Source organism: Zea mays, chromosome 7 (genome assembly GCF_902167145.1).
Source record: "Zea mays cultivar B73 chromosome 7, Zm-B73-REFERENCE-NAM-5.0, whole genome shotgun sequence".
NCBI classification, from domain to species: Eukaryota; Viridiplantae; Streptophyta; class Magnoliopsida; order Poales; family Poaceae; genus Zea; species Zea mays.
Window position 1 is genome coordinate 179,346,974 of NC_050102.1, and position 60,948 is coordinate 179,407,921.

The following is a 60,948-nucleotide window of genomic DNA, read 5'->3' on the forward strand; positions in this document are numbered from 1 at the left end:
TTGTTCTATTGGGGATTTACACCCTCTTAGTGACGGATCCAGAAACAACACAAGAGGGGGGCTAATAAGCTAAGATAATAGAAAAGTTTAAACAAAGGAAAATAATCTGATTGATGTTTAATATACAAGATAAAATTTAAATACTCAAGAAACATATAACCTAAATAAGTTGATGAGTAAACATGAAATTTAATTGTATCAACTAACCTAATAAATAATTAATCAAACCAAAATACCAAATATACGTTATATATAGATTGATGAGTAAACCAAGAGCTGAGTGCGCAGTGCATGGGCTGAGGCTAGCCGCAGTCGAGAACGCCAAGGCATACGCTATACGGTTTCAGTTGCGAAATGGGTTGCAGCAGCAACTCGATATGTTACGCTATCTTCGAGTAGGGCAACTGAAACGCTCAAGTATGTGAGGTAGAGCGGACGACTAAGTCCCCCACCGAGTGAGCCCAATCGTTGGGCCAGAGCCGCAAGCATACGTTGACCACAACAGGACATGTCGCCAGGAGCCCGAGCGATAGCTGTAGACACAATTGTATGCCCCTTTTCTTGTAATAAGTGTATCATGCTGTCTAATGGGACGAGGCAGCTCTAGCCAGAGGCGACCTCATCACCGGAGCCTCCACAATAGCCGGTATGATGGAAACGACAGGATGAGGCGCCACATCGAATAGACAAATCCGTACGCACGAAAGGACAACGTAGGGTCCATGATGACGGGAGGAAGTTGTGTCGTGTCCGTCAAGCCCGAGGCTATACCATGGGACCGCCAATCATTATCGCAGAGACGACATCCATGAACCTGCCACAGGGATGGGAGTAACGGGTGTCGCTATACCGGAACCACTACTTCACACGACTAGGAGAGGGGGCACAACAGCCAAAGGACTCTTACTCCCTTTACTCTCTCCCTCTCTAAGAGATACAGCAATGTAAGGTTCGTCCCTTGAGATATAAAAGGGAAAGCCCCTCTTCCACTTACACACAAACACTACAGTAGTTGTAACACGCCCTCAACACTACACTAGAATAGGGTGTGAACCAAACCAGTATAAATCTCGTGTCTCAGTTCTCTCGTGGAGTCCCAACGATTCATCATTCGGAGCGAGTCCGCGCTAGCACCCCTATTGAACATAAATCTTGTTGTCCCACGGTTTTCGAAACCACGACAATTTTGTTCAGAAAACCGTTACATTTATGAGGAACAAATGTGCATACTTCCACAATCGATATAAAATAAAGTTGCCTTTTAACAAAATTTTCTTACCTCATTTATTGAATGAAAGGGAAAGTGCCTTGGTATATGTCGAGACAGATGCTATTGAGTCACCTGCAAAAAACAATAATATTGTATATAAAAAATAAGAACCAAACTAAATGTGAAACATGAGATTCAGAGATAAACATGTAGAAGATTGTTCTTTTTTTATCAGAAACAACGTATTCACCAACAATCTTACAAATTAACGGTCTGTTATACAAACTATGCTATCTACAAATTCACATTTCTAGTTTCTAGATTATAGTATCTCCCACGATAAGAAAGGCAACTACAAACCCTAGACCCTAAACCACTCTTGACTATATCTCGATCGGGTGAAACTAGAACATTCGTAGATCTTGACTCCTTTGTGGAGCCAAAAGAAGCGGCAACAAAAAGGTTGCAGCCTGCAGAGCCCGAACACGCGAAGAAGGGGAAGAGGAAGGAGAGGCGTGTAGTCTAGACCTACCGATCCAGAAGGAGAGCGAGGTCCCAAGGTTCTAGGTGAAGAATACGCACGCCACGCCTAGCAGGAAGCCGAAGAGGAGCTTGGCACCACCCTCGAAGAAATGCGTAGGGTAGTTAGAGGGCAGACGCAACCACGTGGCCCGATGTCGTCCAGCGCCCCTGCGCCCGGTGCTTCACGGAACGCCACCACCGCAGAGGCACTATTCCACCAATACTCGTGCCCACTGCCAGCGCCATGGCTGCAAACGTCGCCACGTGCCTAGCCCCTACTCTATCATGCCTCCATCGATATTTGGTTGCAGCTGGGGTGCGAGAGCGATGGCGGTTCTCATAGAATCACAACTCTCTCGGCGCGGTCTCCAAAATTTAACTTTGACAATGTTTTATGTTAAAAAAACAAATAAACTCTTAATATATGCATAATTTTATAAAAGTAATTTTTAATACAAATCAGTGAATATAAATATTAGGTTTCAAAATAAAATAACAAATTATTTATTTGTAGTCAAAATTTTATAAGTTTGATTCGAACCTTTCCCAAAACCACAACTAGCAGGTTATCGAAGGGAGTAAGCGCTTAGCGCTACACGCGGCGAAGGGGCGAGGTCCATCGGTCGTGACGTAGAGGCTTGGACCACACGCGCGACGGGCGTGGGATGCATGTGGACAGTTGATCGGATGGGGGAAGGGAATGAGGGACTCGTGGCTGACCGTGGAACTGAAAGTTTGATTCAGGCCATTTACATCTGATACGACACAACACGAAAATAAGAGTCTAAAGTACGACACCACACAAAGGAAAATGGATCGGGCTAGGCCTCAAACTTAGGCATGATGGTTGACACGACACGACTAGATGGGCCATGCTTAGGCGGGGCACTGCACGAAGTGGGGCACGAACTACAAAGCTAACGTTTAACTGATTATTGCATGCTTTAATATTTTTTATCACTTCACAAAAGTTATAGAAAAATGTTGATTTCTCTTTCTCATATAATGTTTTTAGTCTACATCAAAGTTATGAATATTTTGAGAATGTATTTTTTAGATATATACAAATTTTTTTGTGTGTGTCGTGCTTGGACCGACACGACATGATCATCGACACACCGTGCTTTGGGCCGAGCCGGGCCCAACTTTTAGTATATGGGCATTGCACGGCCTACTTGAAATTATTTTGTGCTGTGTTGGCCGAAAAAATAGCCCGAAGCACGATGGACCCGGGCCGTGCCGGCACGGCACGACCCAACTTTCAGCTCTACCTGGTGGAGTGCAGGCAAACAGGGGTGGCTGCTCCTAGCTCACGGTCGCAACGAACACGACACAAGGCGACGGAGGCGGACGAAAGTCTGTGAGCAGAGGGTGCGAAGAGGTGTGGCGTGATCCGAAAAGGCAAACGGAGCACAAATCCATCCTTATCCTCCGAAGGTTAGTTCAAAATAAGTTAGATTATATAATAATTTGTTAAAATAATAATCTCAAACAAGCACCCTTAAGGCCATGTTCGAATTGGAGTGGTTTAAGAAAGATTGGAGGGAATTAAATCCCTTCTATTCAATTTTAAATAAGAAGGGTAATATGACAATACCGACCAATACGATAATCTCACCAACTGAAAACCCTTATTAGACCCATCACACAGAGCCGAGCAAAAAATATACAACAAGAGAGGCACACAATACTTTATGAATTTAAATTAAACACTAATGATAAGTTTAAGCTACCTAAGTCGTTTATGTTGGTATTGCTTAGGTTCACCAAAGAGGAAGGACATATATCAAGGGCTAATCAGAGAGAAGAGTTATATTCGATCCAGTCCAGTGCGGTAGAAACGGAACAGAAGAAGCATTCATATCTTTTGATTTCCAAAAGTTTTGAAGGCCTATAAGTACGCTTTTGAAAGCTCTTGAAGTTTATTTTCCAACGAATCAAACATCGACTTAATTGGATTTACCAATAAGGTATCTGAGAGCACCTAGAGGGGGGGTGAATAGGTGATCCTGTAAAAACTTGAAACTTAATCCACAAAGCTTGATTAGGAGTTAGCACAGTAAAGCCAAGTGGCTAGAGAGGAGTTCTTTCAAAACACAATAACCACAAGAAGATCAATACAGATAGTGTCGGCGTTTCGAACCCGGGGGGTCCCTGGACCGACGAGTAAATTGTCGCCGCGTGCCCCAGCCCAGATGGGTCGGCGCGAGACGGAGCGCGAAGGGGGGAAGAAGTCGGAGGGAGACAGGCGTGAGAGGTGAAATCTCGCGGCCTTCGTGTTTGTCCCGCGCCCAGATCGGGTGCGCTTGCAGTAGGGGGTTACAAGCGTCCACGCGGGAGGGAGCGAGCGGCCTCACGCGAGCGCCGTCCCGTCCTTCCCCGCGCGGCCAACCCTCTGTAAGAGGGCCCTGGACCTTCCTTTTATAGGCGTAAGGAAAGGATCCAGGTGTACAATGGGGGTGTAGCAGTGTGCTAACGTGTCTAGCGGAGGAGAGCTAGCGCCCTAAGTACATGCCATCGTGGCAGCCGGAGAGGTTTTGGCACCCGGTTCGTGTGGTGTCGTGGCCGTCGGAGGAGCGCTGGAGCCTGGCGAAAGGACAGCTGTCGGGGCTGTCGGGTCTTTGCTGACGTCCTCTTGCTTCCGTAAGGGGGCTGAGAGCCGCCGTCGTCATAGAGCGTGCGGGGCTCCATCATTACTTGTTTGGCGGGGCGAGCCAGATGGGACGCCGGTCTTGTTCCTCGTAGCCTGAGTCAGCTTGGGGTAGGGTAATGATGGCGCCTCCTGTGACGTGGTCGGTCCGAGCCCCAGGTTGGGCGAGGTGGAGGCTCCTCCGAGGTCGAGGTTGAGTCTGTCTTCCGAGGCCGAGGTCGAGTCCGAGCCCCTGGGTTGGGCGAGGCAGAGACCGTCGGCTGAGGCCAGGGCTGAGTCCGAGCCCTGGGGTCGGGCGAGGCGGAGTTAGTCGTCCTTCGGGGCTGAGCCCGAGTCCGAGCCCTGGGGTCAGGCGATGCGGAGTTAGTCGTCTTCCGGGGCTGAGCCCGAGTCCAAGCCCTGGGGTCGGGCGAAGCGGAGTTCGTCGTCTTCCGGGGCTGAGCCCGAGTCGGAGCCCTGGGGTCGGGCGAAGCGGAGTTCGTCGTCTTCCGGGGCTGAGCCCGAGTCTGAGCCCTGGGGTTGGGCGAAGCGGAGTTCGTCGTCTTTCGGGGCTGAGCCCGAGTCCGAGCCCTAGGGTCGGGCGAAGCGGAGTTTCCTATGGCGCCTGAGGCCGGGCTTGGCTGCTGTCAGCCTCACTCTGTCGAGTGGCACGGCAGTCGGAGCGGCGCAGGCGGCGCTGTCCTCTTGTCAGGCCTCTTAGTGGAGCGGCGAAGTGACAACTGTCACTTCGGCTCTGTCGACTGGAGGGCGTGCGTCAGGATAAAGGTGTCAGGCCACCTTTGCATTAAATGCCCCTGCGATTCGGTCGGTTGGCGTGGCGACTTGGCCAAGGCTGCTTCTTGGTGAAGACTGGGCCTCGGGCGAGCCGGAGGTGCGTTCGTTGCCGTAGGGGGTCCTCGGGCGAGACGTAAACCCTCCGGGGTCGGCTGCCCTTGCCCGAGGCTGGGCTCGGGCGAGGCGCGATCGCGTCCCTTGAATGGACCGATTCTTGACTTAATCGCACCCATCAGGCCTTTGCAGCTTTGTGCTGATGGGGGTTACCAGCTGAGATTTAGGAGCCTTGAGGGTACCCCTAATTAGGGTCCCCGACAGTAGCCCCCGAGCCTCGAAGGGAGTGTTAATACTCGCTTGGAGGCTTTTGTCGCACTTTTTTGCAAGGGGACCAGCCTTTCTTGGTCGCGTTTTGTTCCGGTGGGTGTAGCCCCCGAGGCCTCGGAGGAGTAGTTTGACTCCTTCGAGGTCTTAGTGTGTTTCGCAACACTTCGGCTGGTCTGGTTGTTCCCTCATGCGAGCTGGCCGTAGCCCGGGTGCACGGTCGGGTCCCAAGTTCTCGGGCTGGTATGTTGACGCTGTCAACGGTTTGGCCGGAGCTGGGTTTGCGAGAGTGAAAGGGAATTAGGCTTACACCTAGTCCCTAATTTATTTTGGTGGTTGAATTGCCCAACACAAATAATTGGACTAACTAGTTTGCTCAAGTGTATAGATTATACAGGTGTAAAAGGTTCACACTCAGCCAATAAAAAGATCAAGTTTTGGATTCAACAAAGGAGCAAAGAGGCAACCGAAGGCACCTCTGGTCTGGGGCACCGGACTGTCCGGTGTACACCGGACAGTGTCCGGTGCACCACCGGACAGTGTCCGGTGCACCACCGGACAGTGTCCGGTGCACCAGAGGACTCCAACTCGAACTCGCTACCTTCGGGAATTTCTCAGGCCGGCGCGCTATAATTCACCGGACTGTCCGGTGTACACCGGACAGTGTCCGGTGCTCCAAGGAAGCGCGGCCTCCGGAACTCGCCAGCCTCGGGAACGGGCAGCAGCCGCTCTGCTATAATTCACCGGACATGTCCGGTGTGCACCGGACTGTCCGGTGCGTCCTCGGTGCAACGGCTATTTCGGCGCCAACGGCTACCTGCGATGCATTTAATGCGCGCGCAGTGCGCGCAGAAGGCAGGCGCGCCCATACTGGCGCACCGGACAATGAACAGGAGATGTCCGGTGTGCACCGGACATCCAGGCGGGCCCACAAGTCAGGAGCTCCAACGGTCAGAATCCAACGGCAGTGATGACGTGGCGGGGGCACCGGACATGTCCGATGTGCACCGGACTGTCCGGTGCGCCATCGAACAGACAGCCTCCACCAACGGTCAAGTTTGGTGGTTGGGGCTATAAATACCCCAACCACCCCATTCATTGCATCTAAGTTTTTCACTTCTCAACCACTTACAAGAGCTAGGCATTCAATTCTAGACACACCAAAGAGATCAAATCCTCTCAAATTCCACAAAAGGCTTTAGTGATTAGCGAGAGAGATTTGCCGTGTTCTTTTGAGCTCTTGCGCTTGGATTGCTTCTTTTCTTTCTCACTTGCTCTTGTGATCAACACTCAATTGTAATCAAGGCAAGAGGCACCAATTGTGTGGTGGCCCTTGCGGGAAGTTTTATTCCCGGCTTTGATTTGAGAAGAGAAGCTCACTCGGTCCGAGGGACCGTTTGAGAGAGGGAAGGGTTGAAAGAGACCCGGCCTTTGTGGCCTCCTCAATGGGGAGTAGGTTTGAGAGAACCGAACCTTGGTAAAACAAATTCGCGTGTCTCACTTCACTATTCGCTTGCGATTTGTTTTGTGCCCTCTCTTGCGGACTTGATTATATTTCTAACGCTAACCCGGCTTGTAGTTGTGATTATTTTTGAGAATTTCAGTTTCGCCCTATTCACCCCCCCCCCCTCTAGGCGACTTTCAATTGGTATCAGAGCCCGGTGCTTCATTAGAGCCTAACCGCTCGAAGTGATGTCGGGAGATCACGCCGAGAAGGAGATGGAGATCGGCGAAAAGCCCACTACAAGCCACGGGAGCACTTCATCGGAAGAGTCCCGCACCAAGAGGAAGGAGAAGAAGAAGAGCTCCTCCAACAAAAGGAAGGAGAAGAAATCTTCTTCTCACCACAAAGAGAAGAAGGAGAGATCTTCCTCTCACAAGCCACATCGGAGTGGGGACAAGCACAAGAGGATGAGGAAAGTGGTCTACTACGAGACCGACACTTCATCAACATCGACCTCCGGCTCCGATGCGCCCTCCGTAACTTCTAAACGCCAAGAGCGTAAGAAGTTTAGTAAGATCCCCTTACACTATCCTCGTACATCTAGACATACTCCATTACTTTCCGTTCCATTAGGCAAACCACCAACCTTTGACGGTGAAGATTATGCTAGATGGAGTGATTTAATGAAATTTCATCTAACCTCACTCCACAAAAGTATATGGAATGTTGTTGAGTTTGGAGCACAGGTACCATCTGTAGGGGATGAGGATTATGATGAGGACGAAGTGGCCCAAATCGAGCACTTCAACTCCCAAGCCACAACCATACTCTTGGCCTCTCTAAATAGAGAGGAATACAACAAGGTGCAAGGGTTGAAAAATGCAAAGGAAATTTGGGACCTCCTCAAGACCGCGCACGAGGGTGATGAACTAACAAAGATCACCAAGCGGGAAACGATCGAGGGGGAGCTCGGTCGCTTTCGACTTCGCCAAGGGGAAGAGCCACAAGACATGTACAACCGGCTCAAGACTTTGGTGAACCAAGTGCGCAACCTCAGGAGCAAGAAGTGGGATGACCACGAGGTGGTTAAGGTTATTCTTAGATCACTCATTTTTCTTAACCCCACTCAAGTTCAATTAATTCGTGGTAATCCTAGATATACTCAAATGACCCCCGAGGAAGTTATCGGGAATTTTGTGTGCTTTGAATGTATGATCAAGGGCTCCAAGAAGATCAACGAGCTTGATGAACCCTCCACGTCCGAAGCACAACCGGTGGCATTCAAGGCGACGGAGGAGAAGAAGGAGGAGTCTACACCGAGTAGACAACCAATTGATGCCTCCAAGCTCGACAATGAGGAGATGGCTTTAATCATCAAAAGCTTTCGCCAAATCCTCAAGCAACGGAAGGGGAAGGATTACAAATCCCGTTCCAAGAAGGTTTGCTACAAGTGTGGTAAGCCCGGTCACTTTATCGCTAAATGTCCATTATCAAGTGACAGTGACAGGGATAACGACAAGAAGGGAAAGAGGAAAGAAAAGAAGAGGTACCACAAGAAGAGGGGCGGCGATGCCCACGTGTGCCGCGAGTGGGACTCCGACGAGAGCTCCACCGACTCCTCCTCCGACGAGGACGCCGCCAACATCGCTGTCACCAAGGGACTCCTCTTCCCCAACGTCGGCCACAAGTGCCTCATGGCAAAGGACGGCAAAAGGAAGAAGGTAAAATCCAGATCCTCCACTAAATATGAAACCTCTAGTGATGAGGATGATGCTAGCAATGAGGAGGATAACTTGCGCGTTCTTTTTGCCAACCTTAACATGGAACAAAAGGAAAAACTAAATGAGCTAATTAGTGCCATCCATGAAAAGGATGACCTCTTGGATTCCCAAGAGGACTTCCTAATCAAGGAAAATAAAAAGCATGTTAAGGTTAAAAATGCTTATGCTCTAGAGGTAGAAAAATGTGAAAAATTGTCTAGTGAGCTAAGCACTTGCCATGAGACCATTAACAACCTTAGAAATGAAAATGCTAGATTAATTGCTAAGGTTGATTCTCATGTTTGTATTGATTCAATTCCCGATCTTAGAAATGATAATGATGATTTGCTTACTAAGATTAAGGAATTGAATGATTCTCTTGCTAGCCTTAGAGTAGAAAATGATAATTTGATTGCTAAGGCTAAAGATTTTGATGTTTGCAAAGCTACTGTTTCCGACCTTAGAACTAAAAATGATTTGTTGCATGCTAAGGTTGTTGAACTAAAATCTTGCAAACCCTCTACATCTAATGTTGAGCATGTTTCTATTTGTACTAGATGTAGAGATATTGATGTTAATGCTATTTATGATCACATGTCTTTAATTAAACAACAAAATGATCATATAGCAAAACTAGATGCTAAAATTGCCGAGCATAACTTGGAAAATGAAAAGTTTAAATTTGCTAGAAGTATGCTCTATAATGGGAGACGCCCGGGCATCAAGGATGGCATTGGCTTCCAAAGGGGAGACAATGTCAAACTTAATGCCCCTCCAAAGAATTTATCTAACTTTGTTAAGGGCAAGGCTCCCATGCCTCAGGATAACGAGGGTTACATTTTGTACCCTGCCGGCTATCCTGAGAACAAAATTAGGAGAACTCATTCTAGGAAGTCTCACTCTGGCCCTAACCATGCTTTCATGTATAAGGGTGAGACATCTAGCTCTAGGCAACCAACCCGTGCCAAATTGCCTAGAAAGAAAACTCCTAATGCATCAAATGAGCATGACATTTCATTCAAAACTTTTGATGCATCATATGTGCTTACTAACAAATCCGGCAAGGTAGTTGCCAAGTTTGTTGGGGGCAAACATAAGGGCTCCAAGACTTGTGTTTGGGTACCCAAAGTTCTTGTTTCTAATGCCAAAGGACCCAAAACCGTTTGGGTACCTAAAGTCAAGAGCTAAAATTATTTTGTAGGTTTATGCATCCGGGGGCTCAAGTTGGATACTCGACAGCGGGTGCACTAACCACATGACAGGGGAGAAAAGGATGTTCTCCTCATATGAGAAAAACCAAGATCCCCAACGAGCTATCACATTCGGGGATTGTTGGGTCTATGCTTCGTCGCCGAAGGTCTTCTAGGAAGAAGTGGCTTTCGGCTGAAGCTGCTTGTGTGAGATGGCCGAAGGTTCCTCTTCATGAAGCTTCGGTATTACAAACCGACTTAAAGATAGAATGACCTTTTAGTCCATAAAGGTCTGGGTCAATGTTGTAAACTTTTATGAGGGACATAATTGTAATTCCTCACAGGCTGTGTCCTGTGCCTATAAATAGTGAACAATATTCCTTTACTGTTCACGCATTCTAGCAATTGTAATCGCATCTTTCGGGAACCAATCTCTGTCAAGTCAGAGGTATAATTGTATTCAATAATTCAATATATCAGATAAATACAATTTAATTCGTTTATGATTCATTTATCTTTCCATACCCTTTATTTTATGTTATCTTATATCATCTATTAGAATTTAATTACGAAGGCTTAACCTTCGTAATTATATTCTCATCAACCTTCGTCCATGGTTCATTATCCTCAAGGGAATATTGTTTCATGGGCGAAGGGTGTTAACATCTAACATTTTATGTTGCCTTGTTCTTAATTCGTAGCGTTTGAGAACAAGTCCCCAACATTGGCGCCCACCTCCGGTGAACTCACTTCCACTTTTTTGAGCTGATGGCTTCGTTTAACGATCAAGCTGGAGCTGCTTCGGACCCGAAGCTGGTGCTCCCGATTACAGGTGGTTCGTGCTCAGAACCAGCCAATAAAAAGCAGAAGAAAGAGGCACAGAGAAGAGTACAACATGTTGGAGTGCAAGGGCCCTTTATCAAGTCAAGGTGGTCCCACATCCCAATCACCTTCTCCCAGGAGGACCTTCAGCTCAAGGATTTTCCTCATAATGATGCTATGGTTATTTCTTGCGTTATCAAAGGGTTTCTGGTCCACAACGTCTTGGTTGATACAGGCAGTGCAGCTGATATCATATTTGCTAAGGCCTTCAGACAAATGCAAGAGCCAGAAGATAAGATTCATGATGCTACACATCCTCTTTGTGGCTTCGGAGGAAGACAGATTGTAGCGCTGGGCAAGATCACCATGTCAGTGACCTTCGGGTTCATCAACAACACTAGGACTGAGCAAGTTATATTTGACATTGTTGACATGGAGTACCCTTACAATGCAATTATTGGCCGTGGCACCCTCAATGTTTTCGAAGCAATTCTTCATCCTGCTTATCTTTGCATGAAGATACCTTCGGATCAAGGACCCATCGCTATTCATGGAAGTCAGGAAGATGCCAGAAGGGCCGAAGGAAACTGGACTGACTCAAAAGCAATCCATAACATAGATGGAGCTGAAGCTTGTGAACAGTATAAATTCAGAAGGGAGAAAGCAGCTTCAGCAGATCAGCCGAAGCCCATGCTCTTATGTGAGGACATAGCAGAGCAGAAGGTGCTGTTGGGCTCTCAATTATCCGAAGAACAGGAGAAAACCTTGATAAGGTTTTTGTTCAACAACAAAGATGTTTTTGCATGGTCAGCTAATGATCTCTGCGGAGTAAATAGGGATGTTATTGAACACTCGCTCAATGTTGACCCATCCTTCAGACCCAGAAAGCAGAGGCTTCGGAAAATGTCTGATGATAAGGCCGAAGGTGCTCGTAATGAAGTCAAAAGACTCCTCAGTGCAGGAGTTATCAGAGAAGTAAAGTACCCAGAATGGCTAGCTAACACTGTTATGGTAAAAAAAGCCAATGGCAAGTGGCGAATGTGTATCGATTTTACAGATCTTAACAAGGCTTGTCCGAAGGATGAATTCCCATTGCCAAGGATAGACTCTTTAGTTGATGCAGCAGCTTCTTCAGAGCTCATGAGTCTGCTAGACTGTTACTCAGGCTACCACCAAATCTGGATGAAGAAGGAAGATGAGCCGAAGACTAGCTTCATAACCCCAAGTGGCACATATTGCTATCTTCGGATGACTGAGGGGCTAAAAACGCTGGAGGAAGTTTTAGCAGAATGACTGCGAAGGTTCTCCACTCTCAAATAGGCAGAAATGTGCTAACTTATGTTGATGACATCATTGTAAAAAGCACGAAACAGGAAAATCATATTGCTGATTTGCAGGAGACCTTCGCCAGTTTCAGACAAGCTGGCTTAAAATTGAACCCAGAAAAATGTGTCTTCGGAGTGAAGAAGGGAAGATTTCTTGGATGCTTGGTATCAACAAAGGGAATTGAAGCTAATCCAAGTAAAATTGAAGCTATACTTCGAATGGAGCCACCAACTACAAAAAAGGGGGCCCAAAGATTAACAGGGAGGTTGGCATCTCTTAATAGATTTATATCCAGATCAGCAGAAAGAAATTTACCATTCTTCGAAGTGCTGAAATCAGCCGAAGTCTTTCAATGGGGACCAAGCCAACAAAAAGCCTTCGAGGAACTGAAGCAATATCTGATAGATTTAACAACATTAACTCCACCAACGCCAGGGGCTCCTTTGTTACTATGTGGCAGCTTCGCACTCAGCGGTAAGTGCAGCACTTGTTCAGGAGAAGCTTGATGGCCAAGTCAAGAAGCAGGTCCCGGTGTATTTTGTATCTGAAGTTCTTAGTATATCAAAGAAAAACTACACAGAATTAGAGAAGGTATTATATGCTGTTTTGATGGCATCCAGGAAGCTTCGGCACTACTTTCAAGCATACAATATTGTTGTTCCTTCTTCGCAGCCGTTGAAGGATATTATGAGAAATAGAGAAGCTACTGGGCGGATTGGAAAATGGGCTGCAGAGCTCAATGAATTTTGCATTGATTATGTGCATAGATCTTTGATCCAGTCCCAGGCGTTAGCAGACTTCATTGCTGACTGGACGCCAGGGGCTCAGGATGAAGAAACAAATAAAGATGCCGAAGTATGGACAGTATTTTGCGATGGGTCTTGGGGAACCTTCGGGGCAGGAGCAGCTGCTGTGTTGGTCTCGCCATCCAAAGTTAAAACTTGTTATGCGGCAAGACTCGATTTCAGTTGTACAAACAATATTACCGAGTACGAAGCCCTGCTTTTGGGTCTTCGGAAGCTAAAAGCAATGGGAATCAGAAGGGCCATTCTTAAAACTGATTCCCAGGTTGTTTCGGGTCATGTCGACAAGAGTTGCAAGGCTAAAGATCCGAAGCTTGAAAGATATCTAGACATGGTTCGAAGAGTTGAAGCTTCCTTCGAAGGATTTTCTGTCAAAAATATCCCTCGAGGACAAAATGAACATGCTGATTTGCTAGCTAAATCACAGGGGCTGCCTTTACCTTCGGATGTGTTCTTCGAAACAATAAAGGCACCTTCAGTGGAACTCCTTGAAAGAGCAGTCCTCAATATATCTCCTGTTTATAGCGAAGATTGGAGAACTGAAATCATCTCTTACCTTCAGGGTAAATTCCTTTCAGATGACGAAACTTATAACAGGAGGATAGAGGCAAGAGCTCGTCCATGTCATGATAGAAGGGGAGTTGTACAAGCATGGAGTTTGTGCTCCGTTGCTCAAGCGTTTATCTAGAACCGAAGGCATAGAGTTGATGAAAGAAATACATGCAGGCCTGTGTGGATCTCACATTGGATCTAGGCCGTTACTTGGAAAAGTTTTCCGTCAAGGGTTTTATTGGCCGAAGGCAGCTTCGGATGCAGCGGAATTAGTTCAAAAGTGCGAAGGTTGTCAGAAATGTGCAAGAGATCAAAAACAACCTTCGTCCTTAACACAGCTCATACAACCCATCTGGCCATTGCAAAGGTGGGGCCTTGACTTGTTGGGTCCATTACCACCGGCCCAAGGGAACTTAAGATATGTTGTAGTGGCTGTGGAATATTTTTCCAAATGGATTGAGGCAAAGCCTTTAGCCACAATAACTTCGGCCACCATTCAAAAGTTTTTCTGGCAGAATATTGTTTGTCGTTTCGGGGTACCAAAGGCCATCACTGTGGACAATGGAACACAGTTCGACTCCGAAGCTTTTAGGGATTTCTGTGATCAAATTGGTACGAAGATCCATTTTGCATCAGTCAGGCATCCGGAGTCAAATGGGCTCGTTGAAAGAGCCAATGGCATTATAATGACAGGAATAATGAAGTTAATCTTCAATCAACCCAGGGGAAAGTGGCCAGATCAGTTAACCAAAGTAGTGTGGAGCCACAACACAACAACATCAAGGTCTACAGGCTTTACTCCATTCAAGTTATTATTCGGTGACGAAGCAATAACTCCGGAGGAAGCTAAAACTGGATCAATAAGAGTAATAGCTTCGGCAGAATCAGGTTCTGAAGATGCTTATTCTGTGGAAAAAGATGCTTTAGAAGGGATTAGGCTTCAAGCTGTGGAGAATATCAATAAATATCAAGCCGAAACAATCAAATGGCGAGATAGAAAGGTTCGGCTAAAGAATATTGAGCCAGGACATTTGGTGCTTCGGAGAGTGGCCAACCCAGACACAGTGGGCAAGTTGCAGTTGAAATGGGAGGGACCTTTCTTAGTAGCATCTTCGTTAAGACCCGGTTCATACAGATTGAAGGATATGGACGACAACGACATTCCTAGATCTTGGAATGCGGATGAGCTTCGGCGATATTATGTGTAACTTGATGTAACTTTTTTATGTTTTTTCTTTTTCATGGCACCCTTTTCCTTTCTAAAGGGGGAGAAAGGTTTTTAATGGGGCCATCATATGTAATTACCTTTTTTAGTTCTATAAGAGCAAAATCCCCCAAAGAATGTAAATGTAAAAGCTGAGAACGCACCATCGAGTGCCGAAAAGTAAAAAGCGAAGAAGCTCCAAAGTCGTTCCTAAGGGAATGCAGAGCTTACAGCGAAAAGTCAACGCTGATTCCGCCAAAAGTAAAAGGCGAAGAAGCTCCAAAGTCGTTCCTAAGGGAATGCAGAGCTTACAGCGAAAAGTCAACGCTGATTCCGCCAAAAGTAAAAGGCGAAGAAGCTCCAAAGTCGTTCCTAAGGGAATGCAGAGCTTACAGCGAAAAGTCAACGCTGATTACGCCGAAAGTAAAGGGCGAAGAAGCTCCAAAGTCGTTCCTAAGGGAATGCAGAGCTGATGTGTGATTGTTCCTAAGAAAATAATGGCTGAGAGTATAGCTTCGGATATGTGTTTGGACATTCATTTGCATATCACATTACATCATAGCATTTGCATTCATAAACATTCATCCATGCATATGTAGGATAATCATCATCATGGCATAAGTAATTGCTTCGGCATAAGAGAAGAGCTTCTTCGCGTACAAAAAGGAGAGCTTCGGAAGAAAGGGAAATGTTGTTTTCTATGCTTCGCTGTGTACGAAAAGAAGGGAAGGTGTTTTTTCGCCTTCGGCTCAAAAAAGATAATTTCGTCCACAACAAAGCACTTCACATACATTAATGGAAGGGTAAGAGCATGATACAAGGTATGAACAGAACTCATTAAAGACAAGTTTAGTTACATTTACAAAAGTTATCTCAAAAGTTTCCTAAGTCAGTCTACAGTCTACTCCTACTTAATCTTCGGGGGATCTTAGCTTCGGCGTCATTCTTTTCAATCATCGGCTTCGGCTTCGTCATTCTACATGAATTAAGTTGTTGTAAGTCAAAATTGAGCTTGAAGGAAGAGGTAAGCACAAGGTATGATTTCTTACTGGTTCAAGATGACTCCGAGCTTCGTCTCCAGCCTTTTCTCGCCCGCCTTTTGTCCATATCATTTTCACAAATCTATTGGAAATACTTCGGGCGAGATCAGGAATGTCATCTAGGATTGATGGTGATAAAGTGAAATTGGGCCTATTGACAATCTTTCCGTGATCGCAGCCAGCTTTTAGGAAGGCTGCAGCAGTGCCCCGAGAAGCTACCCAGGCACAGAAGTCACAGTGCCCAGCTATAACTTCGTCGAGCTCGTCAATTTCACCCTCAATATGTTCGAAGGTCTTCGATAAATCTTCAGCTGAGGGGGTGAATTTCTCACTGCTGGCTCCAACTGAGTGGAAAAATTTTCTTAGTCGTTGAATGCATCTGTTGCTAAATTCCAAACATTTTTCTTGAAGGCCCGCCAATAGTTTTTTCAAATCTGAATTTTGTTGAGCTTCGGCTTCAAGTTTTGTATTAAGTTCTTGCTTTTCTTGTTCAAACTGCTCAGATTGGCGGAGAAGCTTCGTGTTCAGTTCTGTTATTTTTGCTTCGGCTTCCGCCAATAAACCTTCGGTTGCCTGGAGCTCAAAGTTCTTTTTCTCGATAGCATCTGATTGCTCCTTTATTTTGCTTTCTAAATTTTTAATTATAACTTCGTGTTTCTTGTCTTCAAAATCTTGCTGCATTTTCAAGGCTTTGCTCAACAGCATACTCTGCACGAAAACAACCTTTGTTAGACATGTTTTTATTATTAAAAACAATAAAAGTTAAGGGAAAAGTAGTTCACCTTGAAATTGGAATAAAATAAACTACCAACGATATATTGTCGTCGGTAGCGGCTAATGTCCGTTTCTAGCTTCGGAAAACCGATACTCTTTGACAGAGTACCGATAACTTTGGCTCCAGTTTGGTTTCGGATACAATCTAATTTCTCATCATCAATACCTCCGAAGAGGAGTGCTCCTGGCTTGTACCCGCAAGATTTGGCATACTCTTTAAGCTCTTCTATTTCGGGTTCTGACAATTTTTCTCCAACTAAATTTTGAAACATGAAGGCTTCGTTTTCTGAAGCTTCATCAGCAATTTCCTTCCCTTTCCCCGACGCTGCGGCCGCGGCCTCTTCGGCGGCGGTGGTAGCTTCTTCTGCAGCCATGTCTAGCAGTATTTTGTCAATGTGTTCGATTGTGCTCTCCAGGTTCAAATCTTCAGCTGAGGCAGCTTCGGCAGCCGCCACCTCCGAAGGTGTGATTTCAATATCTGTCCCTTCCTCAGCCGCTGGTGTCTTCTGAGCTGAAGCTCTTGGCGGTGTCTTGTCAATTACCTCTGTCACACCGATGATCCTCTGTCTCTTTACTTTAGTTGTTTTCTTCATTTTTTCGGACTCCTTTTCCTTCTGAAAAAACTTTGTCAGTTGAGGCCCCAATGGACTTAGCTTCGCAGGCAGGGATTCAGTCATTACCTTCAAAATTGCCTCCACATCAGTGGCAGAGGGTGATGCGGGGGTTTCTTCTTCGTCGGATATTTTCCGCTTCGGAGAAGACGCTTTCCTCTTCTTCGGAATTTTCTTCTTTGGTGGTTCTTTTTCATCTTCATTTAAGGCTTCAGTTATCCTTTTCCTTTTCTGGCCTCCGGCACCTTTGTTCAGATTTTCATAGTCAGGGTATTCAAAACCCAAGGCGTCCAGCACTCGATTCAGTCTTCGCTTCGGACGGGTGCCGAAGGCCGCAGTCATCAATTGATCTTCTTTTTTGGAGTAGTTGCCAAGTATTTCATTACACATTACTTCAATTGTATCCAGCCACTCTTGGCAAGGTGTTTTAAAGTATTTCTTAAACTTGAAATAGTAAGGTAAACACACAAGTTCACCTTCTTTCTTTTCCCCCTTTAGCTTCGGCATTTCCCATTCTTTTAAACTAGGAAAACCCTTGAAAGCCAAAAACTCCTGAACCAGGTCTCTTGTACTGATATGCTCTGCAATAATTCTGAATTCATTCATTGCTTTTTGAGTTGGACCTTCCGGTGTCATGTTGCAATGGGGGCGGGTTTCTCCGAAGATTAGTTCAAGTGGACTTTGCACAAGCTTCTCCTTGTCGTCATCAACCTTGACATAAAACCACTCCGACTTCCAGCCTGCTGCCCATTTGCTTCGGTAGCTGATTACAGGAAACTTTGTGGTTTTCCGGTAAGCAAAATTATAGCAACCAAAATTGTCATGCAATCCATCTTTTCTAGCCTTCGTCTGATAGTGCAGTTCGTGAACTCGACAAAAGCTGTCCGCAAACGGCTCCACCGCTTGGCTTCGGAGGGCCCAGATATAAACGCTAAGCCTAACAATAGCGTTAGGAGTCAGCTGATGAAAGTAGATACCAAACCTCTTCAGTACCTCTGCAATAATCCCATGTAGGGGGAATCTTAATCCAGCCTTTAAAAAGCTCTTGAAAATGACAATTTCATCCTTCTCTGGCTTTGGGGTAGTCTCTTCTCCCCCGAAGCGTAATAGCTTCTTCTGATTCTCATTGAAAAAGCCCGACTTTACCATTTTGGAAAGATCAGCCTTCGAAACAGTAGACTTTCCGAAGTCCAAGTGGCTGGGCTTGCTTGGCATGGCAATTCGATAATCGTCTTCGGGATCAGTTTCCTCAATATCTTCTTCTTCTGCTTCAGCAATTGCTTGTTCTGTCTGTTCTGCATCATCACTGGGGATCTTTTTCGAAGTTACCAGTCCGGACCTCTGCATCGCTTCGGAGATGGGAACAGTCTCCGAACCTTCAGCTTCGCCCCCCTCACGCTCAACCCTAGCGGTAGAACGCACTCTGGCCATTTAATTCTGAATTTGTAAAAATTTAGCACTTTTTTCTTCCCAAGTTTTTTCTTCTGACGAAGCAGGCTTCAAACTGGAGCTTCGTTCGATTCCGAGAGTTAAGCTTCGGCGATGGTTAAAAATTTTGGCAGCAAAACAGTGCAAATAGCAATGAATGCTGTGGTAACTTCACACCTACTCGTCTGTTTATATAGTACTGCAGGTAAGAAGGCGAAGCGCCAGGATTTTTACACCAGGCGGGCACCCGCTCGCACTCGCTGCAAGGTGGACCGCAAAGACCAAACAGTAACTCTGCAAGGTGGGACCGCTACGCGCTGGGAAACTGAATCGTTTCTCGACAACGAGCTCAGGGAAGGTGTTTTTTGGACCTTCGGCTCCCCGAAGCTTAAGAGACTTTTTTCACGGATCAAGCTCGTTACGAAAAACGATCTAGCACCGCGAAAGGGGCTACTGTTGGGTCTATGCTTCGTCGCCGAAGGTCTTCTAGGAAGAAGTGGCTTTCGGCTGAAGCTGCTTGTGTGAGATGGCCGAAGGTTCCTCTTCATGAAGCTTCGGTATTACAAACCGACTTAAAGATAGAATGACCTTTTAGTCCATAAAGGTCTGGGTCAATGTTGTAAACTTTTATGAGGGACATAATTGTAATTCCTCATAGGCTGTGTCCTGTGCCTATAAATAGTGAACAATATTCCTTTACTGTTCACGCATTCTAGCAATTGTAATCGCATCTTTCGGGAACCAATCTCTGTCAAGGCAGAGGTATAATTGTATTCAATAATTCAATATATCAGATAAATACAATTTAATTCGTTTATGATTCATTTATCTTTCCATACCCTTTATTTTATGTTATCTTATATCATCTATTAGAATTTAATTACGAAGGCTTAACCTTCGTAATTATATTCTCATCAACCTTCGTCCATGGTTCATTATCCTCGAGGGAATATTGTTTCATGGGCGAAGGGCGTTAACATCTAACATTTTATGTTGCCTTGTTCTTAATTCGTAGCGTTTGAGAACAAGTCCCCAACAGGGATGGAAATCAAGGTTTGGTCAAAGGATTGGGTAAAATTGCTATATCACCTGACCATACTATTTCCAATGTTTTTCTTGTAGATTCTTTAGATTACAATTTGCTTTCCGTATCCCAATTATGTCAAATGGGCTACAACTGTCTATTTACTGATGTAGGTGTTACTGTCTTTAGAAGAAATGATGATTCAATAGCATTTAAGGGAGTGTTAGAGGGTCAGCTATACTTGGTAGATTTTGATAGAGCTGAACTCGACACTTGCTTGGTTGCTAAGACTAACTTGGGTTGGCTCTGGCACCGCCGACTAGCCCATGTTGGAATGAAGAATCTTCATAAGCTTCTAAAGGGGGAACACATTTTAGGACTAACCAATGTTCATTTTGAGAAAGACAGGATTTGTAGCGCATGCCAAGCCGGGAAGCAAGTTGGCACTCATCATCCGCACAAGAACATCATGACTAGTGACAGGCCACTGGAGCTCCTACATATGGACCTATTCGGCCCGATCGCTTACATAAGCATCGGCGGGAGTAAGTACTGTCTAGTTATTGTGGATGATTATTCTCGCTTCACTTGGGTGTTTTTTTTGCAGGAAAAATCTCATACCCAAGAGACCTTAAAGGGATTCTTGAGACGGGCTCAAAATGAGTTCGGCTTAAGGATCAAGAAAATTAGAAGCGACAACGGGACGGAGTTCAAGAACTCTCAAATTGAAGGCTTCCTTGAGGAGGAGGGCATCAAGCATGAGTTCTCTTCTCCATACACCCCACAACAAAATGGAGTAGTGGAGAGGAAGAATCGAACTCTATTGGACATGGCAAGAACCATGCTTGATGAGTACAAGACTTCGGATCGGTTTTGGGCCGAGGCGGTCAACACCGCTTGCTACGCCATCAACCGGTTGTATCTACACCGAATCCTCAAGAAGACATCATATGAACTCCTAACCGGTAAAAAGCCCAATATTTCATATTTTAGAGTTTTTGGTAGCAAATGCTTTATTCTTGTTAAAAGAGGTAGAAAATCCAAATTTGCTCCTAAAACTGTAGAAGGCTTTTTACTTGGTTATGACTCAAACACAAGGGCATATAGGGTCTTTAACAAGTCCACTGGACTAGTTGAAGTCTCATGTGACGTTGTGTTTGATGAGACTAACGGCTCTCAAGTAGAGCAAGTTGATCTTGATGAGATAGGTATTGAAGAGGCTCCATGCATCGCGCTAAGGAACATGTCCATTGGGGATGTGTTTCCTAAGGAATCCGAAGAGCCTCCAAATACACAAGATCAACCATCCTCCTCCACACAAGCATCTCCACCAACTCAAAATGAGGATAAGGCTCAAGTTGATGAAGGGCAAGATCAAGAAGATGAGCCACCTCAAGATGATGGCAATAATCAAGGGAGAGATGCAAATGATCAAGAAAAGGAGGATGAGCAAGAACCAAGGCCGCCACACCCAAGAGTCCACCAAGCAATCCAACGAGATCACCCCGTCGACACCATCCTCGGCGACATTCATAAGGGGGTAACCACTAGATCTAGTGTTGCACATTTTTGTGAACATTACTCTTTTGTTTCCTCTATTGAGCCACACAGGGTAGAGGAAGCACTTCAAGATTCGGATTGGGTGGTGGCGATGCAAGAGGAGCTCAACAACTTCACTAGGAATGAGGTATGGCATTTAGTTCCACGTCCTAATCAAAATGTTGTAGGAACCAAATGGGTCTTCCGCAACAAGCAAGATGAGCATGGTGTGGTGACAAGGAACAAAGCTCGACTTGTGGCCAAAGGATACTCCCAAGTCAAAGGTTTGGATTTCGGTGAAACCTATGCACCCGTAGCTAGGCTTGAGTCAATTCGCATATTATTAGCCTATGCTACTTACCATGGCTTTAAGCTTTATCAAATGGACGTGAAAAGTGCCTTCCTCAATGGACCAATCAAGGAAGAGGTCTATGTTGAGCAACCTCCCGGCTTTGAAGACAGTGAGTACCCTAACCATGTCTATAAGCTCTCTAAGGCGCTTTATGGGCTCAAGCAAGCCCCAAGAGCATGGTATGAATGCCTTAGAGATTTCCTTATTGCAAATGGCTTCAAAGTCGGCAAGGTCGATCCTACTTTATTCACTAAGACTCTTGACAATGATTTGTTTGTATGCCAAATTTATGTCGATGATATCATATTTGGGTCTACTAACGAATCTACATGTGAAGAATTTAGTAGAATCATGACACAAAAATTCGAGATGTCTATGATGGGGGAGTTAAAGTATTTTCTAGGATTCCAAGTCAAGCAACTCCAAGAGGGCACCTTCATTAGCCAAACGAAGTATACTCAAGATATTCTAAGCAAGTTTGGAATGAAGGATGCCAAGCCCATCAAGACACCCATGGGAACCAATGGGCATCTCGACCTCGACACGGGAGGTAAGTCCGTGGATCAAAAGGTATACCGGTCGATGATAGGTTCTTTACTCTATTTATGTGCATCTCGACCGGATATTATGCTTTCTGTATGCATGTGTGCAAGATTCCAAGCCGACCCTAAGGAAGCTCACCTTACGGCCGTAAAACGAATCTTGAGATATTTGGCTTATACTCCTAAGTTTGGGCTTTGGTATCCTAGGGGATCCACATTTGATTTGATTGGATATTCGGATGCCGATTGGGCGGGATGCAAAATCAATAGGAAGAGCACATCGGGGACTTGCCAGTTCTTGGGAAGATCCTTGGTGTCTTGGGCTTCAAAGAAGCAAAATTCGGTCGCTCTTTCCACCGCCGAAGCCGAGTACATTGCCGCAGGACATTGTTGCGCGCAATTGCTTTGGATGAGGCAAACCCTGCGGGACTACGGTTACAAATTAACCAAAGTCCCTTTGCTATGTGATAATGAGAGTGCAATCAAGATGGCGGATAATCCCGTCGAGCATAGTCGCACTAAACACATAGCCATTCAGTATCATTTTCTTAGGGATCACCAACAAAAGGGAGATATCGAGATTTCATACATTAATACTAAAGATCAATTAGCCGATATCTTTACCAAGCCTCTTGATGAACAATCTTTTAACAAACTTAGGCATGAGCTCAATATTCTTGATTCTAGGAACTTCTTTTGTTAAATTGCACACATTGCTCTTCTATATACCTTTGATGATGTCTCTTTTATATGCTATGACTAATGTGTTTTTCAAGTCTATTTCAAACCAAGTCATAGGTGTATTGAAAGGGAATTGGAGTCTTCGGCGAAGACAAAGGCTTCCACTCCGTAACTCATCCTTCGCCGTCGCTCCAAGAGACTCTCCATCTTTGGGGGAGAGAGCAAAAGGACTTCGTCTTTGGTATAATCTTAACTCATTTATTTATGACCAAAGGGGAAGATAGCACTTCATGGGCTCTAATGATTCCGCTTTTGGCGATTCATGCCAAAGGGGGAGAAAGTAAGGGCCCAAAGCAAAAAGGACCGCACCACCACCAATTTCAAAAACTTCGTGTTTTCCAAAAATATTATCAATTGGTTTCCTATTGTGTTCAAAAGGAGGAGAAAGTAGTATTTCAAAAATGATATATCAAAACCCTCTTGAACACTAAGAGGAGGATCTCATTTAGGGGGAGTTTTGTTTAGTCAAAGGAAAAGCATTTGAAACAGGGGGAGAAAATTTCAAATCTTGAAAATGCTTCTCAAAATCTTATTCATTTGCCTTTGACTATTTGCAAAAGAACTTTGAAAAGGATTTACAAAAGAGTTTGCAAAAACAAAACATGTGGTGCAAGCGTGGTCCAAAATGTTAGATAAGAAAGAAACGATCCATGCATATCTTGTAAGTATTTATATTGGCTCAATTCCAAGCAACCTTTACACTTACTTTATGCAAACTAGTTCAGTTATGCACTTCTATATTTGCTTTAGTTTGTGTTGGCATCAATCACCAAAAAGGGGGAGATTGAAAGGGAATTAGGCTTACACCTAGTCCCTAATTTATTTTGGTGGTTGAATTGCCCAACACAAATAATTGGACTAACTAGTTTGCTCAAGTGTATAGATTATACAGGTGTAAAAGGTTCACACTCAGCCAATAAAAAGATCAAGTTTTGGATTCAACAAAGGAGCAAAGAGGCAACCGAAGGCACCTCTGGTCTGGGGGCACCGGACTGTCCGGTGTACACCGGACAGTGTCCGGTGCACCAGAGGACTCCAACTCGAACTCGCTACCTTCGGGAATTTCTCAGGCCGGCGCGCTATAATTCACCGGATAGTGTCCGGTGCTCCAAGGAAGCGCGGCCTCCGGAACTCGCCAGCCTCGGGAACGGGCAGCAGCCGCTCTGCTATAATTCACCGGACATGTCCGGTGTGCACCGGACTGTCCGGTGCGTCCTCGGTGCAACGGCTATTTCGGCGCCAACGGCTACCTGCGATGCATTTAATGCGCGCGCAGTGCGCGCAGAAGGCAGGCGCGCCCATACTGGCGCACCGGACATTGAACAGGAGATGTCCGGTGTGCACCGGACATCCAGGCGGGCCCACAAGTCAGGAGCTCCAACGGTCAGAATCCAACGGCAGTGATGACGTGGCGGGGGCACCGGACATGTCCGGTGTGCACCGGACTGTCCGGTGCGCCATCGAACAGACAGCCTCCACCAACGGTCAAGTTTGGTGGTTGGGGCTATAAATACCCCAACCACCCCATTCATTGCATCTAAGTTTTTCAGTTCTCAACCATTTACAAGAGCTAGGCATTTTCAATTCTAGACACACCAAAGAGATCAAATCCTCTCAAATTCCACAAAAGGCTTTAGTGATTAGCGAGAGAGATTTGTCGGGTTCTTTTGAGCTCTTGCGCTTAGATTGCTTCTTTTCTTTCTCACTTGCTCTTGTGATCAACACTCAATTGTAATCAAGGCAAGAGGCACCAATTGTGTGGTGGCCCTTGCGGGAAGTTTTATTCCCGGCTTTGATTTGAGAAGAGAAGCTCACTCGGTCCGAGGGACCGTTTGAGAGAGGGAAGGGTTGAAAGAGACCCGGCCTTTGTGGCCTCCTCAACGGGGAGTAGGTTTGAGAGAACCGAACCTCGGTAAAACAAATTCGCGTGTCTCACTTCACTATTCGCTTGCGATTTGTTTTGTGCCCTCTCTTGCGGACTTGATTATATTTCTAACGCTAACCCGGCTTGTAGTTGTGATTATTTTTGAGAATTTCAGTTTCGCCCTATTCACCCCCCCCTCTAGGCGACTTTCAGAGAGCAGCCCCCGAGCCTCCGCACAGGGCGAGAGGACGGTCAAGGACAGACTCGACTTTTTTACATACACCCCTACGTCACCTTTCCGCAAGGAGGAGGGGGGAAAAGCGCCATATTGCCCTTAGAGGGCGCCGAACATGGTGTCTCTAGTGAGCTGCTGACGGGTAATCCGAGTGGACGCCCGTGCCCCATTTGTTAGGGGTTGGCTAGAGGCCCGGAGGCGCGCTCCAAAAGTACATGCGGGTGATCTACCGGACCCGATCCCCTTTCGACGGGGTCTGAGGGCTCGATGCCTCCCTCTGATGGGATTCCGTTACAAGATCGTTCCCGCTGGTCTCGGAAATGTCCTAGGGTACCTCGGGAGCGTAGCCCGAGCCTTGGTTATGTATCAAACGTACCCAGGGTCATCCCTCGCTTTGTGTCTGAGGCGGCTGTGAACCCTTCGAGGGCCAGCCTACGAACCCCTGATCAGTAGTGGGCGCGGAGCCCGAGTGGCCTGAGACAGCCGTTGAACCCTTCCGAGGGGCCGGCCTTCGAACCTCTGATCAGTAGTAGGCGCGGAGCCCAAGCGCTCTGAGGCGGCTGTTGAACCCCTCCGAGGGGCCAGCCTTTGAACCTCTGATCAGTAGGGAGGCTCGGGGCCTGTTTCCTTCACGGAGAAGGATCCCTTTTCGGGGTATCCCCCTTTCCCGGTCCCTGTTGTAAGAGAAAGAAAGAGGAAAAGGAAAGAATACGAAATCGAGATGACGTGGCGCACCTTTTTGACGCGGTCATTATGGCGAAGGTGAAGCTTCGCTCGCTTCTCCTGCCAAAGGTGCCGCCTGTCCCGTCGCGGAGTTAATGCGACGGGGCGAGTGGTTCGCGGGGCAGCCGTTGCGCGTGCGCGAACCGTTCGAGGAACGGAACTCGGGTGCGCCGTCTTCACGCCGTGGGAGAGGGTTCCCTTGCTGTCCCTGGATGGGACGCAAGCTTGGCTGACGACGTGATCGCTGCTTCCGCCCGCCTGCCACCGCCATTACTGCTGGCCCATTTTTGGCAGTATTGACCGTCGCGCCTGGCTGGCACTGTTGGGTCATACGCAGGGTTGCCTCGAGTCGCGATACTGGTTCCGCAGTCGAGGAGGCGCGGTAGTGGTGCGAGTGGCGGTGCAATTGCTCGCACGTAGCAACCGGCGCGCCGGTTGCATGACGTGTGGGCCTAGGCCTCCATGCTGGGTGCGTTGGAAGTCGGAGGGGTGCGCCCATTTGGCGTGGTTGCATGCCGCCTGCAGGGCTGTCCGCCCTTTCACCCGCTGGTCTGGGCGATAGTGGAGGAATGCTCGTAACCGCTGGGCAGTTGCATGCACCGCGCGTGGCGGTTTGGGTTCTTCTGCTCTGGGCCAGCTTGCATGACGCGTGAGACCCAGCCCCCGCGCCGTAGGGGGAGGGCCTTGGAGCGTGTTGGAGAAGACTCAGCCCACGACGGCTGGGGACGCAAGTAGGGAGAGTCGCCTTTAAAAGGAGGGTGACCCCCTTGAAAGGCGACCATGTCTTCGCGCTCCCTTATGCATCGTATCTTTCCACCTTCCGAGCCCCCGGATGGGGAACACCCGCAATCCTTCCGCCTTGTCATTGGAGGAACGCAACTTCGTGGAAGTTGGTACCTTTCAGCCATCGTTTGGCTTCAAGGATTTTCATCAGGCAGCCCGGCTGCATCCCCTCGCCGGTGGTCACCCAAGACGGTGACCACCAGCCCCTAGGTGGGGAGAAGCATGCCAGGCTGCGGCCTCTGCCCCTCCCTCAGCTTCAAGGATTTTCATCATCAGTGCTGGGGAGGGGAGTGCGCCGAGTTGGGGTCGGTCCCTGCGCGGGCGGCGACCCGCTCCTTCCCTTAGTGATCGGGGGGAAGGGCGTTCGCCGTTCGAGGCGCTGGCAGCTGTCGCGTGCCCGGCTCTCCGACCCGAGTGGCTTCGGAGCCGCTTCCGGCGCCGCCTTCCGCCACGGCAGCCGGAAGAGGTTTCTCCGCCGACGAGATAGCCGGTGCCGCCCACGGACTGACCTCCAACTCTACGGCCTTCTGCCCGTCCTTGCCTCTCGAGTGAGGGCATGGGCGAGGGCCTTATGGCAGCAGCATCCGCCCTGAGGTCATCGCTGCTGCTGTTCGGCCCCCCGGAGCAGGGGTCGTTGTCGCTGCTGCTGAAGCGGGCGACGGCGAGCCATCCGTCGGCCTTCTGTTGCTCCGCAGGCCCCCCAATCGTGTGGGGTTGTTCGTACCTACGGAGGTGGAACCGGAGTTCCGTTTGTAATGGCACCTTGAATGCCGGTCTTTTGTTCATTGTGGCTGTCGGGGCCTGAACATGTATGTATTTTCGGCATGGAGCCGTGTTTTTTCCTCATTTCGAGCACTAAGACTCGCCTGTCGGCTATCTGAACCGCTTCACCAAGTGTGAGTTGCCTCGCACAAAGGTGACGAGTGAGGTATCCGTATCCCAGAGGCGTAGGAGTCCCTCGGCTCAGTCGGCCTTGCTGTCCGAGGCTTCTCTTGCTTAGTTAAAGGAAACCCTCGGCCGCTCTCTGATGAGCTGAAGCCGGAGGTAGCGGTGTCAGCACGGACAGAGGCTGAGTTGGCTCGAAAAGAAGACTTGGTCGGCCAGAGCCTGGCCGGGTCGTCCACTGGCGGGACCGATGCCGGAGTTGAGTTGCCGAGGCCATGGGCCGGGCTGATGTCTTCGGGGGACAGCTGGCCGAGGCCTCGGGGTGGCCGGCCGAGCCGTCTGCTCGAGCCGGATTCCTGGAGAAGACCCTGGCGGCGATGGCTCGGGCGTGGTGCTGATGTCGTCCTTCAGAGTGGGGATCCTCCGACCGCGTCGCTGTCCGAGGCTAGGTCAGACCCCACCGAAGGTGTAGTTGACGCCGAGGGTGCTGCTGCTCCCTTCAACTATCAAGATCCGAGCCTGCAGGATCGGATTATGTTGTAGTGTGTATGTTTTCTGCGGCCGCTGAGGCCCAAACACACCATCGTTGTGTTGTAAAACTGCGTTTCTTTTCCCCTTGTTTCGAGTATCTGGACTTATTTGTCGGTAACAGAATTGTTTGTGCGAGCGAGAGTTACTTTTCACGGAAGGTGATGAGTGAGGTATCCGTATCCCAGAGGCGTAGGAATCCCTCGGCTCGGTCGGCCTTGCCGCTTACGCGCACTCTTACTCGTCCATAGGGTTCTGTCACCGACGCAGTCGAGAAGGCCCGAAAAATTGTTTCAGCAGAGGAGCTTTCGAGCGTGAAGACTTGTTCGGTCCGCGGAATCACCTATCCGAGCGCGAGTTACTTATCGCAGAAGGTGATGAGTGAGGTATCCGTATCCCGGAGGCGTAAGAGTCCCTCGGCTCGGTCAGCCTTGGCTGCTTACGTGTACTCCGTCGTTTTCAGGATCCACTTTCGAAGTAGTCGAAAAGCACGAAATACATTCTGGCAGAAAAGATCTTTTTCCGAGGAAAATTTTCGACGCAGAGGGGGTTCCCCCCTTTTAGCCCCCGAGGGAGGGTCAGGCTTTGCCGAGGCAAGGCTGACCCTTCCTTGATGACTAAACTTTGCGTGGGAACGAGGCATACGAACAACTTGAAAGCATCTTAAGGGTAGAAGCGACGTAGCTGTTGGATGTTCCAAGTGTTGCTGTAGACCTCGCCTTGACTGTTGGCCAGCTTGTACGTTCCGGGCTTCAGAACCTTGGCGACGACGAACGGCCCTTCCTAGGGAGGCGTGAGCTTGTGCCGCCCTCGGGCGTCTTGTCGCAGCCGAAGCACCAGGTCGCCCACCTAGAGGTCTCAGGACCGAACCCCTCGGGCGTGGTAGCGTCGCCGGGACTGCTGGTACCGCGCTGAGTGTAGTAAGGCCATGTCCCGAGCCTCTTCCAGCTGGTCCAGTGAGTCTTCTCGGTTACCTTGATTGCTTTGGTCGGCGTAGGCCCTCGTCCTCGGGGAACCGTATTCTAAGTCTGTGGGCAAGATGGCCTCGGCCCCATAGACTAGAAAAAACGGTGTGAAGCCCGTGGCCCGGCTCGGCGTCGTCCTCAGACACCAGACCACCGAGGGGAGTTCCTTCATCCATCGCTTGCCGAACTTGTTGAGGTCGTTGTAGATCCGCGGCTTGAGTCCTTGTAGAATCATGCCGTTGGCACGTTCTACCTGCCCATTTGTCATGGGGTGAGCCACGGCGGCCCAGTCTACCCGGATGTGGTGATCCTCATAGAAGTCTAGGAACTTTCTGCCAGTGAACTGGGTGCCGTTGTCGGTGATGATGGAGTTCGAGACCCCAAAGCGATGGATGATGTTGGTGAAGAACGCCACCGCCTGTTCGGACCTGATGCTGTTTAGGGGTCGGACCTCGATCCACTTGGAGAATTTGTCGATGGCGACCAACAGGTGCGTGTAGCCCCCGGGTGCCTTCTGCAAGGGGCCGACTAGGTCCAGACCCCACACAGCAAACGGCCAGGTGATGGGTATGGTCTGCAAGGCCTGAGCGGGCAGGTGGGTCTGCCTTGCGTAGAACTGACACCCTTCGCAGGTGCGGACAATTCCAGTGGCGTCGGCCACCACCGTCTGCGAGTAGAAACCTTGTCGGAAGGCGTTTCCAACAAGGGCTCGAGGTGCTGCGTGATAGCCGCAAGCCCCCGAGTGTATTTCTTGCAGGAGCTCCTGGCCTTCGGCGATGGAAATGCATCGCTGGAGGATGCCCGAGGGGCTGCGGTGGTAGAGCTCCTTCCCATCTCCCAGCAAGACGAACGACTTGGCGCGCCGCGCCAACCGCCGAGCTTCGACCTGGTCGAGGCGTAGCTCTCCTCGGTGGAGATATTGCAGGTACGGGGTCTACCAGTTTCGATTAGGCGTGACCCCGCTCCGCTCCTCCTCGATGTGCAGTGTCTCACCCTCGGAGGCCGAGGGTACCTCGGGCCGAGCCGAGGGTGCCTCGGGCCGAGCCGAGGGTGCCTCGGACTGAGCCGAGGGTGACTCGGGCTCGGACGTGTCATTAGTCTTGACGGAGGGTTGATGCAGGTCTCGGGAGAAGACGTCAGGGGGAACCGTTGTTCGCCCCGAGGCTATTTTAGCCAGCTCGTCCGCAGTCTCGTTGTAGCGTCGGGCGATGTGGTTGAGCTCGAGCCCGTAGAACTTGTCTTCCAGGCGCCGAACCTCATCGCAGTAGGCTTCCATCTTCGGGTCACGACAGTGGGAGTTCTTCATGACTTGGTCGATGACGAGCTGCGAGTCACCGCGAGCGTCGAAGCGTGCGCAACCCGTTGACCAGAGCCTCATACTCAGCCACATTGTTGGACGCCGGGAAGTGTAGGCGTAGCACGTAGCGTAGGTGCTTCCCGAGGGGCGAGATGAAGAGCAGGCCTGCGCCTGCTCCTGTCTTCATCAGCGACCCGTCGAAGAACATGGTCCAGAGTTCCGGTTGGATCGGAGTTGTTGGGAGCTGGGTGTCGACCCATTCAGCCACGAAGTCCGCCAAGACCTAGGACTTGATGGCTTTCCGAGGGGCGAACGAGATCGTTTCGCCCATGATTTCCACCGCCCACTTTGCAATTCTACCCGAGGCCTCTCGGCACTGGATGATCTCCCCCAGGGGGAAGGATGAAACCACAGTTACCGGATGAGACTCGAAGTAGTGTCGCAGTTTCCACCGCGTTAGGATCACCGCGTACAGCAGCTTCTGAATTTGTGGGTAGCGGATCTTGGTCTCGGACAGTACTTCACTAATGAAGTAGACTGGCCTCTGGACGGGCAATGCAAGCCCCTCTTCTCGTCTCTCAACCACAATCGCGACGCTAACCACCTGAGTGGTCGCGGCGACATAGATCAAGAGGGCTTCTCCGACAGCGAGGGGCACCAAGATGGGCGCGTTCGTGAGGAGCGCCTTCAGGTTCTCGAGGGCTTCCTCGGCCTCAGGGGTCCAAGTGAAGCACTCGGCCTTCCTTAAGAGGCAGTACAGAGGTAGGCCTCTTTCGCCGAGGCGCGAGATAAAGCGGCTCAGAGCCGCAAGGCATCCCATGACTCTCTATACGCCTTTCAAGTCCTTGATGGGCCCCATGCTGGTGATGGCCGCGATCTTCTCCGGGTTGGCCTCGATGCCCCGCTCGGAGACAATGAACCCCAAGAGCATGCCTCGGGGAACCCCGAAGACACACTTCTCGGGATTGAGCTTCACGCCTTTCGCCTTGAGACATCGGAATGTCGCTTCAAGGTCAGAAAGGAGGTCAGAGGATTTCCTCGTCTTGACTACGATGTCATCGACGTAGGCCTCGACCGTTTGGCCAATGTGTTCGCCGAACACGTGGTTCATGCACCTTTGGTATGTTGCACCCGCATTTCTCAAACCGAACGACATGGTAACATAGCAGTACATGCCGAAAGGTGTGATGAAAGAAGTCGTGAGCTGGTCGGACTCTTTCATCCTAATTTGGTGATACCCCGAGTAGGCATCAAGGAAAGACAGGGTTTCGCACCCAGCAGTGGAATCCACGATTTGATCGATGCGAGGCAAAGGGTAGGGAACTTTCGGACATGCTTTGTTTAGACCAGTGTAGTCTACACACATCCGCCATTTCCCTCCTTTCTTTCTCACAAGCACAGGGTTGGCAAGCCATTCGGGATGGAATACCTCTTTGATGAACCCTGACGCCATTAGCTTGTGGATCTCCTCGCCTATGGCTCTGCGCTTTTCTTCGTCGAATCGGCGCAGAGGCTGCTTCACGGGTCGGGCTCCAGCTCGGATATCCAGCGAGTGCTCGGCGACATCCCTCGGTATGTCAGGCATGTCCGAGAGACTCCACGCGAAAACGTCGGCGTTCGCGCGGAGAAAGTCAACGAGCACTGCTTCCTATTTGGGATCGAGCTCGGAGTCGATCCGGATTTGCTTGGAGGCGTCGTTGCTGGGGTCGAGAGGGATGGATTTAACCGTCTCCGCTGGCTCGAAGTTGCCGGCGTGGCGCTTCACGTCTGGCGCCTCCTTAGAGAGGCTCTCCAGGTCGGCGATGAGGGCCTCGGATTTGGCGAGGGCCTCGGCGTACTCCACGCACTCCACGTCGCATTCGTACGCGTGTCGGTACATGGGGCCGACAGTGATGACCCCGTTTGGGCCCGGCATCTTAAGCTTGAGGTAGGTGTAGTTGGGGACGGCCATGAACTTAGCGTAGCACGACCTCCCCAGTACTGCGTGGTAGGTTCCTCGGAACCCGACCACCTCGAACGTGAGGGTCTCCCTTCGGAAGTTGGAGGGCGTCCCAAAGCAGACGGGGTAGATCGAGTTGTCTGAGGGGCTGGACGCGTTTCCCGGGGATTATCCCATGGAAAGGCTCAGTGCCTGCCTGGACCGAGGACAGATCGACCCGCAGGAGCCCGAGGGTCTCGGCGTAGATGATGTTGAGGTTGCTGCCTCCGTCCATGAGGACCTTGGTGAGCCTGACGTCGCCGATGACGGGGTCGACAACGAGCGGGTATTTCCCCGGGCTCGGCACGCGGTCGGGGTGGTCGTCTTGGTCGAAGGTGATGGGCTTGTCGGACCAGTCTAGGTAGACTGGCGCCGCCACCTTTACTGAACAGACCTCCCGACGCTCTTGCTTGCGGTGCCGAGCCAAGGCGTTCGCCACTTGCCCACTGTAGATCATGAAGCAGTCGCGGACCTCGGGGAACTCTCCTGCCTGGTGATCTTCCTTCTTATCGTTGTCGTGAGCCCTGCCACCCTCCGCGGGTGGCACGACCTTGTGAAAGTGGCGCCGAAGCATGGCGCACTCCTCAAGGGTGTGCTTGACGGACCCCTGATGATAGGGGCACGACTCCTTGAGCATCTTGTCGAAAAGGTTGGCACCTCCGGGAGGTTTCCGAGGGTTCTTGTACTCGGCGGCGGCGACAAGGTCCGCGTCGGCGGTGTCGCGTTTCGCTTGCGACTTCTTCTTGCCTTTCTTCTTGGCGCCGCGCTGAGTTGACGCCTCGGGGACATCTTCTGGTGAGCGGCCCTGGGGCTGCTTGTCCTTCCGAAAGATGGCCTCGACCGCCTCCTGGCCAGAGGCGAACTTGGTGGCGATGTCCATCAGCTCGCTTGCCCTGGTGGGGGTCTTGCGACCCAGCTTGCTCACCAGGTCGCGGCAGGTGGTGCCAGCGAGGAACGCGCCGATGACATCTGAATCAGTGATGTTGGGCAGCTCGGTGCGCTGCTTCGAGAATCGTCGGATGTAGTCCCGGAGAGACTCTCCCGGCTGCTGGCGGCAGCTCCGGAGATCCCAGGAGTTTTCGGGGCGCACATAGGTGCCCTGAAAATTGTCGGCGAAGGCTTGGACCAGGTCGTCCCAGTTGGAGATCTGCCCCGGAGGCAGGTGTTCCAGCCAGGCGCGAGCGGTGTCGGAAAGGAACAGGGGGAGGTTGCGGATAATGAGGTTGTCATCGTCCGTTCCACCTAGTTGGCAGGCCAGCCGGTAGTCCGCAAGCCACAGTTCCGGTCTCGTCTCCCCCGAGTACTTTGTGATAGTAGTCGGGGTTCGGAACCGAGTCGGGAACGGCGCCCGTCGTATGGCGCGGCTGAAAGCCTGCAGACCGGGTGGTTCGGGCGAGGGACTCCGATCCTCTCCGCTGTCGTAGCGTCCCCCACGCGTGGGGTGGTAGCCTCGGCGCACCCTCTCGTCGAGGTGGGCCCGACGGTTGCGGTGATGGTGCTCGTTGCCGAGGCGACCCGGGGCCGCAGGCGCTGTGTTGCGCGTGCGCCCGGTGTGGACCGAGGCTTCCTGCATGAATCGGGAAGTCGCGACGCGATGTTCCGAGGGGTACCCCTGCCTTCGGGAGGCGGAGCTTTCGGCCCACCGGACCGCGGCATTTTCCAGGAGATTCTTGAGCTCTCCCTGAATTCGCCGCCCCTCGGTGGTTGATGGCTTCGGCATCGCGCGGAGAAGTATTGCCGCTGTAGCCAGGTTCTGGCCGACTCCACTAGAAGTCGGTGGCGGCCTTACCCTGACATCGTCGGCAATGCGGTGCTGGATACCCTGGGGTAGATGACGCACTTCTCCGGCCGAAGGTTGGCCTGCCCATTCCTGCCCGATGTCCCGGCGGATCGGCTCAAGTGTTCCTTCCCCCTCGTCGAGCCTAGCCTGCATCTCACGGATTTGCTCGAGCTGTGGGTCATGACCCCCCGCCGGGACGGGGACCACAGCTAGCTCCCGAAGGATGTCAACGCGAGGCACAGGCCTAGGGAGATCACCGTTCTCCGGCATACCAAGATGGTTGCCTTCGTTGGGACCCCCTAGATCGACGTGGAAACATTCACGACTTGGGTCGCAGTCCTCGTCGCCGAGGCTGCGGCTACCGTCGGAACAGTCGGAAAGGCAGTAGTCGCACGCGGTCATAAAGTCCCGCATGGCACTGGGGTTACCAAGTCCGGAGAAATCCCAACAGAAGTCGGGCTCGTCATCTTCCTCGGACCCCGAGGGCCCGTAGGTCGAGACGGCCGTCAGCCGGTCCCAGGGTGATCGCATACGATACCCCAGAGGGCTTGGACTCGCCTCTACGAGAGCGTCCACCAAAGCGAAGTCACTTGGTGGGTCGAGGCTGAATCCAAAAGGCGTGAGATGGGAATCGGTTGGTACCTCTTGGTCGACGGGCGGTGACGAAGTCACGTCAGGGGCTGACTGCACCGTCATCTCAGGTACGAGGGTGACGCCCAGCAAGTCCTTCACGAGCATGCTGGTGTCGTCCGTTTGCTTGGGATTGGCGTGTTGCGGGGAGACGACGCTCATCTTCGTCTCAGACGCGAGGTCGATGCCCAACGTGCCCCCCGTTGGGGCGCCGGCGCCGTCGACTCGCTCGACAGCCGACGAGGTGTCGCCTCCTGCTTGGCCTTGGTTGCCCCGCCTCCTCCTCCGTCGGTGGGGGAGGGGACGAGGCGAGCTTGAATGTTGTTCTTCCACCACGCGAGGAAGACGTCGTCGATTCCGCCGCCGGCGGGCGGGCTGTCGGCCGCCATTGTCGCTGTCACGCGGCGAGGGAAGGAGTATCATGTCATAGCTGCCGTCGAGGGACATGAACTCAAGACTCCCGAAACGGAGTACCGTCCCGGGCTGGAAAGTTTGCTGAAGACTGCCCATCTGGAGCTTGACGGAAAGCTGTTCGTCAACACGCAGCAGGCCCCTACCTGGCGCGCCAACTGTCGGTGTTTCGAACCCGGGGGGTCCCTGGACCGACGAGTAAATTGTCGCCGCGTGCCCCAGCCCAGATGGGTCGTCGCGAGACGGAGCACGAAGGGGGGAAGAAGCCGGAGGGAGACAGGCGTGAGAGGTGAAATCCTGCGGCCTTCGTGTTTGTCCCGCGCCCAGGTCAGGTGCGCTTACAGTAGGGGGTTACAAGCGTCCACGCGGGAGGGAGCGAGCGGCCTCACGCGAGCGCCGTCCCGTCCTTCCCCGCGCGGCTAACCCTCTGTAAGAGGGCCCTGGACCTTCCTTTTATAGGCGTAAGGAAAGGATCCAGGTGTACAATGTGGGGTGTAGCAGTGTGCTAACGTGTCTAGCGGAGGAGAGCTAGCGTCCTAAGTACATGCCATCGTGGCAGCCGGAGAGGTTTTGGCACCCGGTTCGTGTGGTGTCGTGGCTGTCGGAGGAGCGCTGGAGCCTGGCGGAAGGACAGCTGTCGGGGCTGTCGGGTCTTTGCTGACGTCCTCTTGCTTCCGTAAGGGGGCTGAGAGCTGCCGTCGTCATAGAGCGTGCGGGGCGCCATCATTACTTGTTTGGCGGGGCGAGCCAGATGGGACGCCGGTCTTGTTCCTCGTAGCCTGAGTCAGCTTGGGGTAGGGTAATGATGGCGCCTCCTGTGACGTGGTCGGTCCGAGCCCCAGGTTGGGCGAGGTGGAGGCTCCTCCGAGGTCGAGTCTTTCTTCTGAGGCCGAGGCCGAGTCCGAGCCCCTGGGTCGGGCGAGGTGGAGACCGTCGGCTGAGGCCAGGGCTGAGTCTGAGCCCTGGGGTCGGGCGAGGCAGAGTTCGTCGTCCTTCGAGGCTGAGCCCGAGTCCGAGCCCTGGGGTCGGGCGATGCGGAGTTCGTCGTCTTCCGGGGCTGAGCCCGAGTCCGAGCCCTGGGGTCGGGCGAAGCGGAGTTCGTCGTCTTCCGGGGCTGAGCCCGAGTCCGAGTCCGAGCCCTAGGGTCAGGCGAAGCGGAGTTCGTCGTCTTCCGGGGCTGAGCCCGAGTCCGAGCCCTGGGGTCGGGCGAAGCGGAGTTCGTCGTCTTCCGGGGCGGAGCCCGAGTCCGAGCCCTGGGGTCGGGCGAAGCGAAGTTTCCTATGGCGCCTGAGGCCGGGCTTGGCTGCTGTCAGCTTCACTCTGTCGAGTGGCACGGTAGTCGGAGCGGCGCAGGCGGCGCTGTCCTCTTGTCAGGCCTGTCAGTGGAGCGGCGAAGTGACAACGGTCACTTCGGCTCTGTCGACTGGAGGGCGTGCGTCAGGATAAAGGTGTCAGGCCACCTTTGCATTAAATGCCCCTGCGATTCGGTCGGTTGGCGTGGCGACTTAGCCAAGGCTGCTTCTTGGTGAAGACTGGACCTCGCGCAAGCCGAAGGTGCGTTCATTGTCGTAGGGGGTCCTCGGGCGAGACGTAAACCCTCCGGGGTCGGCTGCCCTTGCCCGAGGCTGGGCTCGGGCGAGACGCGATCGCGTCCCTTGAATGGACCGATCCTTGACTTAATCGCACCCATCAGGCCTTTGCAGCTTTGTGCTGATGGGGGTTACCAGCTGAGATTTAGGAGCCTTGAGGGTACCCCTAATTATGGTCCCCGACAGATAGGCATAGTGGTTTATCCCGTGGTTCGGCCAAGTCCAACACTTGCCTACTCCGCGTTGTGCCGTCCCAACGGACGAGGGTTGCACTCAACCCCTCTCAAGCGGTCCAAAGACCCACTTGAATACCATGGTGTTTTGCTTTGTTTACTATATCCCGCTTGCGAGGAATCTCCACAACTTGGAGCCTCTCGCCCTTATAATTTGATGTTCACAAAGAAGCACGGAAGTAAGGATGGGATGAGCAACACACTCAAGACACAAAATCAGAGCACAACACGCACACAAGTCGCAACTCAAGCTCACAACACAACCCAAAGAGTTCTCTACTCAAATGGAGCTCTAGTTGCTATCACAAAGAATCAAATGCGCGGAATTGGAGTCTTGGTGCTTAGGAATGCTTAGAGAATGTTTGGTATCCTCCTCCATGCGCCTAGGGGTCCCTTTTATAGCCCCAAGACAGCTAGGAGCCGTTGAGAGCATTCCAGGAAGGTTATTCTTGCCTTCTGTCGCCTGGCGCACCGGACAGTCCGGTGCACCACCGGACACTGTCCGGTGCGGATTTCTTTCCTGTTTTGGCGCAACCGACCGTTGAAGATCCTGAGCCGTTGGCGCACCGGACACTATCCGGTGCCCCCTTCTGACCGTTGGCTCGGCCACGTGTCTTGCGCAGATTGCGCGGTCTACCGTTGGCCCGGCCGACCGTTGGCTCACCGGACAGTCCGGTGCACCACCGGACAGTCCGGTGATTTATAGCCGTACGTCGTTGATCGCTTCCCGAGAGCGACGACTTCGCCTGTGAATGGCTCACCGGACAGTCCGGTGATTTATAGCCGTACACCGCCGTCGAAGTCCCGAGAGCAGCCAGTTGACAGACGCCAGCCTAGCGCACCGGACGCTGTTCGGTGCACCCAGACTGCGCAGAGTCTTGGCTGCTCAGCCAAGTCTTTTCCAAATTGGTCTTTTCCTGTTTCTAGCATTTATACACAATACATTAGTCTCCAAAACAATGTACTAAGTCTTAGAAACATACCTTTACTCTTGATTTGCACTTCTTAAGTCTTTGGCATAAATATTACTCAAAGCATTTGTGTGGAGCACTTAATCACCAAAATCTTAGAGAAATGTCCCAAGGGTACATTTTCCTTTCAGTATCCAACCCATTTTAGTGCAGACTGGTCAGAAGGTCAATAGTCTGCTTAAAATGACGAAGATTTCGTATCAAACTGCATCATTCTATAAAGTTTCATTGTGCATTCTATACATGGTGAGAAAGCTTATCAATTCGGCTTTCCAACGCATCCAGCTCCATCTCATCTAGAGATTTCTAGGCGAAGTTATTATCAAAACACTGAAGGCCGCGCAGAAGTCAAACGATCACCCATGAATTAACTCTATAGATCTTCACGAAAAGATCCCTTCACATTAGCACGTTAAAATACTTTATTTTCATGTTTATACTTATCTAGAGATGGTTGTTGCTAGTATTAATACTGTCCATATGTCTATGATGTAAAGAACAATTGATAAACCTTTGATGATTTGATAATCCAAGTGGTTTTGGGGAGCCGAACTACTGAGTGCTTACTCTAACCTTGTCCTTCCTTGTTCTTCTTGGACTTGTGAAGGGATTTCTCTAGGATCCACTAGTTCGTGCCTTGCGAGTTCTAATATGGTTGCCTCGTGTTGTGTGGATTAGCTCCGGTTGTGGTTCTGCGGTCGTTCGGAGATCGAGTCAAATTCGATATGATTTTGATGTCTCTCTCCCGGTCGCTTGGTCACCTCCAACCTTGGACATGTATAAAGCTAGTTACCCACTGTTCCTTTAGCAAATTTACCTTGTAGCTCCGTTGCCTCTATAACCATTTATCTTGTTCATCGACCTACTGTCGTAAAGATCGAACCACCCTAGTACAAAATATAACTCGATACCTATCTAAGGGATTTAATCATCTCCAGTCCCCTTGAAACCTCTTGCAAACGAACAAGGACTAAGTTGGACTGTAAGTTAGATTAGAAAAGAGTATAAGTTTTTTTGCTACAGAGACGAAGATGTAAAACATGACAACTGGTGCTTTAGACCAACTCCAGTAGTTCTCTAAAATATTCCCTAAATCAATAATTTAGTAAGTTAAGCTAAAAACTTATCTCCAATAGTTATTTAAATAAACTTTTTAAACAACGAAGAATGGCAGCAATCAATCATATTCTGGCATGATTTATCCCTTCAGGAGCAAATCAAGTGTCTCACGTAAATGAATTCAACGTGATCCGTACAAGCCTTCTACCACCCTTGTTTGATCGACGGGTACTATTAGCAACCAACTGTCAATAGATTTATGAAACGGATGACAATGATCTATCACGGTATGGTTCACGGGGAACCGAATGTTTTTGTCACAGGTGCAATCAAAATACAAGTAGGAAATACAGAAATAGCCTAGTAATATTTTATATGGATAGATTTACAACCAAACTACAACCTATACTTAGAGAGCTATTGGAGAACACATAATTTTTAACTCATAAATTTATTTAGCAATTTTCCTAAATCTGTGATTTAGACCATATTTGGGAGAGCTTCACTTATTTAATTTCAACTTCGTTTCAACTTCTTCTATCCAAACATGTTCAACTCCACGAGCTCTAGCTTAAAAAGTTCGAAACTAGAGACCAATTTTATGATTTTCATGAAGCTTCTTAGAGGGTGCTTTAAAAACATTTTTTGTATATCTACTCGTGAAGATGTACGAAATTACCCACCATGACACTGGTTACGCTCTCTTGCGGCAGCCTACTAATCATCAAGAGTAATTAAGAAAACTCACACAAATCAATTATACTATAGAAGATGGAGTACATATCCAAACGCTTCTGGAACCCATCTTAATAATTTGTTGGAGTTGTTTTATGGTGAAGCTCGAAACCAAAGATAAGTTTTTGAAATAAAGCTTATATAACCATTGGAACTGCTCTAATAGTAGAGATTTACAGATATAGATAAGAAGATTTTTCGATTTTGGATGAAAAAAACATAAACTTGTCGATTATTTTCTCGTTTATCGACGCGGCTCTTCTTGTGAGCCAGGGTCTGGAGCCGGCGTTCGCCGCCGCTGCCCATTCTCGCGTGCCCTTTTCCCTCTCTCCCTGTGGGCCTGTTCGTTTAGCTTGTTCCTCGCCGGGTTCAGGGCAAGAACCCCGTGGCTCACCTCGCCGGGTTCAGGGCTATAATGGGAAGCAGCCATTATATTGATGATGTCACGTTTTGTGCTAGCTCCAGCCATTATATAGGTCGCTGTAACACGATTCTTGATGAGGATTCTTGAAGTACTTGAAGTCCTACTTGTCTCCAGACATTTTTATCTCTCGGCGAAGATTCTTGAAGTCCTTGATAAAAGTTGTGTCTGTGTAGAACATACAATTTGTCTATATATGTACTCCACATGAAGTTATTGAAGTTCTTGAAATCATTGGTTATTTTTACTTTTCTAAATACTATATGTACTCCTATTAGACATAGTGTATTTTAGCCACATATAACAAACTAAACAACTTACAATTTGGAAAAAATGTAAGTTATAGATGTCATATTCTTTTATACCTCATTCTTTAACAACTTACAATTTTTACCATCACATATAGATGTCATATTCTTTTATACCTCATGGCTCATGCCAATCTGGGCCAACGCAGGGTTTGCTAGATACATTTTCCTTTTATATGTTGTGCTGACTATCACACTTGCTACATGCAGTTATTTGTTGTTTAGTGAATGGCCTAGTTATGAAATTGAACTCACATGGTTCTGTTGTTCGGAAGGTAATTTTTCTGATGCACCTTATTTTTGTAGCCAGAGGAAATGAATATGCATAGTTTAGTAAGAAAGAAAGAGCTATTGATGCATAGAATCTACACTAGTTGGGCCATATATAACATTGTTTCAGTGAGAGAAAAAATGCACATTTTTCATTCTGATGTTGTACATTTGACCCAATTTTTCTTGTGTGTTTATTCTCAACATATTTATTAGTGTCTGTCCAAATCCATAACTTGCTATTAAAAATGCAGTCAACTGTTGGTGGTCCTATTTTTGCTGGTGCATATTTGTCACCCACCCTCCCTCATTAGGTACTTGCTTGTGCTTGACTACATTGGTAACTGGATGTGCTCCATGTTTGGAGGAAACTAAGCAAATCTTCCGCACTATGCCATTGACAGGTGCTTATACCTTCCCGTGATGGCAATTTGTACTCTTTTGATACTGTAGTTTGACTTAATTGTACCATTTAACTTAGTGATTAATCAATCATGCATGTTTAATAGTTTGCTTCGTGTTGCTAGCCTATGTTTTTGATAAGGTGCCTCCAAAATTTAGTTTGTGGTATATGTATTACTCCTGCTTTTTAGATGCTAACTTGGCCCTTCCTGGTAATAGTTTTCAAAAACAGTCACAACTCTTAGCCAATTAAGTTGTGCCTATGACACTTTTAAATAACCGCTAGAAAATGGTTATCTTCACAATGAGTATTACCTAGCAATCTCTATAACTATTAAGAGTGGAGTGTAGACTGCCCCCGCTTGTACCCGCACGCGCACGCCCCGCTATCCGCCGCGAAACCGCCGCCCGCACGCCACGGCCGCATCCGCCGCGCGTCCACGCGCCCCCACCAGCCACCGCGAAACCGCTGCCCGCACGCCACGGCCGCATCCGTCGCGCGTCCACGCGCCCCCACCAGCCACCGCGAAACCGCCGCCCGCACGCCACGGCCGCATCCGCCGCGCGTCCACGCGCCCCCACCAGCCTTTCCTCCAAAAAACCCATCAATCTGCAGGAACGAGAGCAGCAGGAGAGCATCCTAGGAAAAAAAGTTAGGACCAACTGACCGAGCAAAAAAGGTAGCATCTCTGTATCACCAAGGCACCGCCGATCACAGACCAAATCCCTCCCCCCTCTGGTCCATCCCACAAGAGTGGTGTGAGTGTTGAAGAGCTCCTCAACATGATGGATCCGGCCTTGCTTGACGACGTCATACGCCGGCTGCTGGAGGTGAAGAATATCAAGCCTGGGAAGAACGCGCAGTTGTCGGAGTCGGAGATCAAGCAGCTATGCGCTGCCGCCAAGGAGATCTTCCTGCACCAGCCCAACCTGCTGGAGCTCGAGGCGCCCATCAAAATCTGCGGTATTTGCCCCCCTTCTCCCGTGGCTCCCGAGACCGCTAGCACCCAAGACGACGTCTTGGGGAGGTCAACGGGGTATCGCGCCGTTTGGTCTTTTGCCTTTTGGGGGTCTTGCTCATGTCCTAAACCCGATCTTCAAGAACCGGTTGAGGGCTGAAATATGAGCGTGCATATGTTGGTTGCTGTTTCCCGTTTGTAGTGATTATCAGGCATACTTGGAATAGAGACCCTCTGATTGTATTTGCTGAAAGGAAGCCACTATTTTTTTTATCATCGATCGGATGGTCCTATTATATATTTTGCGTGTATCCTCCCTCAACTACTGATGCTAACTCTTGAGGTATCAATGCTAAATGATCACTGCACTTGTATGATGAGATGCAATATCAAGATCACATTTTGTCAGAATGTTGAAGTGAACAACAAAGATTCACATAACCATGCATCCTATGAGAAACGAAAGCAGTATACTTGAAATGAAAGTTCACTAAGCATATTATGTAAACTGGATGATTATCATCACTGTCTCGCACGAAAGTCTTGAATGCTTGGTTGTTCGTATGTCTCGCTGATAAAAATGCACGCAAGATAACAATTGACAGTGTTATATTGCTGAGAAAGCACATCTACTTTATCCGCTTATAGGTTTTCATGCTGTGGCATTATTGTATTTGATGAACTCATGCTCCACTGTTGTGTCGGTCATACAAAAAATGATAATACTTTCTTTCATGCTACATAAAAGTAAATCATTCAATTAATAAATTGTCAATTAAAAAGAATCTCAACAGTATTTGAGTACCTGTAATGATATATGCAGTGATTCTGGTTAATCTGAGTATGAGTTACCCTGAAATTCCTTTAGCGGAGCTTCCTGATGAATATCAATCTCACATATTTTCTTCTGAACAGGTGATGTCCATGGCCAGTACTCTTATCTCCTGAGGCTATTCGATTCTGGAACACCTATCAATTGAACAAGTCAGCTTTTTGTAGGCCAACCTCCTGTACCATACAACATAGCAGGTTTAATCGTTGTCCTATAAAACTTGGCCTTTTTTACCCTCTTGCCATATAGAACATCATATTTTACTAGGTGTATGCCCGTGCGTTGCTACGGAGTTAACATATAATGATAAGATATATTGAGATGTATAGAAACATTAATTATCATTACATTATATGTTAACTCCGTAGCAACGTACGGGCATACACCTAGTTTAAATTAATTTTGGTTCGGTCCTATAAGAATGACAATTTTCATCGTGATATTCAAGTTGTTGTTGAGAGTGATGAAAAAATGGTTCCCTTTCTTGCATTTTGGTAGAAATCTATTGTGTGAAGTGATATTTTTCCATTTACAAATTAGTAGCATAAACTCTTAATATCATTGTTGTAGGTTCCTGGTGCCCTTCTTTGGGTATACAAGGCTGGGGATCCAATTACTTCATCCGCTTTTGTCGATGAGCTGTTAACATCAGTCATTTGGAACATCTGAGAGGTACTGGATGGTAGAGTAGTCGTTAGATGTTAGATGTAAAAGGAAATGACATGTGCTGTCTTCTCTTTTCAGATTTGCTTGTATCTCCACGAGTTTCGGGAAGGTCCATGTCATCAGAATTAGAGTAGATGCTAAGTACAACTAGGAGCAAGGTGGTGACGTGTTAAATCTGAGGAGTAATGGTCTCCCTGGATTAACCGAACAACCTTTCTGGAGCGCGGGATTACAGCCGAAGGGGTTTATATCCCTTATACCCGGTTCAAGTGATAGGAGGGGATTAATTCAATCCCTACCTGGATTAAATCCCTCCCTAGATTGAACCGAACATGGCCTCAGCGTCCGCCGCTGCCAGCCCCACCTCCCGTATCCGGCATCCCCGTGCAGCCCCACGTCCCGCGCAGCTCCGCTCCTCTGGCAAGGCAATGGTTATTGGTCAGGAGTTTGACGCAGCGGAATAGAGTAGGGTAGGGCGCCGTCGCGCCGACACCAACACACACAGGGCTACGGCGGGACTGCGCTTGCTGGCTGTGGTTGCTGCGTACTGTTTGCTTCCGGCTAGGACTGGGACAACTGGGCTTGGCGCGGTAGGGCAGAGGCGGAGCCGCGGGGAAGAGGGCACGCTGTCGACGAGGGCCACCTGCTAGGGTTTCGTGTTCTGCAACCTGACGGAATCAATGGCCGCATCCGGCTTCGGCCGCGAAGCCGGGCCCTCTATCCGCGGCCCGAGCTCCGCTCTCCCCGTCTTCGGCGTCGCCGCCGCCACCCCAACTGGCACCACCCCTTCTCCGGCTATCCCGTCATTCCCATCTGCTGGCCCGGCCACCTCATCGTTCCCCTCTGCTCGCCCGACCACCCCGTCCTTCCCCTCCGCTCGCCCGGCCACCCCGTCCTTTCCCTCCACTCGCCCGGCCACCCCGCCCCCCCCCTCCGCTCGCCCCGGCAACCCGTCCTTCCCTTCTGTGCGCCCTGCCGCCCCGCGCTTCCCGAGCCATCAGCCCCAGCTCGCCGCGGCGGATACAGCCTCTCGCTCAATGCCTATACCCGTACCCTCCGCACGTCCGACCGCTGGTGCTTCCCCGCGCTTCCCGAGCTCTCGTCCTGCACTCGACCCAGGTGTGACCGCTGCCACTGGTCGCCATGTTGCTCGACATCTTCAGCCACAGCCGAGGTGATGCTTTGGGCCTTCTCCTCCCCAGTGATGGATTGTGTCATGTATGTGTTTGTGCGTTCAAGTCTTGTTCTGGAGCTAATTGACTAGTGACTAGGATCTGTGCGCTTGCTCTTGCACAGTATTGGGAAACCCTGACGCTCATAATTTGCCTTGCGATGTGCTATATTTCACTGACATGAGTTTCTCTTAAGTAATGATCATGACCAAATGTAGTAACGATATATATGCTCTCGGTACATATGTAGATAATTTTTTTTTGTTTTGTTGGATGGATTGATGCCTTGCGATCATGGTTAGCAGATCAATCCAGTATTCAAGGGCTAATTTGCGTCACAGTTGGGCGTGCCATTTGTTTTTGGCCTCATAGTCCCACACTGGTTCAAAAAGGAAGACTATGTATAGATATATAACACTTTTGCTACTTGCTAGTATGGTTGTATTGTATAACACTCAACTAAAATCTGTACTGTGTCTCATATTTTTATATCTGTAATAACTACATTTTGAAAATACCACTCATGTGTCAGCCACACAGTTGCATGGACATTGCTGCTAGTTTCTCCAATATATGTCCTGCTCTAGGGCATTATTGTAAATCTGTATGATTTCCTGTCTCGTTGTAGATAATTTTTGCATGTATCAACCACCTAACTGATTATATGTATTACTTGTACTTGCATAATACTACCTTGTTTGTAAAATGTCTAGAATATGTGTGTGCAGTCACACTTCTCTAACTTTGAAAATTCGATCATCTATTGGAGTAAAATCATTTGGATTTGTCTTATGAGAGTAGTTAATTTTTAGACAGGTTCTTTCATAACATATTAACATTGACTTTATAAGCTATAGTATTATGTTCATATAAAAAGTAAGGGTCAAAGTTGCACATTGGAGACTGTCAATGTCCAAAACGTCATACATTTACTTACGGAGGTAATAAATATTAGGTGCACTTTTTTTAAGATGAAACCAACACACATCCTTGTTGATGGAATTTTAATGCCTTGCATTGCATTCTTCGTAGGCCAGCCATACCATCCGTAAGCAGGTCCTTCAATCCTCTTATTTCTTCAAGGAACAGGGCCCCATCACCTGTATCAAATATGCGCACAGATTCTCCTGCAGATTACGATAATGGCATGGAACAAAGAAGGTATAAACACTTCTTGATGCATCTTTCAAGTCATTAGCTTTGGTGTAAGGGTTATCAACATTTGTATCATCTCCCTGGGGCAACTGGTTAATACATTGGTAAAAAGGTGTACCTTGTAATTTGGCAACTAGCCAACTACGTTTCTCCTCTGAAGCTTATTTATAATGTATTGTGATTTTTCACCAAAATACCGTTTTCTAAATTGCTGAGTACATGTACATCACATGATGTTGTAATATTAGTATCATGTAAGCCTCAGCCTTTCCACATATTTTGCACTGTACCAAATACTATCCACTTGCTGCTGAACTCTGACGTATTTTAGCAGCAATTCACAACAATCGCACACTTAGAAGTTCAATGTATTTTCTTATATTATATGGTACCTCTTACATGGAAAATTGTGTGAACTATGCTGCTGCTGCTGGAATATGGAACATTGTATGTGGTTGATGTTAGCCTTGGACACCCGATATGATACTCTTTTTCTAGAGCGTGCTATGTGATGAGTGACCAGTGTGTAGCGGGATCCTAAGATGTGAATGCGTTGGAAGAGAGGCAGGGTAAGGCTGAAGTTGACATAGGAAGAGGTAGTAAAAAACTTGAAAGGATAGAATAACCCAAAGATTTAATTTTGAATAGGAGCGAATAAAAAACAACTATTCATGTGCCCGAACCTTGATTTGTGGCTTATGTTCGTTTTAGGTCTAGCTTACCCCAACTTGTTTGGGGCTAAAAGGCTTTGTTGTTGTTGTTGTTGTTGTCGTTATTGTGCTATGTGACGAGTGAACATTATTGAATAGTTCTCAAAGGTTCTTTTTGTTATGTATGTTTTTAAGTTCTCCTAGAACTTACTGTTCATAAGAAATTTGGTACCTGACATTTCTTCTATTAACAGGTTGGTGCACTTTGCAGACCCATTGTTTGAAAATGGAAGTTTGCAATCTTCAGAGCAATTGAGGATGCGGCCTTCCGAGAACATGAGGTCACAAACTTCAACCAAATCACCATCAAACATAGCCAGCAAGTTTAGACATCCATCAGACTTCCAAGATCATCATCATGTGCAGATTGTTGATCCTCGTGCTAATGTGTATAAGTGAGTGCTTTCGTTCAATTTTCACCATATTTGTACTGATACTTTTTATATTCGGTTATTGTGTCATTACAAACTGACCAGAAAATGATGTTATAATTACTCTAGCCATTGGTTATACTTTCAGTACAAAATGTCGTTTGCTATGGCCTAAATTATAGTACCATCATGTACACCTTTTTTCCTCGTTATAACATTAATCCATTAGTCTTGGATATGACAGGCAATGTTATACCCTGGGAAGTAGTTCATCTTGTCCATGTTGGTCACGTGAGTAATTTTAGTAATTTAATGCTATCATTTATGATTTTATGGTTTAACAAGACATGGATGTGTTCATGGAACCACGAAGGTTCTGTGAGCTAGAACTGTTACAAGTGCTCATAACTTTGATCTGAATTTCTTCTGCATGTACTTTTCCATTTTTCTTTTTTTCTTGTGGGTGTGATTGAACTCAATAATCCACTCCATATGGAATATTGAACGCAATAACCAAGTCCTTATGGAATAGAAGTCTTAGCTCATAAAGCATTCCAGATGGAATATTGTTTATGTCTATTGTCTTGCCAGTTGGATGTTGGAGTTGCACTAGGAATGCTCTAGTTGATATCACATGGGGCAACATTGGGTTTCAGTAAATGCACTCACTGTTTGTAGGGTTTCTGTTGATGTTTCCTTTTTTGAATGAATATCGATGAATTATAATACTAACTTAAGCACATCGTGGATGATAAAACCAAGTTTCACACTGTAATTATTTGTTGAATGAAAATTAAAATATTGTTATTTTCATGCCATTATACAGTTAAATATAAATTCAATGTCCAAAACTGTCGTATTCAGCGTGCACAAATGCCTTGTGCTTATTTGCTTGTGTGCCTGCATGTGTGTTTATGCTATTGTAATGTGTTTTCTTCTTTATTAGTAGATTCACGGGTTCAATGCAGAATCAATCATCAGATCATAACATTTCAAAAAGGTCAAGGTCACCTACTTTGTCCTACGAGGATGCTGATGGCACGAAAGCTCATGTTAATACTGGTGGAAATTCTAGAAGGTATCGAAAGATGTTTGTTTTTTCTGGGGTAATTTAATACATTTTGTGCATAGTAACCTTGCTTTCTGTAGTGCTTAAACACCTAGTTCTGCAGCAAAATGACTTCGAGGTATTGAATTATGTTGGAAATCAACAACAAAGCCATTTAGTCCCAACTAAAGTTGGGGTAGGCTAGAGTTGAAACCAAACAGAAGGCATAAGTCAAGGTTCAAGCATGTGGTGACGTGTATAGTTGTTTTCCATGCGCTTCTATTTAAAGCTAAAGCTTTGGGTATATTCGATCATTTCAAGTCTTCTTTGTGCTGCCTCTTTTGGTGTCAACTTCGGTCTTCCGCTACTTCTCTCCACATTACTATTGCACCTTAGGATCCCACTCGCACTAGTGTCTCTAGAGATCTACGTTTGACATGTCCAAACCATCTCTATTGGTGTTGGTCAAGCTTTTCTTCAATTAGTGCTACCCCTACCTTGTCATGTATATCATTGTTCCTTACTCGAGTCTTTCTTGTATGGCCACAAATCCAACACAACATACACATTTCCACAACACTTACCTGCTGAACATATCATCTTTTTGTAGGCCAACATTCTACACCATACAACATAACATGTCTAATCGTTGTCCTATAAAACTTGCCTTTTAGTTTTGTAGTATCCTCTTGTCACATAGAACGCCAAATGCTTGACATCACTTCATCCACCTGACTTTGATTCTATGGCTAACGTCTTCATCAATATCCTCGTCTCTCTATAGCATTGATCCTAAATACAGAAAGGTATCCTTCGTGGGCACTTTCCAAAGTCCAAACTAACATCTCCTTTCTCATGTGTAGTAGTGCCAAAGTCACATCTCATATATTCGGTTTTAGTTTTATGGAGTCAACTCCAGAGTCTCCAGCTACAACTCCACTTTATTATTTATTCTTGTCCAACTTCCATTAACTAGCATGACATCATCCACAAAAAACATACACTAAGGGATATCCTCTTATATGTCCCTTGTGAGACATCCATCACCAAGGCAAAAAGATAAGGGCTCAAAGTTGACCCTTGATGTGGTTCTATTCTTATTAGGAAGTTATCCATGTCTCTATCACTGGTTTGAACACTAGTCACAACTTTGTTATGCATGTCCTTAAGGAGTCCAACATACTTCATTTGAACTTTATGTTTGTCAAATGCTCACCACATAACATTTCTTGTTATTTTGTCATAAGCCTTCTCCAAGTTAATGAAAACCATGTCTAGGTCCTAATGCTCCCTATACTGGTCCATCACTTATCTTATGAAGAAAATGGCTTCCATGGTTGACCTTTCGTGCATGAAACCAAATTGGTTCATAGGGATCCTTTTTATTCCTCTCAAACAATGCTCAATGACTCTATTATAGTTTCATATTGTGGCTCAACAACTTAATTCCTCGGTAAGTGGTACAACCTCGAATATCTCTCTTGTTCTTGTAGATTGGTACCTAGAGACGGCAATGGGTAAAAACCCATTGGTATCTCTTGCCCAAAACCATACCCACGAAGAAAAAACACGCTCGCTAAAAAACCATACCCATGATGGGTACAAATTTTTGCCCAAACCCTTACTCATGCTGGTTTTGGGTACCCAACGAGTTTCCCATACCCACTAACATCAACATGAAAAATAATTCATCGCGTAAATGACATTCAATATATTAATAAGCAAGGATAAAAGAAACAAGTGATAACTAACTTTACCTTAAACTTTGTTACAAGTAGTTCATTTCAACTAGAACATATGCAATTAGTAGTGTTATGAGACATTCACAAGTTATGTTGATTTTAAGGCGGGGTTTTAAAACCCATGGGTTTGCGGGTATGGGTAGTGCAAGAACAAACTCATGTCCACATACTCGTTGGTTTCCTTTTGAACCCATGAACAAACCCATGGGTAGAAAAAATAGCCCAAACCCATGCCCAAATAGAGCAAAAACCCATCGGGTTTAGGGTAGTGGGTAACCACCATCTTTATCGGTACCAATATACTTCACTCGTCATACATCTTGTTTGACCGGAAGATATGGTTGAACAACTTGGTTAGCCATATTATAGCTATGTTCTTGAGGCATCTCTATGCCTCGATTGGGATACCATCATGGCCCATTGCCTTACCCACTTTCACACTTTTCAATGACTCTCTAACCTCAAATTCTTAGATCCTACACACAAAGCGTCTATTGGTGTCATCAAAAGAGTCATTCGACTGAAAGGTTGTGTTCCCATTCTCAATATTGAACAATTTGTCAAAATACTCCTGCTATCTATGTCTGATCTCATTCTTCACTAAGAGCTGCCCCATTTCAATCTTAATGCACTTAACTTGGTTGAAGTCCCTTGTCTTTCTCTCACGGACATTAGTCATCCTATATTCCTATATATTATTCTCTCATTTCTTTGTACTCAGATTTTGGTAAACATCCTCGTACGCCCTACCCTTTGCCAAACTTACAGCTCGCTTATTGTCTTTTTTTGCTACATTGTACTTTTCTGTTGGAAAGAAAAAATCCATTAGGAATTATTTTGCCATATGGTTGGAATCATTATTAAACTGAAGCAGCAAGAGCATGCTTACATATTTATTTGGCAAAAATACTGTTGTGAATGTTTCTTCTATGGGGCAATTGATGGTTGCCCCTACTCGGGGTCGCAACTCCGTTTTTATCCCAGTTTTTTTAAAGTTGGCACGTATGCCCTTCCTTTTTTGAAATGAAGAGCCAGTTTGCCCCTTTCACCACTTAACGGTGTTAACTCAGCCTGGAAAAAAATGTTCACACCATTGGTCTTCTGTTTACTAAATATTACTAAATAGGGCGTACCCAGTGCCGCAGGCTTCCCGCACCGTGCAGGGTCTGGGGAAGGGTATCTTTAAGCGCCAAGCCTTACCTGCATAATATGCAGATGGTGGGGCTCGAACCTGGGACCTTCCGATTACAAACGATAGGCTCTACCGCTGCACCAGGCCCGCCCTTCATTGCTCTTCTGTTTACTAACCTTTTAAAAATTTGCCCCCACTTTTATATGAAAGTTTGGAATATAATTATAACATAAATCAGACCATAAGTTTTGAAAATCAATATTTGAGCTTTTAATTAAAAATATTTCGAAATCGATAAAAAATGATTTTGGAATTAAATTTTGACAAACCAACAACAATTTATTTATATTTTTGAAAATATATTAAAACTAAAACATTTTAAAATTATAGTCTTGCCATCCCCCCCAAACTTTTAATGTTAAATTCAATTCATTTTCATCAATTTTTTCAAAATATTTTAAATTCAAAGTCAAAATTTTGGTTTTTAAAATTTGTGATCAAATTTATGTTATAATTATATTCCAAACTTTCATATTAAAATGGGGCAAGTTTATAAACATTTAATAAAAAGAGCGCAATGGTGCATGGGTATCTTTGTGGACTGATTTAACACCGTTAAGTGCTGATAATGGAATAGGGGCAAACTAGGTGTTAGTTTTAAAAAAAACTACGGGCATACATGCAAACTTTAAAAAACAGGAGTAAAAACGAAGTTGCATCCTCGAACAGGGGCAACCATGTAACAATTTCTTCTGTTTATGAGTAGTTAGTTTCCTGGAGTTTTCTTGTTGCACTTTGGTTTGTTTTGTTCAGAACCATTAGTCCCTTATTCAAGTTTATTATGTGATATTAACGTTTATTTTAGTTTTTCTGTCGCTGTGTTGAATTTTTCGAATGGATTGATTTTTTTATTTCATTTCCTACCAATATTTTTTGTTGTCTTCATTTTGTCCCATGGTTTTCTGGAAATGTTAAATTAGGAAGAGGATATATATATATATATATATATATATATATATATATATATATATATATATATATATATATATATATATATATATATATTCTGCTATTATGAAAGCTGGCATGAATGTCCCACACATCTACTTAGCCCGTATTTGGTTGATGGCCTCGCAGGCAAATGTCTGCTAGGCAACATATCCCAGCCGCGAGGCGATCAGAATCAATGGTCTGGGGGCTGCTGCCTGGACGCACAACCTAACAGCCCTGTGCCACGACTGATTTACTATGGGCTTTCAGCTAACGTGAGCAATATCCCCCCTGCTCTGTTTGCAGACTGGTTGACTATTCGGATACCATCAATGATGAAAATGTTGAAGCCTCAAAAAGGATGCGATCACCTGCATCAGAGTTCACACGCATGGTCAAGTCACCACCATCAGATACCAGAGGCAATATCAGGTCATCATCTGTAGATTTTGGCAGCAACAACTCAGTCCAGAATCTTCATGCATATGCTGATGTCCAGAAGTAATACTTTTTTTTCTTTGAATTTGTTTCGTTTCATGTTAGTTTTGGTTAGAGTGTTGATTTTGGGTAGTCATAACATTTTAACATGCAGCAGTAGTTAGCAAAAAAAGTGAGAGCTCTTATTGTGCCTTTTGATCATTGATACTAATAGTTGTTTTTTGTGCAATTATTACAGGTCTGATGCATCCTTTTCCAAGTTCAGAAATCAAATACAATCACGCATTGGTGGTGCATGTTCACCATCACAACAGATGTCTCATCTTTCAGACTCCAATGAACTAAACACGTTAGCTATTTCTCCACCAAAGCCTTCTACCCTTAGCGCTACCAGAAGAACAGGGATCTCTTCTTTGGATGCTACTGCTGATGATCATTTGACCCCTTCAACTGAACTTGAGAGGTACTTATTATCCACTAGATGGCTTTTCACTTTTCTCTCCTTGCAACAATATTTTTATTAATGATTAGGTATGTTGCCTGTTGGTGTTACTCATGAAGCATTTTGTGCAGGGAGGAACAAGCAAAAGCCAAGCGTCTGGCTCGTTTCCATGTTGAATTAAGCAGGCCAGTAGAAAATACTAATGATTTTGTGAAAACAGTTAAAAGCTCTGCAGATAAGTCCAAACAAGCCACATCAGTGGGAAGAACTCCTTTGAGAACAAATGATGACACCGATGACAATACTTTGGTTGACATGGATTCCACAGCTTTGGCTGCAATTGTTGGGCTTTGCCCTGATATGTGCCCAGGTTCTTCCTTAGATCGTCTTCACACGATACTATTTAGTTATTCACATTGCCTTTTCTATATACCTTCCTCTAAACATACAGAACTAATATATCTTTTGCATATATATCCTTGTTTCCGTTTAGAACCTGAGAGGGCAGAGCGTGAGAGAAAAGGAGATCTTGATAGGTATGAAAGATTGGACGGAGACAGAAACCTAACTACTGAGCTTCTCGCTGTTAAAAAGGTACATACTACATTCCTTGTAAGCTGGCAGTATGACAGTATTTCATTTGAATTATTTCTAATCACTGATAACAAGAAGTTTGATGGAATACATTATGTGATTGTTACAGTATAATAGGACTGCTGAGAGAGATGCAGACTTGATAAGGCCTCTGCCAATTTTACAGAAGACAATGGAGTATCTTCTTAGTTTGCTGGATCACACATATGATGACAGTTTCTTGGGCTTATACAACTTCTTGTGGGATAGGATGCGAGCAATAAGAATGGATCTTAGAATGCAACATTTCTTCAATCAAGAGGCTATTTCTATGCTTGAGCAAATGGTACTTACTTATATATATATATATATATATATATATATATATATATATATATATATATATATATATATATATATATATATATATATTTTGTCATGTGTTTATTTCATCAGCCACTATGAATTTATTCTGTGGGCACCCTTATTTCCTGGAATGTTTCATCTTGAAGCTGTCTTTTGTTGAGCAGATAAGGCTCCACATAATTGCGATGCATGAATTATGTGAATACAACAAAGGAGAAGGTTTTTCCGAGGGTTTTGATGCACACCTCAACATTGAGCAGATGAATAAAACATCAGTTGAGCTATTTCAAATGTATGATGACCATAGGAGAGAAGGTGTTCTCTTCTCAACAGAAAAGGAGTTTCGGGGTTATTATGCACTGCTCAAGTTAGACAAACATCCTGGTTACAAGGTGAGGCAACTTGAGCAGATCTGGTCTTTTGCGTTCTGATATTTGCTGACTCATAGATACATCTGAATTAGGTTGAACCTGCTGAGTTATCTCTGGATCTTGCTAAGATGTCTCGTGAAATTAGAGGCAGTCCAGAGATCTTGTTTGCAAGAGAAGTTGCAAGGTAGTCATACCATTAAGCATTATTTTGTGCTTATCATATTTGTACTAGCTTTCATCTAATGCCTACATTTCCTATACATTCAGAGCATGCAGAATGGGGAACTTTATTTCCTTCTTCCGTCTTGCAAGGAAAGCTACATATTTGCAGGCCTGTTTGATGCATGCTCATTTTGCAAAGGTAGAATTATTGTCTCTAAAAGCTGTTCATCAACATACCCTTTCAGTGGAATTTATTCTTCCTAATCTCTTATTTCCTAGGCCAACTGTGTTTGAAATACTGTAATGGCAACCAAAAAAACATTGACCAACCTGGTAGGAACTAGGTGACTTCTTATTAAGGAGAAATAGGCACAATCGAACTTGGGTGGCTTACGGGTGCATCCACATTCTCAATCAACTGAGCTAGGCTCAGTTCCTATAATATAATGGAATTACCTGTGATAATGGATTTAGAATGCGAGCATTCTTTTCACAATGCAAAAAATCTACTGTGGTATAAAGATAAACTTGATTCATTTCAGTTATTGCATGCTTACCATTGTATGTTTGTCCTATAACAATTTGGCACTCGATTGAGTGGAAAGGTTTTGCCACCCTGGCCCATTGCCAGTGACTACTGCTCAAGGGTGGCAAATTATCATGTGCCTCAATGATTGGAAAAGGCACTGAACTCACTCGGTATATCATATGCCTGGCATCGTACTGCATGCTCAGTATACTTCCAACATTTTGATAACGTTACGGAAAAGCTTTACAGAGAGTAAAAGCTATATTTATATGATAAATGGAGTCCATGCACAAAGATACAGAAAATAAGAGATAGAGCTCCACAAGTTAAAAGAGTGGACAAAGAAGTAAAGAACCACCTAACCTGTCTAATCTAAAATCTTGAGCATCACATTGGAATTTCTAACTTTAAAAGCCTCTGAACTTAATTCATCGTGGCTTAATGAGTGCATGCTGTTACACATTATTTAGTTATTAGCATTAGATCATTTTGTGATAGCAGTGTCTTTCAGTACTTCTAAATCACTACTTCGGTGTACTTTCATGTAGTAGGCTGCTGTTCAATTTCAAGTGCACCTTTTTTTTGTAAATTTAACAAGCGAACTCTCTTCCCAGCTAAGGAGGCAAGCACTCGCTTCCTTGCACAGTGGTCTTCAGAATGGCCAAGGCATCCCTATTTCGCAGGTTGTGGTGTGGCTTGCTATGGAGGTTAGTATGTTTTCTTCCTTTGGACAGAAACTAATTCTGAACTGGGAACTTGTGAAATCCTTATATGCCTTCATTTTCTCTTTCAAGGGCGAGGATGTTGAAAATCTATTAGAATACCATGGTTTTGGGTTGAGGCAGTATGAAGAACTGTACTTAGTCAAAGAAGGACCTTTTCTTAACAGTGAAAGTGATTTCCCATCTGGCTGTTCACAGCTTGTGCATTCTAAAAAATCGCAGAGGGTCGTTGATGATGTTTCTTCTGGGCCAGATTGTGCTCCAACTAGCAAAGAAAAGACTGTCTTTCCATATACTGGTCAACCAGTTGCTGGCAAAAGAGATCTATTTCTACCACAGAATGCTCCTGCGATTCCTCCTGATGGCAGAATGGATTTGGATCCATCATTTCCTGGGCCTATTTCAATCACTCCTGACAGACAGATTAGCCCATTGTTTTCAGATCCTTTCTCTCCAAGAGCTGCCAGTAAACTATTCAGTTCAACACATCCAAAGCCTCTCTCCCCAACTGAAGGTAGAAAAGACAGGTTTTCATCTGTCCTTACTGCTGTTTCTCCACGTACTGGCAAGAGGGACATACTGTCAAAAACACCAAAAGTAGCTTCACCAAAAGCTGAAGCCAAGACAAAATTGGTTAATGACCTTATAGCTGAAGACCAGGATAGTGGTGTTGCTGAGATCCCTCAGAAGGTAGAGATGCAAACAGACATACTGTGGTCACAAGCTAACACGCAAAACGCCAATGCTCTGGCAGAACCAATTATTTCACATCCTCTTGCAGATAGCATGTCTTTAAATTACTCCAGTATGTATGGAGCGGAAGATGACTTCAGGGCACATGTTTCTGGCATCGGTGCAGATATGGATGAGGGAACTCCACCAGATCATGAATGTCTGGTTATTGGAGCTGGATTGCCTATTAGCTCCCCTTTGTCCTATCATGAGGAATATGAGGACCATAGTATTAGTAACAGCACAAATGATGATTGGTTACCAATTGTTATGCCCGCAAAGAAACTAATTTCTGATGAAAACCTGAAAGCAATATTGAGGTTCTTTTATACTTGTTCTATTCCTTTATGCTCCCATCAGTAGAACTTGGGTGGTAACTTATAAAAGCTTGATTCCTATTGTGGTGTTTCAGGAAATGGAGGCAGCATGCTGCTGACAAGCGATTACTTAGGGAGCAGAAGAATGCTCTTGCTGTTGCAGCATTGTGTTCTCTATCACTCGGCCCACCAGTTCATAAAAGTACAACGGTAAGACATGTCATAGTTTTTTTTTCCAGTATCAGTAAATTGAGGTATCACTTTTTTTCTCTCGCTGCATTATAAATATCACTTTCTGCAAGATAAAAACTAAATTGGATGGAGTTGTGTACCTCTATTATTAATTGATAAATCATCGAACTTTGGTGAAATTTCTGTGTGAACTGATGTTTTAGTGATTTTTTCTAGTGTTGTTAAAAAGTGATAATGATTAAGACTTGTGTACTATACTACTATGAAGGTGTCTAAGCTAGCAGTCGAAGAACTAGATATTGGCCACGCCTTTAAAGAAAGACAAGCAAGAAAGCAAAGGTCCTGGTCACGGCTAAATGTTTCGGAGTTGTCTGGTCCCATTCTAAATGAAAATAACCCTGATGCTAGATGCCTCTGCTGGAAGTTGCTTGTACTTGTTCCACCGGGTATGGAATCCCAGACCAACAGTTTTGTCTCAAAATGGTTACTTAGAAAGCTCATGGGTTATGGAATCGGAGATATTGGATTGGTTGTTTCTTCAGCAGGCCTATCAATTTGGACAGAGTGGATCAGTTTTCCAAATGCATGTTGTTTGTCTGTTGTTAGGGCCAGCGATCAACAAGTTATTGATAATGATATTGCTAACAGTACAAGCTGTATAGTATTTGTAGTGTCTGAAAGCATTTCATGGGAAATGCAGAAGGAACGGTTTAACAGTCTTTTAGCCTGCATACCAGATGAATCCAATCTTCCTCTTCTGATTTTCAGTGGCGATACATATAACGAAGGATATGAGTATGCGTCAAAGTACATCATCAACAGGCTTGGCCTCAATGGTCTTAACAGAGGAAAGATCGGTTCGTCTTTGGTTATTTTTCTTGTTGAAAACTACACAGAAGACCATGCCAATGGTTTCTTTGATGATGACAAACTGCGTGAGGGCCTGAAGTGGCTGGTAAGTAGTTTGCCAGTGCAGCCTGATGTCACTCTTGTGAAGACCCATGAATTGCTTCTGGAATACTTGAATCCACAACTTGAGCTGCTTAACACCCATGTTGCACCTGGAGCTGGTCCTGGCGATTGCATTTCAGTATTCAACAATGCTGTCAATCAACTTGCAGAAGAGATTTTGGCTGCAGCAAACGCAAACTGTAGCCAATGGCCAGCTCCCGAGATTGATCTTCTGGAGAGAACAAGCAATGAGAGGATATATGCAGAAATGTTCTTGCCTAGCATTGGATGGTCTTCGCCATCAAGGATCCAGCCACTGCTTGCAGCCATTAATAGCTGCAAGATTCCAGAGTTCAGTTACGATCTATCTTGGCTAAACCATGGTTCTCACATGGGCAAGCAGATCCAGGATCAGAAGAAGTTACTTGAGGAGTGCTTGGCGAGATACTTGACCGAATCAGCCCGGCTCTTAGATGAAAGCCAGGTGGTCACCGAAGTGAATGTTATGGTGCAGAATTGTGTTGGCCTTGAACTCCAGGATTCGTCTTACTATCTCGCTCCCAGATGGGTGGCGATCTTCCGTCGTATTTACAACTGGAGGCTAGCAAAGCTCTCTACCGGAAAGTTGTCAGAAGCTTATGTTCTGACTCAGCACCTGTATCAGGCTCCTGCAGCAGCTGGCTCAAATGGTACCACACAAGGGCTTACTGCTAACACCGCCAGCAGTGATGCTGTGGATCACATCATGATGCCTGCTGTTTCAACCGGCATCACACTAGACGAAATCATCGAGATCAGTTGTGACCTCAATGTTGTTGATGCGCAGCCCGTAACTCTGCCACCACGACTGCCTGTGCATGTTCATGAAGAACCTCAGGCACTTGCTGATACCAACGGCGTGCTTGGAGTTGATGAAATGTACATACCAAGAAGAGTAGAGTTGGGGGAGGTGATGCCCATCTCGGACGACAAGCTTTCCCGGCTAAGAGTAGAGTTGGGGGAGGCGATGCCCATCAAGACGGACGACAAGCTTTCACGGCTACTGGAGCAGTGCACCAAGCTGCAGGACAGGATCGATGAGACACTTTCCATATACTTTTGAGCCCCGTAGTAAGGCTGGAAGGGTTTTGTTACACCATCCTTCCACATTTGTTGTAACTTGTAAAACTAGATTTTGTGGAAGTGAAAACTAACACTGCCAAGTTAAAGCGTTCTTGTTTGGCAGGAATGAAATATAGAAGCGTCATTTTTCTTCTCGAATCATGTCATTGTCAGTAAAGTACCTAAAGCACGATTTGGGTCAGACCAGCCCGGTGCGAGCATAACTGTATTGCGTGCACAGCTATTGACGCTCCCACGCTACCGTAGTCCGCTTTGTCACTCCCTGCACTGCAGGGCCTGACAGTAAATTTTGGGAAGAACAACAAATTTTCAGCCAGTCACTGAATAAGTTACTTCTGTTTATGCTTGCAGAATTTAAAATTTTGGTGCACCTACACTTTCCATGTCTCGGATATGCACAATGATTATCGTTATATCATCTGTCCTATTTTCGTGCTCCAGCCATAGTTTGTATGACTCTGCAGCGATTGCTGAGCAGGCATCTCGAGGATCTTGATACGTGGCAACCTGTAGGAAACAAGGAAGAATTTAGCATTAGCGACACAGATAAAGCCAATCAAGAAAAATTGCATATTTATCATTGGTTCATAACTGAAAAAGTTCTAGCAGTCATGCTAAATTAAAGTAGTTTTTTATTGCCCCGAGCATGGCATAAATAACCGACTCCTACCACAGGACAAAATAATATACTAGCTCCGTTCACAAAATAATATACTAGCTTCGTTTTATTCAAAATATTTATTTGAAAATGTAAAATTTTAAGTCACACTCAAACAACCGTAAGTGATAAAACAAATCATAACAAAATAAACAATAACTCAATTTTTTAAATAAAACGAGTGGTCAAATTTTAAAAAAAAGTCAACGGTATCATATATTTGTGAACGGCCGGAGTACATAAAAAAGCATGAGAACGGGAAACAGCTATTAGCAGCCTGGTTTTGTTGTATAAGTATATATTGTTTCAAAACTGGAGGAAATGTTGGGGTGGAAAACTAGGAGGTTATGATAAAGGGGACCATCCAAACTATAGTCACCTTTGGACCAAATCAAAATAAAATCGACAAAATGCAGGTACGACCCTAGTAATTCAGCAATCATCAGTTCAATCTGAAATGATATGTCAGTTTTGGGACCAACAAGATAGCCAGCATTCCTTTTTATCACTTTATCAGCAGTACTTTAGGAAAGTTTACTTTGTCCTTACAGCCATTTGCCTAGCTTGTCCTCACACTTTTCTTCACACTTCGGATTAGCCAATTTTCCATAACAGCTCAAATGCTAGTCTATTGTTCTACTACTCCATAAAGTTACCTCCACTTTGGCAGAACTTTATTCAGAGAGAGAGGGAGAGAGAGAGGGAGAGGGAGAGGGAGAGGGAGGGAGGGAGGGAGAGAGAGAGAGAGAGAGGGAGAGAGAGGGAGAGGGAGAGGGAGAGAGAGAGAGAGAGAGAGAGAGAGAGAGAGAGAGAGAGAGAGAGAGAGAGCAAGCAAGCTTTAATAATTATGACAACGGCGATCGACCTTGGAACCCTCACTATTCCATAATCATTACACCATCCTGCAGTTTCAGCTTCCTGAGAAAAGCAACTTGACTGATGGAGTACTTTATAGTATGAAGAAAAATAATAGTAGCAAGACATAGCATATACATCCAAACACACGAAGATGATCATATCGTGGAGAAGTCCCAAAAAGAACTTCACCCGGTGATTTACCAGAAAGTTTAGATGAAGGTTGTCTATTAATGAGATACACGGCAGTGGAAACAACTTCACTCCAAAAGTGCGAAGGTACAAAAGAAGATATCAAAAGAGTACGAGCACTCTCAATAATATGACAGTGTTTGCGTTCAACAACACCATTTTGGGCATGAGCACCAGGACAAGAAAGTTGAGCTAGAGTACCCTCTATGGTCAATATCTGGCGAAAATTATCAGATAGGAATTCACCACCAGAATCTGAACGAAATTTTTTAATAGTAGCAGAAAACTGGGTGTGAACCATGCGAGTGAAGGACTTGTAAATAGAAGGCAATTCCGAGCGACGTTTCATGAAGTAAATCCAAGTATAACGAGAATGATCATCAATAAAAATGACATAATATTTATGACCATCTTTAGAAATAAACGGAGTTGGCCCCCAAACATCAGAGTGAATTAGATCAAAAGGTTTAGCAGAATGAGAATTACTAGTAAAATATGGAAGCTGTATTTGTTTTCCAAGATGACACCCTTTACAATGAAAACTAAACTCAATATGAGTAGAGCCTAAACATCCTGACTTTATTAGAGTAGACAGACGAGATCCTCATAAGTGACCCAGACGATGATGCCACTGGGCGAATGACGTCGTGGGGCCCGAAGCAGCGAGCACATGAGGTGTAGTGGTAGGGGATGAAGGAAGACGCAAAGTATCCAAGATGTAGAGGCGAGGCGAAGATTTACGGCGACGGCCAGTCCCAATCACATCCCCTGTTTTGCGATCCTGTACAAAACAAGATGAGTCATCAAATCCAACAAAACAATTGTGATCGGTAATTTGACCAACTGATAGTAG

The 60,948-nt window shown here is 46.7% G+C and overlaps 2 protein-coding genes across 7 annotated transcripts; both read left to right on the forward strand.

Moving 5' to 3' along the window:
- Positions 1 to 41,291: 41,291 nt before the first annotated feature.
- On the forward strand, positions 41,292 to 42,666 carry LOC111589753 (serine/threonine-protein phosphatase PP1-like). Its single transcript, XM_023300639.1, has 2 exons — positions 41,292 to 41,660; positions 42,571 to 42,666. Exons 1-2 carry the CDS (start codon positions 41,480 to 41,482, stop codon positions 42,633 to 42,635), a joined length of 246 nt encoding a protein of 81 aa, XP_023156407.1. The 5' UTR covers positions 41,292 to 41,479; the 3' UTR covers positions 42,636 to 42,666.
- A 723-nt stretch (positions 42,667 to 43,389) lies between these two features.
- LOC103633501 (SAC3 family protein B) lies at positions 43,390 to 58,528 on the forward strand. 6 transcript variants are annotated; one of them, XM_020541782.1, is made up of 16 exons: positions 43,390 to 44,327; positions 45,358 to 45,486; positions 46,385 to 46,585; positions 47,511 to 47,639; positions 51,780 to 51,974; positions 52,150 to 52,374; positions 52,485 to 52,723; positions 52,847 to 52,947; positions 53,057 to 53,272; positions 53,457 to 53,684; positions 53,756 to 53,847; positions 53,931 to 54,024; positions 54,969 to 55,061; positions 55,149 to 56,128; positions 56,221 to 56,335; positions 56,586 to 58,528. In XM_020541782.1, the coding sequence occupies exons 1-16, from the start codon at positions 43,834 to 43,836 to the stop codon at positions 58,368 to 58,370; spliced, it is 5,316 nt and encodes a 1,771-aa protein (XP_020397371.1). In that variant the 5' UTR covers positions 43,390 to 43,833; the 3' UTR covers positions 58,371 to 58,528. The 6 variants fall into 6 exon arrangements, with proteins under 6 accessions (XP_020397371.1, XP_035817066.1, XP_020397370.1 ...); XM_035961173.1 differs by having other exon boundaries at positions 43,474 to 44,327; positions 45,363 to 45,486; XM_020541781.2 differs by having other exon boundaries at positions 43,500 to 44,327; positions 47,508 to 47,639.
- Positions 58,529 to 60,948: the final 2,420 nt, after the last annotated feature.

Bases quoted from the DNA above. Each gene is read 5' to 3' on its own strand.
- LOC111589753 (XM_023300639.1), top strand. From the start codon at position 41,480: ATGATGGATCCGGCCTTGCTTGACGACGTCATACGCCGGCTGCTGGAG. The intron at 41,661-42,570 runs GTATTTGCCCCC...TCTTCTGAACAG, and splicing joins GGCGCCCATCAAAATCTGCG to GTGATGTCCATGGCCAGTAC.
- LOC103633501 (XM_020541781.2), top strand. From the start codon at position 43,834: ATGGCCGCATCCGGCTTCGGCCGCGAAGCCGGGCCCTCTATCCGCGGC. The intron at 52,948-53,056 runs GTACATACTACA...TGATTGTTACAG, and splicing joins AGCTTCTCGCTGTTAAAAAG to TATAATAGGACTGCTGAGAG. The intron at 54,025-54,968 runs GTAGAATTATTG...CTCTCTTCCCAG, and splicing joins TGCATGCTCATTTTGCAAAG to CTAAGGAGGCAAGCACTCGC.